Source organism: Semicossyphus pulcher, unplaced genomic scaffold, assembly GCF_022749685.1.
Source record: "Semicossyphus pulcher isolate SPU_LCO1_2020_fin unplaced genomic scaffold, fSemPul1.0.p SCAF_18, whole genome shotgun sequence".
Lineage (NCBI taxonomy): Eukaryota > Metazoa > Chordata > Actinopteri > Labriformes > Labridae > Semicossyphus > Semicossyphus pulcher.
In genome coordinates this window covers 8825872-8897960 of record NW_027211691.1, presented here as the reverse complement: position 1 = coordinate 8897960, position 72089 = coordinate 8825872, and the positions used below count along the sequence as shown (strand labels likewise).

The 72089-nt window shown below is 44.3% G+C and overlaps 1 protein-coding gene across 4 annotated transcripts; it reads left to right on the top strand.

The window, feature by feature from the left end:
- The first annotated feature begins 22488 nt into the window (after window positions 1-22488).
- Window positions 22489-57785, top strand: sulf1 (sulfatase 1). Of its 4 annotated transcripts, XM_069667359.1 has the most exons (21): window positions 22489-22695; window positions 36661-36953; window positions 37292-37531; window positions 38060-38211; window positions 40746-40915; window positions 43276-43426; window positions 43521-43696; window positions 43853-43981; window positions 44539-44595; window positions 46677-46803; window positions 49045-49258; window positions 49614-49860; window positions 49949-50045; window positions 50120-50214; window positions 50339-50407; window positions 51112-51284; window positions 51424-51566; window positions 51724-51847; window positions 53148-53181; window positions 54895-54945; window positions 55655-55782. In XM_069667359.1, exons 2-21 carry the CDS (start codon window positions 36779-36781, stop codon window positions 55686-55688), a joined length of 2658 nt encoding a protein of 885 aa, XP_069523460.1. In that variant the 5' UTR covers window positions 22489-22695; window positions 36661-36778; the 3' UTR covers window positions 55689-55782. The 4 variants fall into 4 exon arrangements, with proteins under 4 accessions (XP_069523460.1, XP_069523461.1, XP_069523457.1 ...); XM_069667360.1 differs by lacking the exon at window positions 54895-54945; XM_069667356.1 differs by lacking the exons at window positions 53148-53181; window positions 54895-54945 and having other exon boundaries at window positions 55655-57785.
- The last annotated feature ends 14304 nt before the right edge of the window (window positions 57786-72089 follow it).

Below are 72089 nucleotides of genomic sequence, written 5' to 3'. Positions count from 1 at the left end.
TTATTGGTGGACTTTGCCAAGTGTTTGCTCTGTTTGTTTGATTTCTGGTTGGCTGCTTTGGCCTCCTTATGGAAAGCCTCAATTGTAAGACAGCAGGTTCTGATAAGCTCCACTTTTGATGGATTACGATCAGTTTCACAGAGGCACCTCTTGTCTGTTTTTTTCAATTGATAAAGAATATGAGTGACTCTATTTGATTTAGTCAAGTGGTTCTCATTTCACCGTGACCTTCTTGGCAGATCGCTCCACAGTGTAAATAATACAGGGATTTCACCAGCAGGGATTGAACCATGTCAATATTGTAACCTCGGTTTAGTACAGCAATTTATTTGCCTACCTCGGGTTTCTCCAAACTTTGTGTTCACACAATGCTGTTTCACATTTCCTTTGTTTACAATGTGTCTATATCAAGTGACCACTACAACTTATCCACTTAAGGCTCTAATGTAGTAAATGAGTCCTGGCAGGCCGCCTGACAGGGAAGAAAAATCTTCCTTTGTACAAAGTTTTGGTGATAACGGCCTGTTCTACACAAAAGCCCTCACCTCCATCCCAAGGCTAAAAGAGCTAACTCCCTGCGTCCTCCACCCTTTACGGACAGGCTGTGTCTGTCAGTATCAAGATGTTTCTGCAGCGCTCATTAAACAGAGAGCATATTGTCATAGACGCAGTAAATTTGAGAGCAGGAAAAGGGGGCAAACGATCTTTTCAGATGGCACAGTGGAGTAGTTTTCGGTTTACACCGCACTTTTCAGAAGCACTCCCATCAAACCACTTTGTTCTTCTGTTGCGGTCTTGTTTCAAACCTGGAATAACAGGTGTTTTTCATTTATGTTGTTCTTAACACAGTCTTTTACTTTACCGCCTGTCTCCTGCCATCCTCCTGCTGGGAATTACAGTGCTGCCTGGGATTTGTTGCTTCCTCATCTCACCTCTTTACACTGAGTGGCTGCTCTCTCCTTTAAGGAAGACCATATACTTCTTTGTCTGTGAAAGTTCTCAGTCATCCAGGTCATGGTAATTTGAAATCCAAAAGGCCAACTGGACTTGATTGAAGTTGTTGAAGATGTTTCACCTCTCATCCGAGAGGCTTCTTCAGTTCTAAACTGACCAATAGCCTCCATAAGCCTATGTAGGTCATTAGTAAGAACTTTTCTTGTGTGCAAAATATGAACAACTTTAATTTTTAACTTTAAATGACCAGCCAACGGAAACACAGCTGTCATTCATCACAGCTGCAGCTTGTAGAGAAGCAACAAGACAAATCCTAACCCCACCCCACCTCACCTCCCTGCACCTTTCAGTGATACATGTGTCCACGCTGTATTTGCACTCCCAGGATCATCGTCAAGGCTGGCTCCCACTTTCAAAGGCTCAGTAGGAGAATCGCAGCAAAAGTGGTGTTTAAAAGTTTGGAAGGCTGCATAAAGACAACAGCATGTTCTCTCTCATAAAGCAGCGTGAAGCAGGACAGCCACAAAAGCCTTCAAGGACATTGCTGCAGTCCCAAAAGTTAACTCAAACTTCCACAGTGAGATCACGCCTAGCTTGCCTGCTCAAATACAAATAAATCAAAATCTTCTGGAACAACAAAAAAGTATGTGTGAGCAAGAGGAAGCTTAAATGTACAGTGTCTTTGCTGTGTCTTCTCCTACACTGAGGAGATCATGTATGCAATCTCTTTTGCAGTTAAGCTGCCATAGCAGGCTTATACAGCAGCCTATGTGTGCGGTTTGAGAACATGCCAGTGGTGGGTCATTGGGTTTATCAAATGTGCACCTCCCACCACAGATGTTTCATTGAATGGCTGCGTCTGGACAATTTATGCGATGACTGGACAACACTTATATTTATCAGTGGAGATGGTTAACATTTTTCACAAATTTCCTGTCACGCACAATCACCGACTAATAACCAGATAGTAATTCCTTCAGACGGAGCATGAGGAAAGTTTGTTTTTCTTCAGGATACTGGCTTTCTTCATTTCCGTCCATCACTCTCAGATAGACACTTCCAAACCAAGGAGATGGTTTTCACATGGGTGGGAAGGAAGTAGAGATTCTGATAAAGCCCCTGAGCTGAGTCCCATAGGCCCTTTCTTCTCAACTGCTGGCAGAACACGTTAGCTACTTGTCCTTGACTTGAAGTCAGACAAGAAACCAGCAACGGCTTTGATAGATATCCAGATTAGACGTGTCCAGGGTAAACAAGCATTTGCAGGTCACTTGCCCATAATAACCCACCTGAAAAGTTACTTAGGAAATGCAGCAGTATTTGTAACTGAATTCAGTTTGAGACCTACTGTAGTGTAGTTGCTGGGTGGTCATGCACCATTTGGTATAAATGACATGTTCAAAGAAGCAGATGGACGCCAAGTTTGTTGTTGATTCATTGCTTTTGACAATCGGCGGTTTTCTGTGAGGAAAAATATGTCCCGTATTTCCTATATTTTGGTTTTGTATGTGCTGGTGGCCCATATCTAACCCCCCAAGCTACAACCAAGCTTCTCCTTTAATTAAAATAATATGAGAGAACTTTTCTTAAAAGATAATCTTGAGGGCATATGATGAAATGTCCCAATCCATACACAAGATTTCGTTTACAGACCGTCATAGATTTCACAAAGGAATATTTTAATACCTGAAGCTCAAAATTTCTTGTTGCATAAAACATTTTCTTCTCAACTAAACTTTGGAGGTCTGAGGTTTATGGTGGTTTTCTGGGGTGGCACATAATTGATGCAGCAGTGACAGGCATTGCTTGGGGTCGTAGTATGTCATGGCGATGTTAAGATGCTTCATTTGGTACCAACCACATCATTTCCAGCGGGTTCAACCAAACCCCAAATAGGAGGGGTATTTACATTTTAGGGGGATTTGACATTTTTCGTGGTTTGTTGCAAATAAAGGATGTCATCTTTGAACTCCTCGCTCGCGTTGCGCAGATAAAATCATCTTCATCGTCTTTTCTCAACAGTCAACTTTGGACAAGTTTTCACTGCCCTGCCTGATGTTTACACATATTCATAGGCACTTGAATCCACAAGTGAAATGACTATAAATATGTCATCACTTTTAAAGCCTTACTCTATATGATTTATGCATTCATTGATGGTAACCTCAAATACTTCTCCCCGCATCAGACACGTTCAACTTCAACTGCTTTTACACAATGATGTCATACATAAAACAAATGCTCTCCTAATGATGTGGTGGGAACGATAACTTCTACAGCATTAACACAGCGATAGGGAGTTTGATTAATGGTTTGGAGGAGACACAACTAGCAGATGGTATGCTGATCTCATGTTTTTGGTGAGCGTGTTTGAGCGCAGCAGCTGTGAGGCCGGTGCTTACAGCAACGTGTGGAGCACGGGCTGTCATTAGATCAAGCACTTTATCGGAGTGGAGTTCAATCAGTTCTGGCTGTCTGGAGACAAGTCCACGGCTATTGGTGGGCCTTAAGTGGGTAGGTGCTTGAGTGACAGCAGTGACATAAAGGGAAAGTATGATGGTGATTTAAGAGGAACTTTTTTAATGCTTTCAATGTGGTTATGACCCACTGTGTCTATTCTGCTTCACATCGGAGGTATTCCCCATTATGCAGGGGTATTTTCTGTAAATGATCTTTAAACAAGGAGCTATTGGCTTTGACATATTCTTTATAGGGGGCTTTTAATGGACACATGAAAGCCCTGTTTGAAAATGAGTGTCATTTCTAAGAATTGATCTAGTAGTGTGTGTTGTCTGTCAGGACAGGGCTCCTGATGATGGCATTACGAGCCATTTTTGTTTTCTCTGATGGAGACCAGGCCTTACTCTTGCCCTCTGGTTGCCTGCTGTGTGCAACATAATGATCCGAACTGCCACCACAGGGACCTAAAGGAGCGTTTTAGGAATCAAACCTTAAGATGGGAGCTGCTTCGGCGGAAGTGGACCGCGGGACCTCTGAGGAATATCAGAGAGGCGAAGTAAAACTGAGATTGGGCAATGGCTGTCAAATCGAAGGCGGAAGAACTGCAGCCAGTGGATGACGTTGTTCATTAAAGATGAATCAGCCCCAGCTTCGATCTTGTACATTACATGAATACATTTAGACAATGTTTGGTTCTCATTCCCTGTTCCTGCTAGGGGGAATTATCTTGGCGAAATGTCCAGCAGATGCACTCCACTTTTATGGATCAAAGGGCCAGAAAACAAGCAAAGCAACCTCATGCCTACTGTACACACATCTGGCCCTGGGGATGTCAGTCATGTGTAGCCACTTGTCATAATTTGGGCCTTCAGTTGCCATAGGACGGACACTACTGAGGGTTGCAGTTAATGTGATTAAAGGCAGATTATTTTTCATGAACTGGGATTGTTTTCCAAATGTACGGATTTTTGTCCTGCACTCATGCTGACATCTGAATTGTAACATGGATGGATGACGGACTGTATTCATTGTGCTGTAGGGAAAACGCAATCGTTGGAGTGTTTCGGAGAAAAATCTACAGTGGTGTAGGTCAGCTTCCTTTTGGCATGATGTATGGATTGGGCCTCTACAAATAGGAAATAAATTAGTGAGAGCAAAATCTTCTTCCGGACTTAATCCTCCTACCATTGTTGTTTGAGTGAAACTTTTTTTTCTTCATCAGCTAGTTTCCACGCAAGAGTCGAATGTCTCTGGCCCAAGATAGCTAGTTTCGTTCGTACCAAGTCAGGCAGTCTTTCAGCCTTTGTCTTTGCCACTGGAGATGGGCACGATGATGAAATTTGGAGAGTCGCAGTCCTTTTAATATCTGGTATTTACAGATGCAGAGTTTGAGTTTCAGATCATCCCCAATATGGATTCATAGGATCAACTTGCAACATCCCTAACGACATTACAGACATAGAGTTGGGGTTTTGTAGTTGAGTGGTTTTGTGCCAAAGATATGTCAGATAGTGATTTTCAATCGCATCCAGCTTCCCCCCCCCCCACCTTTTAAAGGCAGTGTAAGGTAAGTACTTCTGAACAACAGTTAATGCCCATGTGTATATGTCTGTGCGTATATCATTGTAAATAAGTAAAAGTTGTCTCCTGGCCAGGCCCCACTTCTCCTCCTCTCCTGAGCTCAGGTTGCAGCTCCCAGATTGTTCCTTAATCTGTAGGTCCCGCTCAGGTCACTTCCAGCAGAGCCAGGTAACACGAGCCAAACTCATAACCCCTCCATCCTCCAAAACGCATCCACGGAGACCCTGACAGATGACTTTAATGTCCTTACCTCTGAGCCACGTGGAGCTCAGTGAGCTATGATGGAGGGGTAGCCTAACTGAAACCTATTATCTACAAGACCTGCTGCTGGGAGCCTAAATCCCTCTCACTGTTTGCTTTTGATGACGAAGCATCCAGCCTGGACCTCGTGGAAAAGAGCTTAAAAATTATAGTGGTCAAATTACCTAAGACGTCACCTCATGTGGTGTTAAGACACCTCATCATTTCACTCCCACCTACCTTCAGAGCCCTGTCCTGTGTAAGGCATTTCACATAGCACAGGAGTTGAACCACTTGCAAGACCAAACTTTGCTGCTTGTCAAAGCCGAGGTTAGAAATTACTGCACACTTTTGAGGGTTTGATCCTTATAGCCAGATAAAGAACTGCATGAGCATGAGATTGGGTTGCCCGCCCTTTAGGGTTGAAAGAGATCAACCACAGCAGGACCTGAGCCTCGACTGTGATAAAATGCCTCCCTGTTGGAATTCTCCCATCTCCTACTTATGTGTAATGTATAATAATTTCCATGCTCTGATATCAGCTGACAGGATTTGGGTGTGTTATTGCAGCAACATTACAGCTGGAAAGCTTTTCCATGCTGACCTGCAGGGTGTGAATGAGCAGCTGACCCATAAGTTCACATTCCAGATTTAACTGTTTGGAAATTAACCCCTGAAATTAAAGGCTTTTGAATCTCTATGTGCTCCTTTGACATCTTCAGTCCAATTTTTAAATGTTGAACATTGCTCTCCTTTTATGTCTGACTAATGCTTTGTTACAATTAAACTTTTTTTGTATCAGTTTGACCTGTGTTGGGTTAGGTAGCAAGTAATCTCTATTTACAGATCCTACATAGAAATGTAGAATCTGTTGGCAGGTGCGTTGACTTCCACAAGTGTTCTGTTTTCCATTTGGAGTACACTGGTAGTCCAAGTAATATTGACCAATCACGTATCAGCAGGCTGTGGCATATGCAGGAAAAACAGTTTGTGTGGAGCGCATAGTCAGGCGGAACATAATGCGCCGTAATGACAGTTTCGCTTCTTATTAATCTCTTTAAACAGACGTCTGAATGCTAACAGCTAACAGTCCGTTATAGATCTAAAATTCTACTAAAGATAAATTCCCTGACATAGTGTCACGAAAGCCATTCAGCGTTCAGATTTCCCGACTTCCTCGAATGCATCAAAAATGATCGACCCCACTTTCGCTCAACAAACCAGCATTTTAAAAGTAGTTTTCTTCTCCTCTCGAGGACAGACCTGACAAAGCTTTTACTTTTTACAAGTCTAGATCATGTTGTTGAAATTTCGACAAAGGTAAGACCCCTTAATTACAAGTAAAACACAAAAAAAGCTGTTTCTTTTTCTGTAAACGGTGCAACATGCCTAAAAGAAAGTTTATCGCTAACCGCTGGCTACATGCCCCGGCATGTTCACCGTTGTCCCCAGAGGCTATATCGTCTTCAGACTATAGCCAATGAGATTGTAGAATACCTTACTGCAGTGCATGCACCTTCACATTAGGCAAAATAAATGGATCCTTTTCTGCTCAGACTCCCTCTTGACGCTATAAAACACCCCTTAAGATAAAATTTAGCTTCATAAGGTTTGCTTTCACCAGCACAGAAGCCACAGATGTGGGCACTACAACAAGGTCTTGTTGTTCAGAAAGCTACATCAGCACCTCAACGTTTTGTACAGTTTCTGTTTCAGTGCAAACGTACTTTCCTTTGTGTGCTGTCTCACTAAACAGGAAAAAAATCCTGTCATGAATGCATTGTGAAAAGCATTGAGGCTGATGTATATAAGAAGGTGCAGACGTTTGTGCTTGTCAACATGTGTTTTCTTTTTTCCCCGCTGACTCTCAAAGGATTCCAGTGATCTTAATGAAACCAATTTTCATATAAAGACGCCTTTTAGCTCTGGCTTCTTGCACGAAGGAGGTAGCAGTTTGGACTCGGCCGCTGCAAGGAGACCTGGCCTTTGATGTAGCCTCTGGTTATTTTTCTGCTTGACAGATCAGAGCAACTGTGCAGAAATCAAAAGGGAAGTGCCCTGCCGCCCCAGGTAAATGGTTACTCAGGATTGAGCTGGGACGTTTTGAAAGCTAATATGGCTACTGCTGAGTTAGGGCCATCTGGACAATTTGCCCCCTCCATCCAAATTCTTGAAAACGTGATGCTTAATAGAGAGAGATTGTGTGCTGCACTTTTGAGCCGACTCGTGCCAGGGGTGTATCGTATGACTCATCAGAAAATACTGCTGCACACCTCAGAGGGTGTGAAAGAGACACATGAGTAGAGTATGAGACTTGTTGCTAGTGAGGTGTTGACCAAGGCTATCCAGGCATATCTGTCCAGTCTCCACTCCTAAAGAAGGAATGCAGGGTGTGGAAAAAAAGTTCACAAAATTCTTGAGACCCTAAAGATCCTACATAGCACCTGGCGGACTTCATTTCCCCCATGAGAACAGTAGGTATTGAGAGATGAGACACGGCCAATTTAGCTAAGTGAGTTGTGCTTCTCCACCATGGAATATCCCCCTTTCTCCCAGTGCGATTGTTAACCAGGCCAATGAGGGGGAGGAGGACAGGGTTTCCATGCACAGCGCTTGCATTTCATTTTCCAATGCCCCTTGGAGGGTTTCAAAATAACCTCAGGGGGTTAAGAGCAAAATCACTAAAAGCCGTTACACCACAGCTGATGCCTCGTCAGGTCTGCTTCTCGTTGGAAGGGATCTTTGGTGAGGGAGAGGGCTCACTAGCAAGGCTCAAAGTTGCAAACAATCATTGCCACATTGGCGCTCCACCCCACGAGGATTATAGATGCACATAAACTAAACAAGGTGGCGAATTAAAACTTTAAGTAAAATGTTACATTGTCTTTTGCAACCGTAGAAAACAACTATTAATGATCCAGATCGTTTATGTGTTGGGTAATCTGCCCCCTTGTGTGGCCCACATGTGGTTACTTTTTCTGGAGGTTCTTGTAACATGTTGACCGCAAACTGCATTATCTTGTAATTTATTTCAGAAGTTGGGACTGCAACAGCTTTCACATGCAACCTTAGATCAAGAAAACATATTTGCTTAAATTCATACAAAATAAAATGAAGAAATGAAGAAAAATGAAAAGAAATAATTTACAGTGGTCTGCAGAACATCTTTAAGTATGCTACATGAATGACATAATGTGTTAGTCTTGTGTAAGGTTGTTTGTGTAGACCAGCGGTGGGCGTGATTTAGTGTTGTTTTGATACAGCTGCTTGTGTCCCTGCTGGGCCCAGGGAAACTGGGAGGTCTTGGAGGAAAGGAAAGGCGTTAAAGAGGATATGGGTAGAGGCTGATTTATCTGCAATCTGAGCTTAACCTGAGCTTCCCTTTAACTCCAGACCTCAACTCTCAAGGATGCAGGAACACAACACACCAGCTAGCCAAGGAGATTAATGTGGGAATGCTACTTTGGAGAGTCAGTCTGTCATTAGCTGTTTATATCTTAAATCTCAAACTCTTAAAAGTGCTTTCTTTGAATGGTTTCTTTCCGTTTTGGCACTATCCAAATTTTACTTAATTATAACACAATGTGTTAACAACAGTTTGTTTCCCCCTGCTGTCAAAATGACAACACTAGAATTGGATCCTTTAACTTTATTATAACACGTGTCTTTACTGTTACAATGGAAGCTATTGGTCTTTCAGCAAACAGTCCTATCCCAGCTCTGTGCACAGATCTATGATATGCAATAGATAAGTCTACAGCGAGACCTTTATTTTTTTTAAGAGAGAGACTGCCTTAGGCTCTGGTTCACACAGCACTGAGGGCTGATATCTGATAACCTTCTCTCTTCTATCCAATAGATGGCCAGAACAAACTTGCCAATAATGATTGGTATGTGTTTAAGACTGAGCCCAGAGCTGATTCTGATGTCGTACCAAAAACAAAACACTTCACAAAGTCTCTGCAGCACACTTAGAGAAAGATCAAGCTAGAACTCTCTCATAGCGTCCCCTTATTAAAAAGAAATTGCCTGATCTTTTTTCCATTGATGAGGCCTACTTTGGAGCGGATTAGGGGAACATTGTGAGGATTGCTGCTGTGTTGTTCTGTTGCTAACATTAGGAGGATGTGGGGCTTTAATACTTCAATATGTTGCGCATTAAGTCTGAGCATGTTTGCCTCCCTCGGGGAGTTAGACATTTTAGCAGATAACAAATTTTCCTCCAAGCTCAATTTTTTGCGTATCTGTTTGGCTTTATTGTGTTCGGAGGAGGGAAACAAATCTACTCGGGGTGATGCTCTGTTTTTATTGAGCAATCTAATAAAATCAGCTCATACAGCATTTTAATGCCAGGTAGTGTCTGAATCAAGATGTAAAATGAGAGTTGATTTTCCATCGTAGATTTGTTTCATTCCCTGATTATATTTAATGGCTATTTTTACTCCCATGTGTAGTATTTTGTCTCAAAAACACTGCCAGCAATGATATTTAGTTGCCCAACTAATAGACAATAGCAGAGGCAGACTCACACAGTGTGTGTGCATGCATGTGCACACGTATGCGTCCTATGTTTTGTATTGTGGTCCAGGCAAACCCAACTTGTCTGTGTTTAAATGAGGCGGGATTAAGGCTCGTACATTTTAGTATATTGCCCCCATGTCAGAAGAAGGAGCAAACACAATGCCAGTGTGCTATGCATTTGTGAATTGGGCTAAATGCGGGAGACGGTAAGGTTGAGCATGCAGCCCCTACTTCCTGACAGAGCAAATAGACATCTGAAGAGATGAAGAGGATTTGTTCTGAGTGTCACTGTGCTTATCGGTTATTGGTAGATGATTAAAACCACCTAAATGTAAGACTTAAATCCTGTAGCCAGATTAAGAGAAACATTTTAAACATGACCTGTTTAATATTTTCTTCAACAGATGTGGCGTACCTGACTGCAGCATTTCCTCCACTCCATTTGCACTGAAGAGGACTCTTTAAGACGAGGGGGATTTAGTGAGAGTCCATGACTAAAGTGTTATACCCTACTAATCCCAGACCTCTCTGACTCCTCCAACCCAGGTCAAAGGTCATGTTCCTTCTCCACAGCTCTGACTGCATTATAATGTGTTCAGGGTCAGTTCTATCTGAGAGGAACAACGTTGATCAGGATGCTTCATCTAAGTCTTGTTGTGGAATATTAAGTAATGCAGCAAAGCCGCTGCATTGTTAAGGGATTATCACCCTGATTGCGGGTTTTATTTGTTCTATTTATAGCTGTGAATAGTTATGTTTCTGCTGCTTTCTAAATGGCTTTCATAGCCAAGACTTGTACGCCCTTGACAAATGACTCCAAAGGTTTGGCTTGAGTACAGCACACTGGCACCACACACACATCTTTGTCTGCCTGCTCTGTGCCTGTGAGTAATTTAGAGCGTAGTGGCCTTGTCAGTCAACTGCAGAGCAGCAGAGCTCCCTTTAAAGTGTTTTATATTCTGGGATATATTTGTGAATTCTTAATTGTGGTAGTAAAGACATTGAAGTGAAAGCCCTTTGACTTCCTGCTGATCCAGATTTTTACAGTTGTGTTGCCAGCAGCCTCGTTTTCTTTGACTCGCATATAAAGCTTGAGGTTGGGATTTCTATTTGGCTGCTGATGCGAGAGGAACCAAGTTGCTGTTTGACATGGAACACCATTGTGTAACGTCATTAAAGAAGACGCCAAGAGCAAGGGGTTCATATGGCAAAGTTGATGTGATGTGGAAAGTGCTCAGAGCACATTTTATAGGCAGTTTCTGTCAAACGTTTTGACTCGACATATTTGCAGCTGAGCTGAGTTACAGTGTCTCAAAACTGGGAATCGGACAGTTTTGCAAAACTGAATGGTGCATCAATACGTTTGCAGCATGTTGCTGCTTGCAAAAGCTTAAACAACACTGATATCTTTGGCAGTCCATGATCCCACTTTACCTGTAGGTAATCAACTCTGCTGCTTAAAGCTGTTGTCTCCATAATCCATACTTTCCAATTATTCCCATGGAATCAAAATAAGTAATCTTGATAGTCCTAATGCTATCTGTCTCAGGGTTTCTATTCAGCAGAACATCTGGGGGAAAAGAAAGCAAGAAAACCATAACATGACTTTACATAGTATAGATTACGTATCTAGAACTATAAACATACATAGGTTCCTTCAAGGTTTAGGCCTATCTCTCACTTTATATTTCCATTCTCTTAATATACCTGTGTGGGATCAGACAAGTGCAGAAAAACTCTTCCACAGCTGTGATGTGTTTCATTACCAAAGTATGTTTATGTAAGCTAAAGGCTGTAATATTTATGACTGTTTTTAATTCAGTCAGCGTAAAGTTTTGATTTCACCATCAGCTCTGGTGGTGTACAGTAAGTTTCAAGGGGTCAATAAAACCTTCAAGTCAGGGATAATGTATAGTGAGCGGGTTGTTTTAGCAGAATGGAACCCATTAACCCATTATCCAGCTTATTACACAGCTTTTTATGTAACAAAGCAATACTTTGACACAAAATATTGATGTTTAAATTATTTTATTAATTTAAAAATGATTATATTTATTTAGTGTGTTACTCTTGGTTTATTGGAGCTGCATTAATTGCAATGGTCAACTCTGTAGCCTTCTTAAAATAAGCTTACCTTACCGTTATCACTCACATTCTTTTCCATTTACCATCTTTAAACTCCCTATATCCCACACTGTGTTCTGTTTAATGTTCACTTCATGTGCCAGTTTTGTAGATCCAACGTCAAATTTATCAGACTTCTTTCTCCGGATTGATATGGATTGTTATTAGAGCCGCATCCCTGGCAACGGTCTGCTCTTCATGGCAACGGTCTGCATAGCAGACCCCAGAATGCTGTAATTAACCAATCAGAATAAAGGATTTAACACAGCCATGTAATAAAGTGCTTTATCTCTTTCAGTCTCTCTCTCAGTTTTTTAAACAATTCAAATTGAACTGCTCAGTAGAGTTCAGCTGCGGGATTGTCAAGTTTATTAGCTGGAAGGGCGGTCTAATACAAGTCAGTTGGTAAGTATGCTAGTGATTCTTCTAATATAAGAAATCCTGTTTGTTTCTTTTCAACTTGCAAAAATACAGTTGATTTCCGTGTAAAGGGAACTTTAAATGTTCGGTTATGTGGATGCAGACAGGAGCAGGAAATGAAGAATGAGGAATTAAGAGGGGTTCTTTTTAGGATATGAAAGCTTGAGAAGAGTAGAGCTGAGCAACCCTTTTCACAGTGTAAGCCTGGCCTACACAAGTTGGGGCACCTCCTTTCCTTTTTTCCTTGCTACTTTCCTTCCCTCCTTCCTGCCTTATTCCTTGGGCCTGCCTTTATCCTCAGGATGTCTTTCATTCTAGTAAAACTTAAATTCAAATATTTACTCCCATTTGAGTTTAAATACTGTTTGTTAATGCTGTAATAATTATTTCTGTATTGATTTTGACCATTCAGCCTTTTCTGCTTTATTCTTTTGCAATTTCTTCCTCAACTTCCTAGCTTATATTTTTTCCCTCTTGTTACTTTGTACCTCAGTTTTATCATTAATCTGCCCCTGTCGCCTTGATTTGTGCCAATTTTGCTCCATAATTCAGTGAGCACAAAGCAGTGTTATCAGATGGTCTCAGTAAATTCCAGGAGATCAACAGGCGCCAACAAAGGAGGGATTTGAAGGGGCAGGGAGAATGAAAAACACAGGTTTGGCTTTATAAGCCTAGTTTCTAACATTCTCATTCTAAGTGTTGCCAAGTTTTTTTTGGAAACTTCTGTGCATCTCCAAAATGACACTTGATCGGATGAGGTAAGGAAGTTCAGTCTGTCGGGAGAAAGTATCATTGAAAATGGGCTACTACCTCTGTAAATGTATTTAAAAGTAAGGTAGCTCATTCTGTCAAGAAGGGTTGGTCAATCTGTCAGGTAGAAAATATGAATGAAAATTAACCACTACCTCTATCAGTGTAGTCAAAAATAAGGTTGCTCATTCTGACAGGGTAGCTCGTCGGAATGAGCTTCCATTCATTCAGGTAAGGTAGCTCAATTGGGCAGGTAGGGTAGCGCATTCGGGCAGGTAGGTTTAGCTTATTCTGACAGGTAGGGTTGCTCATGCAGACAGGTAGGGTAGCTTGTTCTGACAGGTAGAGTAGCTCATTCCGACAGTTAGGGTAGCTCATTCCAACAGGTAGGGTTAGCTTATTCTGACAGGTAGGGTAGCTCATACGGGCAGGTGGGGGTAGCTCATTCGGGTAGGTAGGGTAGCTTGTTCTTGCTAGCCTGTTCTGACAGTTAGAGTAGCTCACTCTGACAGGTAGGGTAGCCTATTCTTAAAGGTAGGGTAGTTTATTCTGACAGGTAGGGTAGCCCATTCTTAAAGGTAGGGTAGGTCATTTTGACAGTTCGGACAGGTTAGGTAGCTCATACTGTCAGATGGGGTTGCTCTTTCTGACAGGTAGGGTAGCTCAATCAGGCAGGTAGGGTAGCTCATACTGTCAGGTGGGGTAGCTCAATCAGGCAGGTAGGGTAGCCCATTCTGACAAGTAGGGTAGCTCAATCAGACTGGTAAAGTAGATCATTCTTACAGGTAGGGTAGCCCATTTTGTCAGGTAGAAAATATCAATGAAAACTGACTTCTACCTCTAGAGTGAAAGTGGTCATAGAGATGACCCCTGAGCTACTACATTTAAAAGCACAACAAACACAGGATTGCATTTTTTTGTGACTGAGATATTCACATGGTAATTCCCGTTTTCTAATTCCTGGCCCCATCATGTTGGCTTAGATTCAATGCTCCAAGAAGATAAGCGCTTTAGAGGAGGATATTCGGAATTCCTTTACTGTTTTCCTGCCCTCTAATGTCCCTCTCTTTGCAGGAGTGTATTTGCTGAAACAACTTCATGTACGTGTCAGCTCAGAGGGAAGGAAATTTGCTTAGACAGAGGTTAATTATGGGCTCAGGTTGGAGCTATGATAGGTCATATTATGCATGTTGCAAACCTACATGTAACATATTTTACTGTCACATAATGTAACGTATGTAACCCCACATCCATATTTCCCCTCTCCTTTCTTTGTCTTTTCGTGAATATGGGGCCATTTTGTTGAACAGCACACAGAAGAGTAGAGGAGCCCCGTCGCTCCTCATGAATATTCAAGCACGTGTGTAAGCACACCCACACTCGCACACTGTGAAAGACAGCTTGGCTCTTGGATAAGGCATCTCTGCTAAAGGCTGGTCCTGGACGAGAGAGCTGATCGCCAGCCAAGCAGGACAGTTACAAAGTGGAGCACGGGAGGCCCCACCATGTTTACAGAGATCTAAAGCCTCTTTTATAAAGCTTTGTGTGCATTTTGTTCGCTGCAGAAGCTGAACAGTACACAGAAAAGCCTTTTCTTATCTTTTCTCTCTCCACTTTTTTTTTTTTTTAGCTTTTCACTGTTTTTTGACTTGGCTGCTTTCTGACAGTCGATTCAGATCCTGTGTACTAAAGGAAATTATGTGCTTAATTGGATTATTGGGAGTTTTCTTCAAATGAGTGCTCACCCACCCACATGGCCCCTGACTCTGAATCCTTCTCTGGGATGGGCTGTCTTGTACATGTTTCCAGACTCCACAGTGTGCAGGATGAGCGTGAAATGGAAACCTGGGAGCAGGTTACCATACCATAGCATCAAGGCAACTATCCCATTGAAGTATTCAGATTAATACAATCTTTTTTTTTTTCACTTTTTGTCTTTCTCTGATGTCTCTTAATTTGATGTATATAAATTCTTATATACGGCATGAAAGCGGGTCTAGCTGTCAGACATCTCTGCTGGCCATCACCTTGGCCCAGGTTTATAGAAACACAGTAATGTCCAAACTCCCGCAGGCATCACTGGAATTTGCACCTGTTGGAGACCTGGACTTGTGCTCCTCTCCTGAAAGCTGTCCTTATTGTGTCTCTCTGGGAAGTGAGCATTCTTTAATTACCTAGAGACATGACAAGAGACCTGAGACTGATGGTGTGGAATTGGTGAAATATATATTATAAGAAGAAAAGTAGGCAGAGAGAGTTTGAGTGTGTAGAAAAGTCTATTCTCATACACATTATCTATTGCACTGTGTGGCCCTTCAGAGGATCATAAACTTCCCAGTGGTTGTGCAGTAGTGAGCCCTTCGTGTAACTGATTTCCTCTTTCAGAGAGGAAGCAACATCCAGGGCGCAGATTAAAAGGACTCTCTTCCCACCCGCGTGCGAATCACAAATCACATAGAGCCACAGAGCTTCCTGTCTCGCAGGAACTCAACAAACACCCTGTTAAAACCGCGGCCACATCCCTGTGTTTTCATCTCACTAGGCACTGAAAACATAGTTTGTGCTTTCATTAAAGTGGTGTGTGTACCAAGTTTTCCATGTGGACACCAGTGCTGCGGCGGATGTCTATTAGCTTGCCAGTTTAGTTCTCGTGCCTCATTATTGGGTACTTTGCTTGCTGATTGCATTTGTTTTGGGTGGTGGCTGTTAAGAGAAGACCTAATCATTCATTGGAGCTGTTATATAGTGATGTATCACTAATATCAACACGTATGCTCTCACTTTATCTCCCTTGGTATTGCCACATTCTGCTGACAAGTGAAAATTCAGTCCTTATCGTGGCCCAGGGCCAGTTATGGCCTCTGAGGGGATAATTGAACGGCCTATCTGCTCTACGCAAATCCTAATTCTCCCTCTCAATGGGCCACTGGCGGCATGCTTTATGGGATTATTTTCAACGAGGCATTTTGAATGTTGTAGCGCACATAGGCCTTCCTTCCCGAGTACAACCCCCCCTTCTCCATGTCCCTGCCTTTCACCTTCTCGCCTGAGAGGATTAGTCAGGCTTCCGGAAATGGAGCACCACTCAGTGAGAAAGAGACTTCCCAAAGCTCCTTCGAGACAGGAAGGAGCTGGACACTGGCTTTATGACAACAATAACTGCCTTCTCTCGATGTCTTTTGGGGGCCTTTTTTTGGAAGTTAACAAAGAGTTGGCCTGTTTTTGCACAAAATATCAGTGTAAACAAACACTTTTTGAGCAGATTTTTTTTCTACCCAAGAGACTGAGTGGAGTCTGCGGAGTCAGAGGGTATGAAAGGAAATTATTATTTGCTGAATGCATTATTGTTTGGTGGTGTGGAGTCTGTTGATTTGCAGCTACAGAGGCACTCTGCTCACAGGGTCAGTGATATGCTTTACCAATGCCTTTTTTTCTTTATCTCTAATAAAACCTTTTGGAGGCAAAAACACATTCTTTGTTGGGATTATAATATATCTTTGGTTTTGTTGACAGCTCCAGCCAAAGGGCTCATATTCAGGTGGAGCTGGTAACATTGAGAGTATACTGAACACTGTGACAGCTTTAAGCTTCAAAAAGTCGTAGGTTGTTATGTTATGTTCTCAATAGCACTTGGGACAACAGATGCTACAATTATAAAGTGAAAGTGTCTACTCTGTACAGTAGCAGCAGAGTAGCAGTCAGACTTCCCAGAGCCATATAAACTGAGTTTTGGCCGACAAGACAATAGCAGGGGATCTGGCGTTGAAGTTCACTGTATTCATATGGATTCAGGCAGACAGAAAATGCCCTCTGGGCTGCTATCAAAAGATCAAACAAACAAAAAGCCCAATGGAAAGCAGGACGACAAAATTGCTAGCTTGTAATTGTCTAAATGCCCTGTGTGTCTCCTTGTGTGTGGGTGCTACGCACCAGATAGTCCATTTTGATGTGGAGAAAGTCAAAAAGTTAACTTTGGATGGCAATACCATCTATCATTACAGTATTCTCTGCTGGTTTCATTTAATGTTCTTCCATTGTCAGTGAAAATAATATTTAGTTAGCTGTCTACTAACAGCCTGCATCCACGTGAATGCAGCAGCCTTTGCAGACATTGAGCATCATGGACAACCATTGGAAAGGCATAAAGTGTTGTCAGAGGTTTATTATAGATTATTCCCCAATGGGGAAAATGTACACATAATCCCTAAATATAGCATTAAGATCCAGTTCTGTCAGAAGATCAAACCTGGAAGAAGGGTCCTTGGAAGTTTCTAACTCCAACTGTGAACCAAATGACCACATCTGTTCTACAAGAAGAAACAACAGTAGGGTTAAAGTGGAAGAACAGCTGTGTCTGTTTTTAATCTGTCTATTTCAGTGCTTTGCCTCAAGATGTCTTTATGCTTGCAAGAACCAGATTTTTGTTCCACTTCTGCTGTTCCAGTATGAGAGGTGTTAAGGGTACTATCCACAGGAGAGTCCCAATTTTACAAAGCATGATAAATCACAAGTGAGAGTTTAGTGATATTGTTCCACATTGTTCTTCCTTATCTTTCGACCGCTTTAGCACTCTAATGTGCTTATTTGTCGTACAAGTCAGACGAAAGGCAACAACATATTTTGTTAATTCAAAACTGCGAGTGGAATTCAGTTATATTGCTCTCTTCAAGGTCCCCAGGGCTTTTCTTGTGGAACCTGGTCACTACATGACCGCCATTGTCTGAGCTGACAGAATGTCTTTCATCTTCTTCCTTGGACCCAGGGAGAGTGATCAGTATCTCCCCCGCTGTATCTATCTCATGGCTTACAGAACTGGTTCCCAGCCATTTACTGAACCTTAAGGCTATCCCAAATCATTTCCGTCATCCTGTGATTCACCAGATCAGGGGAATGATAGGATTGGTTTCTCTCGCTATCTTTTCCCAACTGTTGTGGCAGTTCTCGCAAGGTCCTAATCCTGCTTTGAGAGGGCTCCCTGGGTGGTCTATCAGATTTGTTCTTTGTACTATCATTGGATTTTATCATTACTCTGAATTTAAAACATACTGTAATTTTGGGAAAGCAAATGAACAAGAGGCCTGTTACTGTTTTCAGGCTTACACGGGATTGAAATGTTTTTAAGATTGTAGATTTGATCAATCTGTCCGATATTTGCCGCACAATGTTTAAGGCTTGATCACGGAGAGTCTCTGTGTGATCTTAAGTCAGAACCAAGGAATCACAGCCTGTGCTGACAGTTGTTGTTATTTGGAAATCTGGATGCACTTACCTTTTTTTTCATGCCAAGAATTATCCAACATGGGCCGCATTCTTGTTGAACTAGATATCTGGAAGTTGGTAAGTGTTTGCACCTGTTTATTATTACCAATGGGACAACCTGTTGTTTGATATGATTCTCTTTAGATCTAAAATGATCAGCAGAAGGATTAAGTCAACTGTAGTTTAGGGAAGAGGGAAACAAATGCTTTCAATGAGGTATATTGGGGGGGGGGAATAATACGCTAACTACTCTGAACTAATGAATTTGGGGTACTATGCAACTTTTTGCCTTGCTTTTAGACTCTGTTGATAGTTGGTGGCCATGGTTACCCATCATGTAAACATCTGCCACAGAGGTGATACCACATCTGGCATACAACCAAAGCCTGTTGGTGGACGTCATTATTAACAGGCCTCTAAATCCTATCATCATCACCCAATGCTTAATCTCAGGTTACTGTTAATGACTTTATGTGTTAGTGTATTCCCTTTTGTCTGCAGCACTACCTGTGAGCTGCTTGACAGAGGTTGTTTAGGAGTAGGTTTCAGCCTTGATGTTAATTGAAGCAATGATTGGCAACCTTCTAAGTGAAAATGGCTTTTGATATAGTGTGTTAGTCAGTGTTTTGGTGTATTACTTGTGAATTGAATGCTCTCCACATACAAAGCATTTTTACACCCACAAAATAACTTTCACTGTGAATACAAAGATAAGGGAAATGGCTAATTTAAGCTGTTTAAAGAAGCAACCAAACTTTTGTAAAGTAACCCTAACATGCTTTTGAAAGTTGACCCACCAAAAAAACTTGCTTAATCAAGTGAATCCAATCCACAACTTGACAAACATAATTTTAAATCTCTTCACTGACTACATTTTTACGTGACTCTGAATGAATTTGTTACATTTCTGTACATATATAGGATATTGTGCACAATACATTCCTGCGCAGCAGTGTGGTTTTCATGCGTGCTAAATCACATACGTGCACTACAAGGGCACAAGCATAACACAGCAGGAGGGTGGCGTGAGGAGAGCTCCCTCCACATGCGTGTGCTGCGTGTTCAGCTGTCACCGAACCACAGAAGTGCCCCCCCCCCCCACCCTCCTCCTCCATTCTCCACTTTCTTTCTATTTTCCCCTCACCCTTGCTGCCCCCCCCTGTCCCTACTGTATCCCCGCTGTCTCCCCTCTTGTCCTCCCTTCTCCTGCCTTTCATTTCTCCTCCTCGCTCTGCACATTCATGACCAACTGTGCGTGTCTTCTCCTGCTTTCCTGCTGTATCCCAGCATCCCCAACTCTTAGCTGTGCCTCTCTGGCATCAACTTAAGATGACACTGATTCGACCCCCTGAAGAGTAAGAGGTCCTGAGAAGCAGCAGGACAGAAGCAAATGTAGCACCGAGGAGCAACAACACCGTGGAGCGCTTTGCTTTGCAAACTCCTTCGGTTTGCTGCAGAAAACAGATTTGTCCTCTTCAGTGTGGCCATGCGCTCTGCTCCTTAACAGTTTATTAGTTGGTGTGATGTATATGTAGGTCTTCTCCAGTGTCTAACATCTCGACTCAAAGCTGACACATTCAATACTTATACAGCACTGCATCACACAGCGAGGACAGCATGGCAGTACTTATGTGCTTGGCATATAAAGACCCTATGCAACTCAAGCCAATGTCACCCCTAGGCTTCCCTTCCGCCACATCATGGCAGTTTCCCCCAGCTCTCGCACTCTGTACTGGCACAGAGGGTGGATCACAGCTATGACACCCCGATGTATCTCATTCAGCCAGAGTGAATGGGGCTAGTGAACCGAGTAGCCCCCCGACACTGGCCTCTGCCTGCACCTGCAGGCCCAACTGATGGTTAGAAAGCTGGACTGAAAAGGGGGGAAGTTAGTTTGTGATGTAAGGATCCACTTTAAATAATAGAATTGGAGAAGAGGCACGAGTGCGACATGGTGGACCCAAGTGGAGAGGTCTAAAATATGAAAACTGGTCACCTTAATGTGAATGTATGTCACATATTGACCATGTTGGACTTCTTTGTCAAGTGAAGATGGGGAGAAGGAGAGTGAATGGAGGTTAGAGGACTGCTGGCCCCCCTGCAGGTCATTCAGTCATTCATAAGATGAGGCCGTTTCATAGACCTCCCTCCAGCCTTGCTGTTTTGTTGCTGTTGTGTCCATCAGTGAAAGTGAAACGGGAAAGCGCAGAGTAAGAGTGGTCATGCGAGATTGGAAAAGTTTGTCTTCCAGGTGGGCCCTTGCTGGTCCATGTTTAGCTCCAGGAAACTCTGATAACCTTCCCTGTCTGGATGGATTTATGATGTTTACAGATGTGCTCAGCTTATGGAAAAACAGCCCGTCTCCCCAAAGTGCGGCAGCCATCTTTAATCCAGTAAAGAGCGCAGGGATTTGGTCGCCCCTGGCCTGCCTGAAGGCCCTTTGGAAACCTCTCGGCCGTGAGAATGGGGGGCTGGGGTTGGAGGTGTGGGTTGGGGTGTGTGTAGCCATGCAGGAGGGGCTGGGGACAGTCTTTGTGAATTTAGTTAATCTAATTTGAGCTCTTTCCCCCTAAGGCCCTTTTTTTCCCTCTCACCGCTGCCCCTGTTTCAAACATCAGTCCAAGCTGGGGAAAGTTTCACGTGTCCCTGGTGAAAATAGGCTTTGTTTAGTTTAATCCAATATCCGCATATGTAAACCTATGAAGGGGGGGATTGGCAGTATCTTTCTGCTGTTTGTGGTGCAATGTAATTGAAATGGAAAGCTGATACACATGAGAGATCTGAACATGCATGAAACTTTATGCTATGATTTAAGAGCGCAGCAAATATTGTATCGTATTTATCTGCTTTTAAAATGGGATCCATTACTAACATCCTCCATTGATGAAGAGTCATTGGAAAGGGACAATCATTGTCTTCATTAAAACCTGTTTGATCTTAACAGTATTTGTAAGACTTGAAACAGAGGCCGGGGTGTTGATGCTGCTTACTGAATGTAAATGACCCACTTAGAAGGCTTCCTCTGGCGTTTCACACCTCTGATTAACTCATTGTGATGCTGTCGGATATCAAACGGGCATTAACTCATTAGGCAGACCTTTTGAAGTGGCTCCTGAATATCATCGGGGTCTTGTAATCCTTTTTTAACGGATCAGTGAGTAGGACAGTGGTTCAACAAAATGATTAATGTGGCGGCTTTTCTCACCTTGTGTTTTGCATGAATGGGTTGATTCATTTAGGAAATTGCAACAGTTTGTTTTATCAGTCTGCGCCCATCTCGCCATAAACCCCTTCCTTATCTTTTTCCCTTTTCGTTCCCTTTCCGTCTCGCTCTTTCCTGAGCTTTGTAATTTTAGTGTCTTTTCCCTCTGCCCTCCTTTTTTAACTTAAGGCAATAGGTGGTGAAGGGCAGGAATGCAGCCGAGGGACTGTAAGGATTTATCGCACTAAGGTGTGAGGGCTGCTGCCTTGGCTTCTGTGCCTGGAGAGGTAACAGTTTAGTGCCAACAGCATTCCCACCATGGAGCCAATACAGAATTGTATTGCTTTTTTTTTTTGTATTCTTGCGACCACATACTCTGCAGCTGCAGGGAATGGGAGGAATGGGAGCAGAGGGGTCAGGGACAGAGGGGGAACTAGTTTGTGTGTGTGTTTATGGATGTCAGTCTAAGATATGTGTGAGAATTGTTATGCAACATTACCACAAGATAAAGCATAAAAGTTCATCTCCATCTTATTTTGATCGATCTCTTCTTTTCCACACAAACATGCTCCCTCTCTCTCTCTCTCTCTTTCTGCTCGTGCTCTCTCTCTCTCACCCTCTCTCCCCTCCCATTCCTTCTCTTTCCACTCCTCTCACTCTCCCTGTCCCTTCCTCCTACTCTGCCTCTCAGGTTACGATGACTGGGGGTTTTCTTGCTTCCATCTCGTAGAGTGTCTGTGTGTGTGTGTGTGTGTGTGTGTGTGTGTGTGTGTGTGTGTGTGTGTGTGTGTGTGTGTGTGTGTGTGTATGTGTGTGTGTGTGTCTCCCTCAGCTCTGAGCTGTGTCCTTGTCCCTGCCTCCTGGCAGCAAGGAGCCACCCAGCAGCCGGTCTGTGATTGGACAAGGGGAGTGGGGTTCTTGACACAGCGCGGTGCTGACTGCTCCGGGACGTGTTTCAACAGATGGTCGAGGTTAGAGAGTGTCATCACATCGGAGAGAGGATTAGAGGAGAGAGGTTGTCTTCCAGGAGCTGTGTGGTCCCCCCTTCTCTTCAACCCAAAATCCCAGCACCAAGACACAAACCCCTCTATGAGCGGAGGGAGAGTGGGTCAAGAAACGTGAGAAGGAAACACAGAGAGGAATCCTCACTCACTCGGCCGGCACTCTGCTCTCCTGCCTTTCAGGTACTTAATTTTCTCACTGTCTTTTATTTTTGCTGCTGTTTTCCAACAATTTGCCTGTAAGTTTGTTCAGTTTGCAGTTAATTTCTGCTGCAGCAGGCAGTCAGGAGTGGGACTCTACCAGTGCAGTAAATCTCTGGTGCCTGTACAGCAGCTCTGTGTGTGCTGGACTTCATAGTTTTCCCCCTGAATGACAGGAATTCCCTCCGTCGCAAATTCCTCAGTCTCAGGGGATTAGAAGGCAGCACATTCCATTAATGTCATTTTTTCCTCGATCCATAAGCAGCCATCTGTTAATTTCTCGTTCTCTGAATGGAGGATGTTGTAGCTTGCTGTCACCTAAAAAAACATGCTGCATTAACTGTGTCAGTGGGGGCATCATGTGAGTTATACAATCAACATGGGTGACAAATATTAACTTTGTATCTGACTCTGTTTTTCTAGTGAAGATTTCCTTATTTACTCTGTCAGCTGTTATAGCTACATGCCCCAAACTCAGCGTGGCATTTAACATTCCCTCACTTCAGCCCGGATAAGTTTTTTCATAAATCTTATTCCGAGTGCACTCCTGGCAGCATGTGTCACTTTACGCTAAATGGATGAGCTGCTGAAGAGCGGACAAACTGTCAGAGCTCAGCAGAGACTCCGATTGTACACCTCACTTCAGCCATTTAACTCCAGTCAACGGAGAAGGGAAGCTTGCCCGTGGAGTGGGAATATGATGCATAGTATTTATACCGAGCTCAAGGCGCCGTGCATTTGTGTGTCTTTGTGTGTGTGTGTGAGGTGTTTTGTGAAGGAGATTGTGCAGCATGGACAGCAGCCGGCCTGAGAGCAGAGGAGAGGAGGTTGTATGGGTGAAAGCTGCTGTTGTGTGGATTTGTGTTTACCTTGGTAAACCAGCCGTAGCTACACTTCCTGCCTGTTACTTGAAGTATTTAACACAACCACCAGTGCGTTGTGATGACTGTTGCTTTAAGGCCAGTGGAGATTTTGGGTCCAGAATTTGGCTGTTTGAGGAGATCAATGAGGGAAACAGCTGAAAGAGATGCAAGGGAGAGCTGAAGTTTCTGCTTTTTCTAAATGGCACTGTTAAGCTTTGGTTCCCTTCAAAGCCGCTTGTTTATACCAGGCACAAATAGCAAGACAGCCTGGCTCACATTTCAATACATTGGCACCGTCATACCCGACTTCAAACGTTAACTATTGACGAGACTGATCCATAAATCTTCCCTTTGCTTCAGTTTCACCCGGCAGATTCAATTTGTGATTACCTCACCCCGAGCATAAGCAAAGCAGCTTTGGGGCGTTTTTCAGAATGCGGCGCTGACTGCCAGCTCCGAGGAGAAGGGAGATCCTTTAAACAGTTTAGCTTCGCTGTGTTACAAACAAGAGCAGCAGCTGCTGCAAATAATTAGGTTCTGGGGGGCAGACGCTTGCCAAGACAAACGTTGTTCCAGTAGCAGCTCTGCCATCACTAGAATCTACTGTTGTGTGTGCGTGGGTGTGTGAAAGCAATAAGTGAAGTGCTTTTGATGATGAATGGCTGAGTGTAAAGGAAGAGGAAGTAGTGTGTGTGTTTATATGTGTACTTTAGAAATGCCCGGCACAGTGAATCAGAGGTTTCCCAGACATGCCAACTGCTAAACACGGCTAAAGGCATTCATGGCACGCTTCTATTATAAGTAATGTAAGCACTGCCGATGTGCTGTCTCTTTCAGGAGCACTGCATTTCATTAAGAGGTGTGAGCAGTGAAGGTATCGTAAGTGTCACACCTTTTCCATTCTTTCTGTTTCCGAAACTACAAATTAAACCTGCCCTCGCTTTCTCTCTCCAAATCAACACCCAGCTGAGTCAGACTGTTGTGACGCTCCTCTTAACTTCCTGAGCTGTGCCCTAAAAATTAGACAAGTCGCATTTAAGAATCTCTTAAAAGTTCTCAGAAAATCTGCTAACACCCGTTACACTAGTAGGAATCGGCATTCAAACCCGGGCTCTGCAGTAGACCCGGGTAATTATCGCCTCGGCCCCAATCGGCAATAAAGGGAAAACAAAACCCGGGTCGACACGCTAATCTCCGCCCCCTTTCTGGCGCGATGCTCGCATTGAAGTTCCGGCTGCTGTCGCGTAAATACAGAAGAGCAACCTACAACTGCAAATTTGTTTTTCCCACTGGTCAAAAAACCTGCTAACACCCGGCTTTTTTGCTTAGTGGGAAAGGCTACTTTGGGCATTTAGACCCGGGTCAGATGACTCACCTTGGCTCCGATCGGCAATGATGGGAAAACAAAACCCGGGCCGACACGCTAATGCTCTTGCATAAAAACAGAACAACATACAATGGCGAATTTGTTTCGTGCAAGATGCAGCAACGCTGGCAAGACAGCGAGGTGAGAGAGCTTCTTCTGAGCCGAGGGGAAGTTTGTTGTTCGCCCTGTTTCTGGCCCATCAGACGGTGACGCAGCTGAAAAGAGACCGAAAGGAGGATACTCCACTGGCAGTGGGAAAAGAAACGATCTGTATTTATTAGCGGGTCTTCCCGGGGCTGAAAAACCTGCGTCAATACGCAAATTTTGGTTGGAAAGGGCTCATATGGCTCACATCCAGTAAAAAGGTTTCTCCAGCTTTGCTGTTTAAGACTAGAAGAGTGTCGGCTCCTTTCATCATCTCTGTGTGTAGTTTCCATAGTTTGTGTGTTCTCTCCATAAGAAAAGCTTTCCTAAACCACCCTCTCCTCCAGCACTTGTTTATCTCTCCCACTTAATCATAGTGTTCCTCACACTCGCCTGATTGCACAGCAGCGCCGGAGCTGATTGCACAGACCTATCACTGCAAATGACCAGTATTTGAACAGCGAGCGTTTGGCATGCTTTTATTTGCGTGGGATCTGGAAAGGCTATCTTTAGATGAGTCAGCCACTTTCTCGGGTCCTTTGTTGTCCTCGCCGATCAAACGTGGAGTTTTCGGCGCGCTCGCATGCAGCCTTTAAACGTGTCCTTGACTTTTGAGGACATATCTCCAGGGAAATATGCCGTGCATATCTGGATGCACACCGGCACACTGCATAAGTCTATTTTGGGGAGTTGGGTGGCTCACAATAGCACCCCCATGTGTTTGTTCAGCCCCTCATTTGAGCGGTAAGGTCAGGGCATGCAAACATCACATTGGGAGGAATGCCTCATCCCTCAGCCTTAGATCTAGAGCTTGCACACATTATATATATTGCTTTTTCCCTGCATTGCATCTCTTTCCTTTGTCTCGAGTCTCTGGCTTTACGACTAGTTGGAAAGATAAGATGTGTTTTGAGAAGAAAAGGTTTTGCAAAGCCAGGAATGACCTCTGACCAGGGTGTTGTAATTTTCTCCTGAGAATGAATAGAGCGAGAGGAGACGTGGAGCTGCTGTTGGGCTTCATTTGATAATGCGCACTTTTAGCCGCAAAGTGAGAGAAAGAGGATTTGAATGCTTTTTTTTCTGTGATGTCCAGAGCAGCTTTTGTTCAAATGTCACTGCATGTAGATGCCGCACAGGCTTAAGAGGCAGAAAGTGAAAGCTGGGTCAAGAGAGACGCAGAGGGATAAAGTAGAAGAGGCCGAGATAAGAGAGAGGGAGGTGTGAACATGTGATAAAGAAGTGGTCTGAAGTGGACAGAAAGATCCACGCCGTGATCCGAACGCACACGTTCTTGCTTGTCACTCACACGTGCTCGCATTCGCAACACATGGACACAAACATAATCTTCTTGTGACACAGGCATGTACAAAAGAGAAACATAGAAAAACGTGTACACACACACACACACACACCATCCACAAGCTTACCCCCCTCCGTCCTCCACCCCCCAGAGGGCTGCACTGTCCCTGCTTTGTCATCTCTCTTGTCCAATAATCCCCTCCCCAGGGAGAAGCAATCTGTTTTAGATTTGAAAGAGAAAGGGCCCTGCCTGTATCACGTACAATTAAGCAGCCGTCAGAATGCGTCGGCGTAAGTTTGGAGGGAGAAGTGCTGCCACTGGGGGGTTGTCCCTTTCATCCGCCGCCTTTCCAGAATGGAGATAATGGGGTGGGAGGGTTGGAGGGACAGGAATGGAGGGAGGGCAGAGAGAATGAATACATTTCCTCACCCCTCCATCCCGCTCCACAGCTCGACTAATAGAAGCCAGCATGCGTTTGTTTCAGCTCTTCTGCTCCCTTTCTTCCTTTCTCCCCCAGAGCGGGCAAACACATTCAGCCTCTGCCAGTGCTCCCCTCCTCTGCCCGTGTGTGTGCTTGCACAAACACTTATATGTGTGGACTTGGCCATGTGCTACTGGTAGCCTCTGGTCCTGTTTGCCCTTACTTGAACACTTTGTGACTTTGCAATGTGGACGCTGAAAGGCTGGATACTTAGGAAGACGTATTGAAGGTTGAGCAACTTTGTTTAAACTGACAAGGTCCAGCTTTGCATGACAGCATTATCTTCGCTTTGCTTTTCCTGAAGCGCCCGCGGCAAGTTCAGCCGAGTTTGGCTGCTGTCTCTTGAACATGCTGGGATGATGTGTCGACTGCATTCCTTCAACTTTGGCTCAAATGCAAAGGCATGGAGGGATTTGGAGCGGTAAGCTTCCTGTTATATGCTTTGTAAGCTAATTATACCTTCAGTTGATTTCCTAATTTAGATATTATACAATGCAGGAAGATGTGGATTTTTTTTTTTTGCCAGGCAGGATAAAGTTAATTAAATTACACATTACTGCATGCTTTGGAAAGCCACACTGAGCCAGAGGCGATGGAAAGGAGAGCTCCCCTGTGTACAAATTACAGGTTACGTGTCTGTCTGCGTTTAAGTCTGACTGATTCCTACTCTGTGAATGACTTGCGCACTTACACAGACTATATGATATCCACATGCAGTCATGCCCGCAGGCATCGGGCAGAGAGGAGTGCTGAACAGGCACAGGTGCAATCGGACAAATGCGCTTTTATGAGTGGTATCATGTTGGTGCGTCACAGCCACAGAGAAGTTTGTTTATGGCGTCCAGGGTCACGCAGGCTGGTTCTCATGGTCTATGTTTGTCTACAGTTCCCAGAGAATATGCCTACACATGTTCCACATTTTAGGGGTGTTTGGTTTCATGCGGCAGCAGCAGCACTACACTGCTGAGTGAGCTTCTCCCACGACAGCCTGAGGAGGAGGAATCTGCCTTTTTGTATTGATTGCCTCTCACAAGTGATTTTGGTTTGTTCTCTGATAATTTAGAGGATTTAATCCGATTAAGTGTTAAATCCTTTTTCACTTTTTATTCACTTAGATTAGCGATTTCTGGAGCTATAGGCCAGTAGATAAAACTTTTTATGTCATATTTAGTTCATTTCTGCTCATTTGGCTGGAGCCCAATGACTAAATCATTGGCGATAGAATCCCAGAAAGCATCCTCTGATAAGGAGTAGCTTTAGTAGCTCATTTAGCTTAATACACAGTGATCATCTTCACTGACAAAACAGCTGTTTTTCTTCTTAAATTTATATGTAATTCAGATGCATACAGTCATCTCTTTGTCTGTCTGTTTGGAATTAAGTTATAAATGTAATGTTTCAAGTCTTAATTTTTCCCAGAAGCACACTGCTTGTTGAGTTTGAAAGCAGGATTTTCTGTTTACTTTCCTTTTTTCTCTTTTTTTTCCACTAAACACAACACTGTCTGTATTGACTTAAACAAAATTATCTTCAGTCAGTTTAGTAAGTAAGGAGGGAACTATTTTTATTCTAAGCACAGAAAAACAAGAACAAAGAGATTTGAAAATATGAAGCTAAATTTGTGATGGGTTTTAGCTTAATCTAGCTTTCCTAAGTAAATCAAGTCAATCATTATCTAAGAGATGGGTGCATGTGTCAATCTACATTGAACATGAACACATTTGAACTACTGCCAAGCTTTAAAGCGGGGGTATTATGCTAATTCCAAGCTTGATATTTCACTCCATGATACCTGTGGTGTAGCTTAGCATTATTTACAGTTTAAAAAACTCCTCATTTTTCTCACCCTGGTGCTCTGTGCAGGCCCTCATACAGCCTCTGCCTGAAATGAGAAACCCCGCCCCTACAAGCCTGCTTTCTTTTGATTGGCCAGCTCTCAGAATGTCACAAAGTGCAGCGTGTAGAAAAAACTGTGTGAAACCTGGCGTTCACAGCAGCCTGCAGACTGAGCTGAGAAGCCTTGTGATTACTCCAACATACTTTTACCTACAGATTTGAATCTTCACCCACATTTAGTCTGGACATCCAACATTATATATGTCATAAAATGTGAAACAGCACATCTTTAATAGAAACTAGAACTAGAACTTCTCTAATCGCTTACTTTCTGTTTCTGTCTCTGTACCTCGCTCCTGTGCCACCATGCTGCTAATTTCATGGAAAAGAAATCAATCTTTCTATTCTCGACAATTACCTCAGTGGAAAGCCATTGAAGCAATTTGCCATAGCTCTCTTTTGTGGTAATAGGAATAATTTATCTGGGGTATATTTGACGCGTCAAAGAGACCAGAAAACCACCCGTGAGCGAGCAATATGTTCTCCTGCCGCTCACTTCCACTTTTCTGGATCTCTCGCAGCCTGATAGCGTGTTTCTGACGGGAGCGTGGGCTTTGACAAGAGAGTGGGCTGGAGGAATATAAATGAATTTTATTCATCTGAGATCGTCTATCGCAAATTGTTTCCATTCATGGCTTCGAAAAGATTTAACAAGAAAGCGCTCACTTTAGGGCCGTATTGTATAACTGTGGCTGCTGATCCTCTAATTGTGATTCCATGTTTTGATATCACACTATAAATCAGATAAGTGGTTCTGCTTTCATTCACTTTTTCCCCCTTCCTCCTGCCGCTTTTCTCCCTCTCTCCTGCTCTTTATCTCGCCCTTTTCCTCACCCTGTTCATTGGTAAATTTGCTTTTCCACTCGTAAAATTGGACCTCAGTTAAAAAGCAAACCTAAAGGAAGAACTCCACAAAGGAAGCACGTCTTCAAAAAAGTACAGAAAAACACTTTGGATCATGTATTCCTCTGTGGATTCTTTTTGTATTGATGTCACAAATATATAATCTAAGAAAGCAAAACAAATGCTTCTCAGAATGTCCAAAATTTCCATCACGGTTCCAAACAAAATGTAATGATTCCACCAGTCAACATTTTGTGCCCTCTTTGTGTGTGCTGCCAACGTAAGACCCCGTATACCCCATTCCCACCAAAATGAGCGCTTTGACGCTCGTTTTTCAGACCCAGGAAGACCCGCTAATAAATGCCGGTTGTCTCTTTTCCCATTGCCAGAGGAGAATTCTCCTTTCGGTCTCTTTTCTGCTGCATCAACGTCTGACGTCACAAACATGCCGCAGTGTATATCGCAGTGTCTCGAACTGTGCCAGAAACCTGTCGCCTTATTTCTTCTTCCACTCGGATCAGAAGAAGCTCTCTCGCCTCGTTGTCTTGCCAGCGTTGCTGCATCTTGCTCGAAACAAATTCGCCATTGTATGTTGTTCTGTTTTTATGCAAGAGCATTAGCGTGTCGGCCCGGGTTTTATTTTCCCATCATTGCCGATCGGAGCCGAGGTGAGTCATCTGACCCGGGTCTAAATGCCCAAAGTAGCCTTTCCCACTAAGCAAAAAAGCCGGGTGTTAGCAGGTTTTTTGACCAGTGGGAAAGGGGCTTTAGATATACGGACCTTAACATATAGTGTCCTTAGTTAACGGTCCAAACACTTAGTATACACACCACCTTTAGGAAAGGAGCACACATACACACACACATACACAAATAAATACACTCAGCTTTTTTCATTTCTGAAATGACCTTGTGTGTTTTTTAATCATTTCCCTCTTAGGCTTCTCAAAACCCCCTCATGGTTTCCAACAGACCACCCTGTGGCCCGCGAGCCATTCCCACTTTGAAGTCTTTTGGCCAGGATTCATTTAATTATACATTAAGATGCATCCATAATATTGATGGGGTGGCCTGGCAGCCTTGGCACTACAAAGGGTCTCTTACCAGGTCCGAGAGAAACATGAGGGGTTCCACTAATAGCCGTGAATGCGCTCGCTCCAGGTTCACATTTCACTGAATCGAGGCCATTCTTCTTCATTAAAGTGGCCTGCATTGTACCCCGAACGCACCGCATACCAGTGGATGGGAATCATTCCTAGCTGTAACATCTGAACTTTTATAGTTGTAACATGGACTGAATAAAGATTCTGGATGTGCCTGTCGAGGTGAAGAGTTGTGTAGCAATAAACATGTCGGAACAAAGAGGCAGTGATCGCTCCTTGTGCCTTGCACTTCTCACTGGAATTTCTTCATAGATCCGACACCAATTTGGGCATTTTGGTCAAACAAATCAGTGGAGTTAAGAGCCTTAAAACACCGAGGTCTGGGCATTTTCCGAGCGCATACCCACAGCCAAGTTGGTGCAGTGGGACAGAGCTCTCCTTCAGTGTGCTCAGACCGGCTGACGGGCAGGTCTTGGTGGGTACAATGTGCAGCGCTTGGCCTGGTGGGCACAGCGGTCCCTGACACAGGCCCTCTTCAGTGTAAAAGGCCCTCGTCAGAGCTCATGGCAGCACACCAGCCGAATTCCCTTGGATTACAGAAATATTTGGACAAACCCTAATCTAAGCTCCCTGCAATAATCATTTTCCCCTCTGAAATGGAATCAGTGGAGCTCCTGCACAAAATGTTGACTCTTTGTGGAAAGGCCTTTGCCATCATTTCTAACCATTGAGCCTATTCTTTCGACAGAATTCAAACTATGCCGTCACTTTAATTCCCCTTTCTTTGCCTTTGTTCGTCTGTGCCTTCGAGATAGACTGGGCAAATAGAGGGGGAGCGAGAGAGAATGGAGAGGAATAAGAGGGATTTGAGGTGCTTTGAAATGTCCATTGTCCTTAAAAGTCAGGCCTTTTATGAGTGACTGATTTACTGTAGAGGGGCTGGCATCTGTTTTGGGTTTGACTTGCATCTCGTTGCTGGAAGGTAAACCCTTTCACCTCCAAACCATCCGTGTTAACATGAACTAAGTGCGTGGGCAGACATGCATTAAAGGACAGCTCACTGCTTTAAGGGAAACAAGGATTCATGGTTGTCCGTCAGTGTGTTTGCTACAGAAGAATTCCCTCATGTGCGTCTGCTGTTTTTCAATGACAGCTGATAAATGCATCGACCGCCTTTGCTGACTGAACAGAACCTCAGCCAGATGCAGCCTGTTTGCCATCGCTGAAATGAATCCGCCGGCCAATCACAAGCAGACTTTTACGAGAGTTTCGTTACTTTCATACCTCTGCCCTGAACCCCCTCCAATCAATTTTTTTCTCTCTCCTCAGAGTTTCCCCTCTTAACCCCTGTGTGTGGGTAGCCTCACGTTGCTGAGGTTAGGTTAAACAAGCCACCATCAAAGCCACATTACCACTCAGGTCAGAGGAGGGTCAGGGTGCAGCGGGGTGTGTGGTTTGAGGCCCTAACTGGAGGGCACAACTGCCAACCAGCCAAATAGTACTGCCCTGGATGGTTACACAAGCAGCAACTCTATTATGTTCAGCTTTACTCGGCGCACAAAGCACAGCTGTCTGTGCAGCCATACCAAATCACTGAGCAATGCTGCGTGTGCCAAAGGAGAGCAAGTGAAAGAGCTGTTTTCTGCAAGTAAAAAAAAGAGTTACTATCATGAAAGTAAAGATTAGCCGGGTGTTGAGGTGTGCTAAACATCCCCAGTGTTGATGGCCATTAATCTGAAAATTACACATCTTTTATGTATCAGGCAGCTGCGTGTCTGAAACTCCATAGTGGCCTTTTTGTTCCAGTCCTTTGAACCCCTGGCCATTTAACGTTCCTCCCATCTCTCTCCAATATTCCTCCTCCAGATGAACCACGATGAGTACAGTAAAGGCTCATTTAAAGGGTCATTAGTGCTAATCCTCCACAACAATGAGGAAGGAGAAACAATGTGCTTCCTAGTCCTCCGAGTCTGCCCAGTAATAAAGACCTCTTGTCTGCTCCACAGATGTACAGAGGAAACCTGCTGTACTTATATCACGCTACATGACATAAATAAATGACTCATTCACAATGAGAGGGTTTATAAAACATTTTTCTCAGTGGGGACTTTCAGGGGGTCCCTTAAACAGGCAACATGTTTTTTAACTCAAATTTAAAGGCGTGTAATAAGCTGTTGCAATAACAGAGAAACTGATTTGAAGCCAGCTATATAATATCTTTCAGATGCATATTTGCCTGAATTGTTCTTGTATTTACACTTTCTAAGCTACCTCTTTAGTTTGAATGTAGTGTTCAGAGCTGGGTTTCCCTGCTGCCTTTTCTCCACAAGTGTGCCCGAACTAAAACTCTGGATAAGTAAGGGATAATGTATAGAACCCCTTCAGGGTGACAAAAGACCCTGGTGACCCAAAGTGAGTCCTGCTCAGTCCTGCTTCATTCTGCGATAACAAGCTGCTCACTATACATTATCCCGCTTATTACATGGCTTCTTACTTATGAAATCAATTTGACACAAAATATTGTTTTGAAAATTATTTTATTAATTTAAAAATGATTATATTTCTGTTTAAAAATAGTCTGTTACACTCACAGTCAAGGCTGCGTACATAGCAACGGTTAACTCTGTATCGTTCTAAAAATGAGCTAACCAAGCTAATATTAAAATGGGCAAATCTAGCTGTTTTTACTCACATTAAATGGAAACATTTAACCGTCAGTCCTCCGGATTGTGTAATTAGAGCTGCATTCCTAGCAACGGTCTGTTCTTCATAGCAACAGTCTATTATCGAGAAATAACAGACCTCGGAATGCTGCAATTAACCAATCAGAATCATGTATTTAATCAGCCATGTAATAATTATTTTTAAAGCTAATATTTAAAGCAAAACAATCATAGGTGACTGTTTGAACACACTGATCTAATTCAGTTCATCTTAAACAGTTAATCCTGATAACAGCAACGATTAAAGCCGTATTTAAACTGTTCGATCTGGATGATTAAAGTACTCTCCAACTTTCAAATGTTGATTTGATGTAATACTATGACAGCATATTTAATATGTGCTTTATGCTGCTGATTTATATCCATTTACAAGTCAAACTCAGTGCATATTTACTATGTGTTGCGCTCATTTTTATATCTTAGAACAGTTACAATATAACTTCTGAGCGGCTATATTATACTTGTATTAGCATTTGCATACAGCAGCAGCAAACAGCAGCTGCTCATATATGCACAATGCTCTTGTCACTTAGCAGTCCATTTCCTCTCGCAGCTTAAAGCTACATATGTCAGATTAACAAGAAAGGTTACTAAGGATGCTACACAAATATAATAACTCTGGCGTTCCCTTTAATGAGGGGTGACCTTGACATGGACAGCTGTCAAATGATCTTAGGGTTCGTTTGGCAGACGCAGAGGTGCTAGGAATCCTTACGGTCGTGGGTGAACTTACGATGACCCAGTGAGGAAAGTGGATCAGGTGAAATTAAGTTAGGATGAGAGGTGACCTAAAGGACAAGGGGAGGTCTGCTCTAGTTTGTGAAAGCAGCAGTGTCATTTAGCATGTGTAGCGTGTGCCTGCATCCCATTGGTTGTCGTGCGTGGCACTTTCCTGCCATCTCAGTTGTTTCACACAGTGTCGCAATTGATACCACCATAACTAACAACATCAGCACCACAAGGTTTGTATCAGATTCCACAATGAACCTTCTTGTGCGTTTTCTCACTTCTCTCAGCCGCACGAAGAGGCTATTGCTGGGAAGCATTGGCATGTAAAATTGAATTTGCGCTGGGTGCTAACATTACACTAGTTGGCTTCCTCAGCTTTACAGAAATAGAGACTTGTCTAGTTTTGTCTGCGTCTATTGTTTCTGGGAAGCTTTTCCATTTCTGTAGGAGGACTTGGACCGACACGGCAGGAGAATGTGTTTGTTTTTTTTGCGGGAGAGAACCTTTGTGTGAGTGTCTTATGAGTTTCTGTGTGTCACCATATGTTTGTACTGTAGTTTGCGTTGTGTCTGTGATTCACAGCGAGGTTCTGTGCACTCTGCCACCCTGCGCTGGAGGGGTGTTTGTCCAAACGGCGCCAATGTTTGCACAGGGCTGTTACTATGACTGGGTTGGCTGGCCCCGGACGCTGCTCATCTGAAACGCAGGGACGACCAAAGTGCTCTTAAATCTCTGCCTGAAGCTCCAATCGGAGGCAGCATCTCACTAGAGGAAAAACAGATCAACATTTCAGCGCAAGGAAAAGAACAACACTCACCTTTTTAACCATTTCATGTGCAGATAAGGAGAGGTTGTAGTGCTATCTTCTGCTGGGCCATTTGTTTAGCAAATTATTGGGCCGATATTATTGGTCTGTAACAGAGCATCAGAGATGAGCAGGCAGTGGTCTGCAATAGAATTGGTTCGCCACTTGAAAAAGCCACCGTCAGTCAAAGCTGGTGTTCTCTGTAATCGATAGAAGCAATGATATTTGAAATTGGCGAAAGTTGTACAAACAGCTCGTGGTTTCGCCCATTCGCCCAACACCCAGCGTGCATTGCGCCCCTCCCTCTGAAAGGACCGGCCAAGCGAGAGACGCTGTTTTGCCGCAGCTCAATTATTGACTGTATTAGCTGTCTTATCTACCTAAGACACAATAAATTAAGACCTCTTCTAGTTTCTACTCTATGCTTCTGGCTCTTTGTGGAGATGAAGTTAAAGGCGGAGCCACACAGTAGGGTTTGTCAGGCTCAGGTGTCACAGACCTGCCATTTGTTTTCAGGCCATTAACTCAGAATAGCGAGCAGTATGGTGCCACTCGGCAGGATGATTGCCGTTCCTAAGGCCCCTTTTTATAGGCGATGATGGAGTACTCATTGTTACAGCTTCATCTAACAGCCACACAGCTCATCTTTTAATGGTCAACTTTTGGAATTTATTTAAACAAGTGTGATCTCTGTTTTGCATATTAATTGACATAATATTGCTCATTTACTGTCGAAGCTCAGGCTTAAGGTGAGTATGCATTTCATACTTTTTCCTGGCGTTGAGGAAAAAGGATTTGCAGCCTTCTTTTGGTCAACCATGACATTGTAAGTGAGCAAGAGGCTGCAAAGTGCCATGATGACTCAGTGGTAATCTGTGATTGGCGACAGTGGCACTGGGGTTAATGTAGCGGAACCCTCTCTCCGCCTCCCGTGCCCCCTAACCCCCTCCCCCCCTAGTGTGGTCCCATCCTCCCCACCGGCCCTCTGTCACGCTTGACTCAACAGGGGGTGACTTTTGAGTGACAGGTGGAAGGTGGACTGCGATTGGCCGGCACAGGAGAGCAGGCCGTGGGTGTTTGAGCGCAGACAGCCAATGGTTGCAGTCTTGGCACAGTTAGCTGAACAACAGCTCTCCAGTAGTGATAGAGAGTTTCCGAGTGTGACTGTGTGTGTTATCTGATACAGAGGGACAGAGTGAAAAACACAGCGCTGGGATACTATGAGAAAAGAGCAGACAGAAAGAGACCTATGGGATTCTCTGAGGTGAGATCAGTATTTCTACATCTTTGCTGTACTTTTGTTGTTTTAAGTGTTTTTACGGGCTGCTGTGATCTTTTTCAGTTTAGGTCAGGAGAGTTGATGTTGAGGGATTTTGTTTTCAAGGGGGAGTATTTATGGGGTTTCAGTCAGGATGCAACATATGTTTGAACTGTTGGGTAAGTTTTCCTTGGTGGACCATCAAGGGCTGAAGTGCGGAAGAATCTTTTTTGGCTTTTCTGTTTATGGATAAACTTTTGTGTGATTTGTGACCGGGCACACACTATGTTTCTGAACTAAATAGCCTTAAATGTTCCAAGAGGGAATCTAGGATTTCATTGACTGCATTTTAAAGAATTATCCTCTTTTCTACCATTTCAAAACAGCCCAATTTATTTATGTTTTGTCTCCGTGTGTTTTCTCTGTCTCTTCACAGCTGACCACAGCTGCGAGAGCTGCACGGGTGTGAGTGAGTGGCTGGACCTCTTCTCCCTGCCTTCCCTAATCCTCCTCCTCCACCTACCCCGTCCCCGTCTCCTGTCCTCTCCGGCACCATGCTGGTGCAGTGGCTGGCCTGCGTGGCCCTGCTGTCTCTGGACTGGGCTCCGGGCAGCTGGGCCTTCATCACCACCCGGGCTCAAGGGCTGAGGGGTCGCATCCAGAGAGACCGCAGAAACATCCGGCCCAACATTATCCTCATCATGACCGACGACCAGGATGTGGAGTTGGGTAAGGCTGGCACACATCCTGGTCCACCCAGGAGTTCTAACCACCTTTCTAACTTTTTTTCTTAGTCGATTTAAAAAAATCAATGTTTATTAAATTGTTTCTTTCTATTTTGTTTTACTTAATTGCTTAGATGTGGGTATTTGATTGAGGATTTATGTGGTCTTTCTCCCCACATGAAATATTAAACAGCGGCCATAAGCCAGAGCCGGATGGCCATCTGGCATATTAGCTGCTGAATTCTAATTAATTGCCACTTAGACAATTCTCTCAGCAAAGGTCAAGTTACATAAAAAAAACTGAAAATCAATGTTAATTTTCTTTGTTTACCTTTTCTCCAGGTTCATTACAGGTCATGAATAAAACCCGCAAAATCATGGAAGATGGAGGCACAACTTTCACCAACGCCTTCGTCACCACACCCATGTGCTGCCCGTCACGCTCCTCCATGCTGACGGGAAAGTACGTCCACAACCACAACACCTACACCAACAACGAGAACTGCTCCTCCCCTTCCTGGCAAGCTCAGCACGAGCCTCGCTCATTCGCCGTCTATCTCAACAACACCGGCTACAGGACAGGTTAGTGAGCAGACATGCACTCACTGCATAAAGGGCCACATCTGGTCTTGTTTTCACTTTATTTAATAAGGAAAACAGGCATTTTTTAAGCTATCATTGGGCACCATGTAACTTTTTTTCCAAGATACTGTCAATCACCACCAGCTCAAATGTCCTCCTGGCCTCTCCACGTTACCTCAATGCAAATTTCTACAGTAAGCTAGACTCCACACCGCCCTGCCTGGCTGTCTGCTGTGAGAAATGCAAACACGGTGAGCGTGCCAGGTCGCTGTCACGTCCCCTCAGACAGTGTCTGTGTGAGTGATGGGCAGGCGTTGGACTGGGCAGCTCAGCGGGGTCCTGTGGGCTGCAGCGTGGCCTGCGGTTTTCGAGCTGATGCGTTAGTCTGCAATTAGCCTTCTCTGGGACGGACTGGCTCCCTGCCCAGCCTATCCCAGAATGCTGTGCAGGGAAGCCAAGGGAAAAGAAGCTACAGAGATAAAGTCACAAATCCACAGGTTAAGACTCTCCTTTCTTTCTCTTCCGCAGGCTTCTTCGGCAAGTACCTCAACGAGTACAATGGCAGCTACATCCCACCTGGGTGGCGCGAATGGCTTGGATTGATAAAAAATTCCCGCTTCTATAATTACACCGTCTGTCGGAATGGTTACAAGGAGAAACACGGTGCCGATTATGCCAAGGTATGTTTCCATCACATCTAAAGAGGGAGCATTAACTCAATCACTCATTTGTTTTCCCTTTATGACCTGATATAAAGACTTCGCCTGACAAATTGTAGGTTCAATTTCGCTTCTAACTACAGACAGTGACGCTCTTCACTTATCACAGCGTTGTGATCCAGGCTGACAGGAATTTTCATTCGAATTAAAGGGAACTGAGTGACTCTAGGTGGCGTCTCCCCTCTCTCTGCTGCATCCCTTTATTATGACCTTACCTCAACATTTAGATGCTGTAAAGTTGAAGCTTATTTATGAGTCTGTGATAAATAACACCCTTCACTTGTTTTTGTCTGTCTGTCTCCCTCTCCTTTCACTGTGAAGTTTTGCAGAATGTTTTTGCGCTAAAATACCACAATAAAAACGGAGGGGAAATTTCACTGCACCACAGTCAGACTCTGGAGATGAACACTGGGGTTACACTGTCTTTCTGCGGCTCTGGATGGCACGGGTGATCAATCTTCCCCAAATGTTTTCGCAAGAGCTGTCAGTTTGTTTTCGCAGCTCTATGCCAATATCTTCCCAGGTAGCGTTTCCCTGGGCACACGAGGAATCCGTGAGGGTTTTATAGTTTGGATACGTGTCAAGTTTCAAGATGGGCTGCCCAAAAGATGGGCAAACAAATGTTTGGACTGCTGCTCCTCTGCCAACTTGGACTGAGGTGTAAAGTTACCCACAAGCTGAGGCCCAGGTGTTTACATGACATGAGCTTGGTCAGCAGATTGTGGTTTCAAACCAAATGGACGCACTATTTGCTATTTACTGCCAAAAACCATGAACCTGCCAGCACGAGGACAAACACAACTCCTCTTTTTAGATTCACACAGGGCGAGAAGTTTATGGTTATCCACATGCAGTGCCTCTGGCACACTGAGACATTGTGATTAGATGAGGCACTCACCCAGTGATTTCATTCAATTAAGCCCCATCTGATTTTCCGTTTGTGGGAGGATGAGTTCATTGAGGTTAAAGCTTTGGTCAAAGACTTTTTTTGTGTGTCAGTTTTAGTGTAAGAATACGATCCATCTCTGACCACAACAACGCTCATGAAGACACAAAGCAGCCTGATTAGCCAATGAAAGGAGACGCTTAGGAGTCCTCAACGCTCACCACATCCCCCTGCTGCTTTGACAGTCCAACCATGTAAGCTGGTATTAAAGTTAAAGTGCCTGAATGTCAATGGGAAATCAAACCATGTGTGAACGAGTTTGTATTACGTGACTGCCACTTGGTATTCATCCTCTCCAGAGGGTCCTGGGAAAAGCGATACTCCTCACCTCCCTGACCATTTCATAGCCGCTGGCCAGGCATTCCCCATGACACTGTCACTTCCTCCCGACCTGCCAGAGCCCTAAGCAGCACTGGCTCCGTTTTCAGAGAGCTGGTTAACACGGAGAAAACAAGTATGGCAGCGCTTGGCTTTGCCATGTGCACGCAATCACCAGCACTCCATTGGCATGTGCGGACGGCAGGCCGTTAAAAGCTATAAAAGCGTAATAATAGAGACAGGATGAATCAGCCAGACTCACTTCAGGGAAATCACCCTTTACCCTTTCATTCTGAGCCTGGCACTCCCTTCCGGATGTTGTGTGCCAGACAGCGATGCCAAAAGTGCAGGTAGAAAGGTTCGTCTGCTGTTGGAAAGTTGGCAAAGCTTTTGTGATTTCAGGTCAGGGTGTGACCTACTGTATATTTAAAGAAAGAGAGAATCCGCCTGGAATAAAGGTTGTGATAAAATGTAAGCGCCTGCAGACTGTTTGATGTGACAATTCCCCACTTCCTGAGTCTAAGCTCTTTAAAGTACCAACTCTTTTTGCCACTTACAACTTACTCAGGCTCTTGGTGACCTTTCTCCATCTCCTGTATACAAATCACCACTCATTCTCACAGTAACGCCTCAGGCTTTTATCTGTTGAGGTTTTTAAGTATGATTTGTGTTTTCAATAATCTCCCCGGGTGAATCATCGAGAAGAAAAGAAAACACATGTTAAGAGAGAAGGGACAAATCAAGTAAAGCAGGAGAAAGAGAACGGAAAGCCCGGGGTAGGTAGAGACGCTGGGAACTGTCATAACAACATACCATTTGAGAGCGCCAGGCTCCTCTCACCATCAAGTGGTGTCACATTCAATACTGGACAGATTCACTGATGAGGCAACGGCCCATATACTGTATACACATACACACAGAGACTCACGCACACACTCGCACACTCAGGCAAGCTGCCAGCTGTTGACTCGACAGATTGGTAATGTAGTGTACTCAATGGCCCCGGTTCATATCCCCGCAGGCCCCTCTCCATGTATTTGAAAATGAATGCATGAGGGAGAGCAACATGTCACGGTGATTGGACTGCAAACGAGTTTTTATCAAAGCTGGTGCTGTTGAGCGTGTTTACCCAACTCCGCCTTCCCTTTTAGCCGTCTGTAGCTGGGGTTTCTAACCCCGCAGCACCTAATAAATCCCATTTATTCACAGTGTTTTTCGCTCTCTTTTCCAGGACTATTTCACAGATCTGATCACCAACGACAGCATCAACTTCTTCCGCATGTCCAAGCGCGTGTACCCTCACCGTCCAGTGATGATGGTCATCAGTCACGCTGCTCCTCACGGCCCCGAGGACTCGGCTCCGCAGTACGCCGAGCACTTCCCCAATGCTTCGCAGCACATGTAAGTTATCACACATGCTCGAACACATACATTCATCAGGGTTTCCTACATTGGAATTTTAGACGCTCTGAGATGAAGAATTAAGGTCTAAGGCCTGTATTTAGAAATGATACACACAGACGTTCCTGCCGCTTTTATCTGCCGCTGTGTGGAAACTTTCTTGTTAACATCCAATTTATGATTTGGTCTACCTGACATTATTACAGTGCTCACACCCCTCAATCCCCAGTGATGACAGGGCTGCGAGGGTCGCAGACTCGGCAAGCGTGAAATCAAAATGATTTATCATCCAAGAATAGCTGGGGCGCATACCATTAAGAAGTTCAGCCCTGCTCTTATGCCAAGCTAACGTTGGCCTCCCTCAACTCTCATCACTGAGTAGAGGCAGCGCTCCAATACTCGAGGTCGTTCCATGGCAACATGCCCTGCCATCTCTTGGTGGGCCAGGCTCCCAGGATGCACTACTACACTGGGTGGGGGGAGGGGTGGGTGTTGTAGAAGTAGAAGTAGGGTTCATAGGCTGCTGATACTGCTCAATATTCCTCTCTGTTTCTGTCTCCCCTCCCCTCAGTCAGTTTGCTCTATCTCTGTATCTCCTCCTGTGTCTCCCAGTGAATGCATTGTGCGCCTCGGAACACCCTTTGTGACATTATTAATTTATTTTCAGCTCGAGCCTCAGGGTGGAGCTGGGGCCCGTGGGTGAATGAAGGGGTTGCCCCAGTGATTGTGTGTAGGTGCAGAGTGTGTGGAATATGTGGCGTGGTTACTGTGGAGGCACAGGTGGCTATTATTGATGTTGGAAGTCTTTTTTTTATTGGGTGATTTAATGTAGCTTGTTCCTTTTATGGATATGAATTTGGCACAGTTCCATTTCTAGTAATGGTAATTCTCTTCAAAAGCCAGTAAGCTTCTGATAAGGTCATCTGCTGATGCAGAAAAATGATGGAAAATGTGTCTGGTCTGCCGCTTTCTGTCATCGCAGCAGATGCACTACACCTCTTATTCATGATGCACAGAGTCGGGAAGCAGCTGCGCCGCAGTGAAGGAGGAACCGCCTCATAAATCAAATGAGCGTCTGTACTTCTGACAGCAACAATAGCAGGGGAGGGTTTGATGTTAATGTCATTAACATTCCTCTCTGAAGGTGTCTCTTGGATCCGAGCAGAGCTCCTGACTTATTTTTAAACACTGTAGATGTGCTGCGGTTTCACAACCGGGAATGAGTGAAAGTTATTCTGGTCGTAGTTGCTTTAGGGAATGTCGCTAATCCTCATGTGGGATGTGTCTACAGTAAGTTTTGTAAGGTCAGGACAGGAGACATTCTGGGCCCTGTAATCCACGGCTAATACCGCAAAACAGGACCTATATGCGACAGGTAGCAGGTGCGACCTCTCCTATGGACCGGCTTCATTCCACTGACCCCTGCATTCCTGGTTCCCTGGTGCCCAGGGCCCCATATCTTGGTGGCCCATTGCCCAGAGACTGGTCCCTTTGTGGGGCTTATTAGACCGCCTGGCTAAGTGGGTGAAGAGTTCACCCTCCTCACAAAGCGGGCCTGAGGAGACGAGGGCAGAAGGCAGCTCACTCAATCAGAGCATAGCAGGTCTTTATTAAGTATCTAAGTCTTGATACCTTGTCCCGTGGCTGCTTATTACAACCTGATAATGGGGCTAAATATCAGTATTTCTTTCTGTAACATTATTTCACTTTAAAATGCAGACAAAGCTTCATACATACACGTACATCTACTGAACATCTCCGTCCTTTACATCACAGCGATCGGGTGAAAAGCTTCTCTCTCCTATAACTCCACAAACACGACTGCCTCTCGCTCCTCATCCCTTCTCGTTATTCCCCCTTTTCAAATCGCCATGACATATCGAGTTTTTGGTCCAAAACTTGTTGCTAACTTGACTTTGGGGCCTATTATTTTCTTAAGCATGTGCCAACCCTCAACTGACTCGCCTGTGCCAAGAGCGCAGCGGAGCACGGAGACTCTCGTCTCTGTGTGAGGGGAGAGATGGCCGGAGAGAGGTGTGGAAAAACAGCGACGGTGCCGGCCGCTGGGTATTCGGACATTTCCCTTCGACAAACAGAGAAGCTATTGACACGTTTCGAACGCAGAGGACGACTGTGGCACCTGTTGCTGAGCAGGAGTTTGTGAGAAGTAGCAGACAGGTGTTTTTTGGCATTGCGAACGGGGTCTTACGTGCTCTGATAAGTGACATTTTAACGGACGTCCATAAAGATCTTCTTGGTTCTATGTTACCTCAGCAGGCGCACAGTAAACACATATGTCCTATAAATCCTACATGCAGCCAGTTTTTTCTCATCCCTCTCCCTCCTTTGTGCCCTCCTAGCACGCCAAGCTACAACTACGCCCCAAATATGGACAAACACTGGATCATGCAGTACACTGGCCCCATGAGACCCATCCACATGGAGTTCACTAACTTCCTCCATCGGAAGAGGCTGCAAACACTCATGTCCGTGGATGACTCAGTGCAGAAGGTCAGTGTAATTATTAAGGGACTTTGAATGGTTCCTTTGAGGCATGTCATTACTGTAAACATCTTCTCATCATGTCGCTCATTTTACTCCCCAGGTTTATGAGATGCTGGAGGAAACAGGAGAGCTGGACAACACTTACATCATCTACACAGCCGACCATGGCTACCACATCGGTCAGTTCGGATTGGTCAAGGGCAAGTCGATGCCGTATGACTTTGACATCCGTGTGCCGTTCTTCCTGAGAGGACCAAATGTAGAGCCAGGGGCAGTGTAAGTCCCAACACTTTATTTGCTTACTAATTACATTCTGTACTTTGTCATGTATCAAATTTACTGTAAAGTTTTATCTTCATTTGACCAGATTGTTTTGTTTTCTTATATAATATGTGTTTCAAAACTAAGCCATATGCGCCTGTTTGTCTTCAGAAACCCTCATCTGGTGCTGAACATCGACCTAGCTCCCACGATCCTCCACATCGCTGGGCTGGACACGCCTCCAGACATGGATGGAAAGTCCATCCTGAAGCTGCTGGAACAGGACAGGACTGGCAACAGGTCCGTGTTGGTCCATCATGCCATGCTGTCATGGATATTATGTACAGTAATTGCACAGTGTGCATGATATGTGCAGCAGCACTTTTCATTTACCATTATTGAGCAAATGCAAATTTCCAGAGCCAAAATAAGTGCTTTTGCTCCAGCTGAGCACAGAGTGGGTTCAGGGCAATTTGGTGGATTTTCCTTGGCTGTGGGACTCTGGCTGAGGTTCTTCTAATAAAGTTTCCTGTAGAATTTGTTTGCAAATTGAATCATTTGTTTCCCCAGTGTACACACAACGTCTTATATGAATGCAAAATCATTGTCCATTATTAAGCTTTTAAAAGCACAAACAGCTGTTGTTGATGTGTCTGACTATTAAAGGAAAAACCTTCACATTGGAAAGATGTACCAAGAAACAGAGTGGTGGGATAATCTGTTTAATGCTCACAAAGCTTTTACACCATTTCCTTGAAACCACAAGGTTTTGAGATGCATGTCCGACATTCTGAAGCCGTCGGAGAGCGTATGGGTCTTATAATTATTATAAACTTTGTGCGTTTTTGTTTTCCCAGATTCAAACCCAACCGGAAACCCAAAGTCTGGAGGGACACATTCCTGGTGGAGCGAGGGTAAACTAGACTTCTTTATTTCCTCTCCACACCACAGGCACATCCACGTCCGTGTGGAGCATTGAATGTCACACGAACCTGACGAAATATTTCGGTGAACCCGAAATGTGCGAGGGTCCAGAAAACGCAGCTGCTTTTCCGAGACATTTGTTATCTGACAGACATTTCCTGACCACAGTCGGCTTTGGATGGAAGTTGCGGGGGAAGAGACTGTAAGCGTCTGGCAAATTATGACAGTTCACGCGAGAGGCGCTGACACGTCTAGCCATGTTGTTTGATCATTTACAAGGAAAACAACAGCCTTTGTCCTCACGTTGAGCACATGATCGGGGCTCTAAACCTGACTTAGCCTGCTTTTCTTGAGACACACAGAAGATAAATTTCAGTAACACGGAAGAGCTAGACGCACACAAAATAAACAAAGCCTAGTCAGGCTCTGGATGATGTTACTCGAGGAATAACGTGTCACCAGCTCCCACAGTGAGGAATGCAGCAGCCCGGTATAGCCACTAGCACGGTATAGGTCTTGGAAGACTGTTTTGGTTGTCATGCATGCGATCGCATTCTATACATGCTCTCTGACAAACCCTGACAGTTCTTTATTTAACCTCTCCTCGGCTGCAAGATATATGTTGCAGAAAATAATACCTCCAGTCTGACAGGAGGCTTTTGTTCAATTAACGTGTTAAGCTTTGGTAATGCCAGATGTACACTGACAGAAACCTGACAGCTTGGGAAGAAATAATCCCATCAAACTTGTCATAGTGAAAAACAATGTTATAATAATAAAGGAAAGGGTGGGGAATCAGTGGAAGAAGGAGGTAGAGCAGTAACACTGGTTGGGGCCAGATTGTGCTGGCAGCATGTGTAATGATACTGTATATTACAGTATGTCATGTTCTCCCGCACAGCTGCTGTTTTCCCCAGCTATCATCTCCTCACGATCCAGATTTCTTTCTTGGCCCTCCCGTCTCCTTTCCACTAATTTGCTCGTTTGCCAGCGGCTGCGTCAAACATCTGCAGACACGAGAGTATAAAACGACCCCACGCCTCTGTCGCCGCCCATGCAGATTGCTCTCCTGCTGGCTTATGTTTGCGAAACTGAAGAGCTGCGCACCGCTGTGTATGAAATGAAAAGAGTGTGACCTTTGACCCGTAGGGGCTTTAGCTCTTTTAATCCATTCCTCGATTAATCCACACTGTTTATGAAGGCTGTCTGCTTGTGCGCTCTTCTCTAAATGCGGAGATTAGCCTCTGCAGACCTTTTACGCTGTTGCTCAGACACACACACAAACAGTAGCTAATGTTTTTGTGCAGTTTTCTCACGGGTTATTTGATATGCCCGATGATTTAATGTTGGTATCCTCACACAACCTCACAGCACTGTTCTCGGAGGCTGTGAAATGCTGACTGACAGCTGGGGCCGACTGTGTTTGCGAATCGAATCATCTACGTCACGCAGACGTCAGGCAGTGACATCGACAACAACTGTTAGCTCTTTAATCACCGTTGGCTAAATGCTGAACACTACAGCCAAGCCACTGTTTGAATATTGGCTGTTTCCCCTCTAACAGAGTGCTAGACAGGACCGGACAAGACAACAGACTACTCTTGAAGAGGACAGGTTGTTCTTTGCTTCACCGTCGCCATCGTTCTGTCTGTGCGTTGTAAGCAGCCAGGCCATGTTGGCAGAGAGTGAGGGATAGATTTGGGGACAAGCGGGGGGGCTGGCATGGCCTTAGCAGGGACTCAGCCAGGCCTTGTGGTGGTAGCAGAGAAGAAGGGGGCAGGGAAGTTGAATAAGACGCCAAGCCAAGGTCAAATGGCTTGGCCTGGAGCTGAGCACTGGTGTGACGCAGAGCTGAGCTCCGTGCCCAGAGCCTCCGGCACACCACAGATGCTACATAACTTATCCATTCACTGGCCATGACCATGAGAAGCACACAGGAGGGGCCGTGTCAGACAGTAGAAAACAGGAAACAATTAAAGTGTATAAAACTTTATTTGCTCAGTTATACTTTGTTTACTGACTCTCTGAATTCTCTCATTTCCTCTTATTTGTGTTTCCTTCTGTCTTGCAGAAAGATCCTGAGAAAGAAGGATGACTCAGTGAGCACTCAGCACACCAACAGCCTTCCCAAGTACAAGAAGGTCAGAGAGACTTGCCAGCAGGCCGAGTTCCAGACACCCTGCGAACAGCCAGGACAGGTGAGACACACCCATGTGCTCATTCCTGTGAACACAAATGAGTTCCCACTGAGGAACGTTTCTTCAGTTCTTTTCAAACAGTAATGAGCACCACTCTTAAAGTGATCTCCATGCTGCCTCAGAGCCACATGAGAAAAAGCCATTTACAGAACATCATCTCGGTTCTTAATGGGACCCTTTTGCACCGTTTTGCGGTGCATTCATTTCTTGGTACTCCACTTTCATCTGTGCCCATTAATTTTCTGGCAAAGCAGCAGCTGAGTGGTACAGTATGTGGCCTTGGAGCACGCAGACCAGAACAGTACAAATTGCTACAAGTTTCAGGTAGCGTTAAATGACAGACGGAGTTTCTGAGGGGCCGACTAATACGAGCCAGATCTAATTTACGTTCACATAAATGTAACAATCAGTTATTAAAGACAGCAATGGTGCCTTTTTTAGTACTATATGTATGCACACCTGAAATAGGGCACTAAAGATGTGTTTAAATGTAATAATTCACATCAGGATTTTGTTGCATAGCACGAAGGATAAGACTTGGTCATAGGTGACCTGTCTGGCATGATTTAATATGGCCTCTAAGTGAGCAGCCTGAAAGCAGGAGTAATGCATTCTTATACCCCTTTCCCACCAAAATTAGCGCGTTGACGCAGGTTTTTCAGACCCGGGAAGACCCGCTTATAAATGCCGGTTGTGTCTTTTCCCATTGCCAGTGGAGTATACTCCTTTTCTGCTGCGTCAGCAACTGGAAACAGGGCTAGAAAATAGTAAACACAAAGAACTTGTATAAGCGGCATGGAGGCCAGTGAAGATGTTACGGTGGTTAGCTCTTTATTGTATCTATTACTCATTCAGTCTAAGTATCAAACTCAGCGCCCACAAATTTGGAACAATGTTCGAGCACTGGAGACAGGCGTCATCGCATCGCGCCAGAAAGGGGGCGGAGATTAGCTTGTAACCTTTCCCACTGAGCAAACAAGCCGGGTGTTAGCGGGGTTTTTGACCAGCACAGAATTACTGGGGAAACTGGTACTTGAAGACACCAGGCTTTATCTTTCTTTTTTATTTAGTTCTTTATTTCAGTTCCTCTTCCAGTGGTATTTACATGTACATAACAGGATATTTTAAAGTCTTTAAAGGCGAACTCACCTCCCGGTCGCGGCTCAAACTGAGGCATTGTACTCTCATAGTTAAAAGGATCTTCAACAAGGATATTCATTTTCAGTCTTGAACCTTTTTAAAAGTTTGAATGAGAGGAGTTTTTAAAAGCCTTAAAGGCTTCAATATGACCACATGGTCTTCTTTGAACCCAACCTCCGCTGTGTTTTAGTCACAAAGCTGCTGCGGTCCTTTTGGAAATCGATGGTGTGATAAGGGTTCAGACATTGTTGTGGGTTCACTTGATTTTCTCACCCGATGTTACTGTATGTTTCAGGGGGGAATAAGAGAGTGTGAGTGACTTGCGGTATTTTGTCTCTTCCACTTCCCACTCATGTTTCAGCTTGCATGGTCATCCACGTCTGCTCCGAACTAACCACCCACTCCTCCACAGTCTCTCATCCATCACTGCCGTCCTGCTGCTGCTGCAGCAGGACCGTTGTGCTTTGAAAGCACTCACAGGAGGGAGGGCGAGGGAGAAGGATAAAGAAAGACGGAGATTGTTTTCTTCCCTGAGTCACAATACATCCCTCTCTCGCTCCCTCCCTCGCGTCCTGTCTAATGCCGCTATAGCGGCTCTGTTGGGCCTGTAAGCTCTTCGTCACTTTATGAGCCTCCCAAAAAAAAACGATCTGCCTTATGGCGTGGATGTGTGTTTATTCCACTGGTGACGCACTTGGCACAGACATAACCCAGTGTGAGAGTGATAGGGGTTTCCTCTTTATTTTCTAGACACCAGACAGGCCGTGTTCATCTCATGTGGTCGCTTTGGTTTATCTATCCTGCTGCTTTTGGATGCCAGTCTCTCCCGCAGCCTAAGATCTGCCTGATATATCTGTCAGAAGCTTTTGTTTTTAAAAGGAGCTTCTAAAGTCGCAACTAAACAGAGGCTTTGTTTTAGATTCAGTTACTCTGTTGAAATCTTTAACACTTGACAGCTTAACCAGAAATCTGTGCATTGTTGAAGAAACGTGGGAATCAAGGACACTGTGGTTTGTTCTCATTTGTAGAAATCTGCAGTTTTAAATCAAGTTAGGAGAGACAAAACAAGGGAATATAACTCATCTCTGCTTTGCTTGACAGAAATGGCACTGTGTGGAGGAGATCACAGGGAAGTGGAGGATCCAGAAGTGTAAAGGTGGCTCAAAAGAAGGCTCCAGGAAGAGGGCCCGCAGCCTGAAGCCCCGCAGCAGTTATGACACCAGAGAGAGGGGCTGCGACTGCAGCGACGCCGCCTTCAAACCCACCAGATCAGACCGCCGCTCCCACCGACAGTTCTCCTCCTCATCTGGCCAGCGTGAGTACACGTATTGCTTCATGTAATAATGTATAAGAGCTTAAAGTCATGTGAAGTGACGGAGGATTTGATGTACATGTGTGTAGGATTATTGAGCTGCATTGACGTCTGTCTCTCAGTAGAGAAAAGGACGTCTGCAAAGGCTAAGGGCTTGATTTCCTGTAATGGATTATTTATGCTCTAAAAGGAGACAGATGCACTGAAAAAGCAAACATCCTGCAACAAGTCCTGCAATTTGTTCTGTGGAAGTTGCCTTGTGTGTGTGCGCTGTTCTGATTTGAGTGGTTTGCCGCCCTCTAGTGTTCGTGCACGGAAAAGGTGCATCAAATTATAACACTTAAACTTTTCTGCACAGGTTTCCGTCCACGTTTCGTCCACACGAGGCAAGCCAGGTCTCTGGCGGTGGAGTTTGAAGGTCAGATCTATGATGTTGACCTTCAAGCGGACGATCAGTCAGCTGTCCGTCGCCGTGTCATCTCAAAGCGTCACTACAACCCCGAGGACCCACAGTTCGATTTGGGGACTGATGACGCTTCAGAGGAAATGCTGGCTGATGACACGAACGCTGTGGGATACCCAAACTCTGTGAAAGTCACACACAAGTAAGAAGAAGCACCTCAGTAATGCCGACATGTGTCCTTAATGTGTGTAAAAAGAGCAGAGTGTGACCTGCTTCTGCTTCTGTTTCAGGTGTTTTATTTTGATGAACGACAGCGTGCACTGTGAAAGAGAGATCTACCAGTCGTCCAGAGCCTGGAAGGACCACAAGAGCTTCGTGGACCAGGAGGTGAGTGAACAACACACCTCCTCTTCTTCTGTCATTGGTCAAAGATTTGTTTTAATATTATTTTTTTCATCTAGATTGAAGCCCTTCAAGACAAAATCAAAAACCTCCGGGAGGTAAGAGGCCATCTGAAGAGGATACGACCGGACGAGTGTGACTGTGGGAAGAAGAGGTTCGTCTTTAAATATCACCTCAGAAATACTCTTGTTGTAGGTCTGATGCAAAACTTACTGGAGTCCATTCCTGCAAAAGTGTTCTGTCTGGTCCTTAGTCTCTTTCTCTGTTTATAAAACCAGCTATTTTAGCAAAGGGGAGAGAAAAGCAGAGAGGGTGAAGAACAGGAATGATCAACTCCATCCATTTAAGTGAGTGTCTCTTTCCCTTTAAATATGGGTTTCCCCTTTAAGTGTCATCCCTTACTTCATTCATTAATACTGACCATGATATGCACCTGATCGTACTTTATCTTAAGGTGCTGTTTGACTGTACATTGCTGAGCATTTGCATGGTCACTGCATGTCAGGCTTACACATATAGCTCACCTCCCTGTAGATGACTTTGTCCCCAGATGACCAGCATGAGTGTGTGTGTTAACAGTGTTTGTGGCAAATGAAACGGCATGTTATCTGCACATTTTCATTCACGTTTTGGTCCTAGAATGGACTTTAAATGACAAAGCAGACGTGTGGCAGGGACCCATCTTATGACTCAACAGAGGGGAAATTAGTCAATCCCTCAAACACAGCGATCAACTTGCACCAGGAAACATTGGGAACACATTATGCCAATACGAAGCAGCTGTTTTTATCGTAGCGCCTGTTCTGTGTTCAGGCAGGGAGGAAGAGGGGACAGTGGCTAGAATGTCATCCCAGAGAAAATTGGACAAAGTAAGAGCTTAAACATGAAAGTAAACAGACTGTCACATCCTGGCATCAGAGATGCCTTCTGGAAGTCCCCCTCCAGATCCACCACCGCTGCGGTAGCTGGCATTAGAGCGTGGAGAGGAGCTGATGTCATCTATTGCGTCGGGCTGCTTTTGTTATAATCCTCCCTTGTTTCTGTCCGACAGGGAGGCCGCGCAGGAAGTCGACGGGAGGGTTCAGTTGTACAACGAGATCCGGAGGAGGAAGAAGGAAAGGAAGGAGAAGAAGCGGCAGAGGAAGGGAGACGACTGCAGCCTGCCTGGACTCACCTGTTTCACACATAACAACGACCACTGGCAGACTGCTCCTCTCTGGTCATGTATGTATACTGTCATGTATCTCATCCCAAAGTCCTCATGCTTGTTAAGACAGAAAAAAAACTCATCAGGTTGCATTTTTAATTCACAAAATTAGCCTGCTTGTATAATTGACTGCTGTGAATCTTCAATACTGTGTAGTGGGGGGATTCTGCGCATGCACCAGCTCCAACAACAACACCTACTGGTGCCTGAGAACCATCAACGAGACCCACAACACGCTGTTCTGCGAGTTCTCCACCGGCTTCCTGGAGTACTTTGACCTCAACAGTGACCCCTACCAGGTGTGTGAACATCTGTCTGCAGCCACTCAGCTGTGCTTCCTGTGTCTCTGTGTTTTTCCTTCGTCCCTTCAGAATAAAATCTTTTTTAAAGGAACAGAGACGTGAAATTAAATCCTGCCCTTTCCTAAGCATCTGTGGTTTGTTTTTACCTTTGCAGCTGACCAACGCAGTGTACGCAGTGGATCGGGAGGTTCTGAACTCTCTCCACGCCCAGCTTATGGAGATGAGGAGTTGTCAAGGTTATAAGCAGTGTAACCCTCGCCCGAAAGGATTGGAAACAGGTAACATTTACTTCTTCATTCACCTGTCTTTAAAAGGTCGGACATGTGGACTGTTACTCTGGGTTTAGCGGTAGTTGTTATGCCAACAAAGACTGAAGCAGATTTGACACACAGAAGGATTAGAGTGAAAAGATTATTAGATGTTTGGAATGGTGACACTTCATATATTTCAGTCTACTCTTCTGCTGTGTTTGAGTCTGTTTCAGTCTCAGTGGTGTGTGTGTTTGCACATATCTGCATGCTGCATGTGTTTGGGTACGATCCACTCGACGTGACGTTTGCTGAAATTTCAGGTGGAGGTCAAGGAGTCATCACTGTGTTTTAATGTTTTCTTCACATACTCTGACCTTTCCTTCCCAGCCCAGGACTTCCTCTCAGCTGGAATATTTCCCTCCTGAGCTTTTTAAATTATATTATTTTACAATAAAAATAACGGTTTGTTATGGTGGTACGTCCTGGCCTTCATCCCCTCTGTGACTCATCAAGTGTTACAGATATTATTTGAGGGATTCTGTCATCAAGGCAATTGAGGCTGTCATTTTATTTGAGCTTGTCATGCCTCACTGCTTTAATCAGGTGTGGTGTAATTTATAATACCACCACATGGTCCAAGCAGGATGGAGAGGGTTAAAAAATGATTCCGCCTGTAACGCCGAGTCGTAGCTTTCGTGTGTGGCGTGAACCAGCTGCGTTGTTTATGTCCTGAGGGTAAAAAAAAAGTTAATGTCTGTAATTACCAGCTGGAGAGTGCAGCGCTGGAGAGGCCAAACTGCTCTGAGAAAACTGATTGTGTTTCAGCGCTCACACTCTGGACTTGTCAAAACGGGGCCAACACACGTCATGTAGCAGCCGAAAATCTCTTACTTGCACTGGCTGCCCTCGCTCACGCATGATGCCAGCTCCCTGAACCGATGAAATTGGTGTTGTGGTTACATCAAGTGATGTTTTTGTTGGAAGAATAGGTTATTAAAATTTAACTGGCCTGATGAAATGGATCCAGCAGATTCTATTTACGGCATGTGACTCAACCGTTATTATCACCTGACTGGGTATCGTTGTGTGTTTTTCTTTGAAAATGAACTCTACACATCATAAGCCACCTAATTCAGATCATCCTTTGAGACTTTCCCTCATACGTATCTCTTTTCTCCTCATTCTGATCATCCAGTAATTGCATTTCTCCATAGGGAGTAGCAGCTGTGCATGAAGAAATCTTCAGTGTGAATGATCTCTATATTCCCTCTAGTATCTCCTTGAATCAAAGCATTAACAATCGATTGCCTTTTATTTTTCCGATCAGGAGGTAAAGATGGAGGAAGCTATGAGCCACACAGGTATCCACCAATTTTTGTTTCTCTTCAGTGGCTTTTTCTTTAACACCTGCATGGGCCAAATTCGCCTCATTCCCACTAATCCATCCATACATGGAGTGCTGGCGCTTGATCTGTGGCTGCATGCTGGGGACACGCTAACATATCATAACATGATTTTTTTCTCATTAAAGCAGCTTCATTTGTTGTCAACTCTGTGCACACCATCTTCACTTTAAACTGCTGTGTAAAGTCAGTCTGCAGCTATTTCAACATATAATCCGCAGCTCAGATTGTCACACCTTTGCTACATCAGTCATCAGTCTTACGGTTGATCCTTTTAGCTATTCTTACAATAGCATGGCTAAATACAAATGAAGAAGTCATGTAGGGAGGTGCTGAAGATGTGCTTCTACCAAGCATCAAGTGCACGTGAATGACAATGCATGATACTGTATCATCCCCCTCTCATGCATTATTTTACACATGAAAGCTTAAAGGAGTAGTTTGACATTTTGGGAAATAATCTTATTTGCTTTGTTGCTGAGAGTCAGATGAGAAGATTGATACCTTACTCATGTATGTTGCTAAATATGAAGCTTAAGTTAACAGCTGGTTAGCTTAGCTTAGCTGTGTAGAAAAAGCAAATTTACGTTATACTGTAGTTAAAAATGTTAAAATTTGTTAATACCTGGGCTAGTTGTTTCCCCTGCTATTATCTGTCTGTTAACTAAATGCAAAGAGCTACAACCCAGGGAACAGTTAGCTTAGTTTAGCATAATGATTGGACACAGTGGCTAAGAATTGGCCAGATTCCCCTGTAAAAGCTGTTACATAAAGATGTATGTTTTACCAATGAGTCTGGCTGGTTGTTTCCCCATGCTATTATTGGCCAGTTAAGTACATGCGTTGAGCTACAGCCAGGGGAAAGTTAGCTTAGCTTAGCTTAGCATAATTATCGGAAGCAGTGGCAAACAACCTGATTCCCCTGTTAAAACTGTCACGTAAACATGAAGAAGATTTGTGTGTTTACCAAGGAGTCTGGCTGGTTGTTTCACCCTGCTATTATCAGCCAGTTAAGTTCATGCATGGAGCTACAGCCAGGACAAAGTTAGCTTAGCTTAGAATAATGATTTGAAGCAGTGGCTAAGAGTTAGCCTGGTTCCCCTGTAAAAACTGTCATATAAACATGACGATTTGTGTGTTTACCAAGGAGTGTGGCTGGTTGTTTTCCCCTGCTATTATGAGCCTGTTAAGTATATGCATTGAGTTACAGCCAGGGGAAAGTTAGCTTAGCTTAGCACAAAGACTGGAAGCATGGAGAAATAGCTAGCCTGACTCCCCTGTAAAAACAGTAACAAAATTGTGTTTTGTTTTGAATTGTTTTGACAGACGAGTGAGGCTAGCTGTTACCCACTGCTTCCTGTCTTTAAGCTAAGCTAAGCTAACTGGTTTTATACATGTACTTACCTGACAGATATAACAGTCTTCACACTCTTGAAAAGAAAACAAACATGCAAATTCCCAAAATATCAGAACTGTTCCTTCATTGTCACCCTCCATGCCATGTCAGCCATTTCCACAATCAGTGACCATCACATTAGTTTCACAGTGCATCACGACATTCTCATGGACATTAGCTTGTGGTAGATTGGACACTGGAGTTGCTATGACCTCTCTGTCCTCCCACTCACCTCTGCCCCCTTTTGACCTCTGTTTCTGGCACCTGCTTACCAGGCAGCAGCAGCACCGAAAGTGGTCAAAGAGGAGACCAAGCCTCTCCTTCCTGTGAGTCTCTCAGCCTACGTCCAAACATCTCCGTTCTCTAGCTGCAGTAGAAACACGAACACTGATCTCAGAACTGAACCTGAACTGACACTGATGCTTATTTTTCTCAGTTTTTACTTGCAGACATCAAACTGAACTCTTAAGTCTTTTGCTGCGATTTTCTTTCATTTGCCTCTGTTTCTTAAAGCGTTTTGTTTTGTATTCTGATGATACACGTTCAGCAACGAGCTCATTTTCTACACTTGTTTTGTTGTTTTCTTTTCTTTTCTCTTCTTCTGCTGTTTAGTTCTTTTTTTCCAGGTTGCCTGACTTTGCATTTCAATCCAGTCCAGGCCTTTCATTAACTATGCCATCATATTTTTCTTGTGCAGCTCAGTGTGTTAGTCTTTTATGATGGATCATTAAATATTTTTTCATTTCAGTCTTTCTCATGTGAATTTCTAAGGCGGCATGTGTTTGCACTACTCATGGCTTGAGCTTAGTGTGGGTGCTGTGTGTACTTAGTTTATCTCATGCAGCTTTGAAGTGTGTACATGAAGTTTTCTGTGTGCGTGTGTGTTGTTTGGGGCTTCAAACCCCACGGAGCTGGCTGCTGTAGTGAGGGCCGGAGGCTGGGCATGATTGCATGGTGTCTGAGTAAACTTGAAAAGAGCTCCCTGTTCTTTTTGTCCACATCCTCACAGTCTCCTGTTTTCTTTCTCTCTGGCAGCACACAGCCCGCATGGGACGGACGACAAGGTTAAGCTGCCCAATTTGACGGACGAGGAGGTGAACTGGCAGGGACTGGAGGATCTGTATAGCATAAACGAAAGCCTTTATGAATGTAGGCCTGACTACAACCCCAGCCCAGACAACTGGGCCAACTTCCAGAAGGATGTAGATAATATGTTTGCACTGCGACACATTTTAAACAAATTCAACCGAACCCACGAGCCCGACGACTCCACCCTGCCAGAGCTGGGCTCCGGGGCCGGGGGTGGAGGCCTCGAAGAGGGCAGTGGAGAAGAGTTGGCCTCAGCCAGCAACGTCTGGCCTGGCCTGGAAACAGAGGCTCGCCCCACCACCCCCGCCCCCAGCCAAACGCCACCAGCACCACCCACACCCAGGTCCACACTGGAATGGAAACTGGAATCTGTTGTCAACGACCTTCCTGAGAGACTAGAGGACAGACCTGGGGGGTCTGTCATGTCAGCGTCACTGGCGACAGCATCATCACCGGGTCCAAGGAGAGACGGGCTGTTCCAAAGCGACATGTGGGCGCAACAGCTGGAGGTGATAGAGGGAGACATGTTCAGTGGGAACGGACTGACGGAGCTGGAGACGCGACACGACAGACTGCTGCGCACTCACAACAGCCTGCAGGGCCCCGCACAGGACACCGGCCCTCAGGGTCTCGGTCTGGGCCTGGACCTTGAAGAAGAGGAGGACATTTTCAAGGACCAAGGCTACCTCCCTTTCTCCCCGCAGACTCTGAGACCCAAGGTGCAGAGCAGCACCCCCGGGAGCCCCCCCACCACACAGAGCAGCCCCCCTCAGAGTGTCGGGCTCGTACTGCAGGTGCTGCCTCAGACTGCGCTGCCCCTCACCTTGGACTACGAGGGCAGCGGGTCTCTGCCTCCATCCTCCAATCAGACCCTCTGAGGCAGACGCAGGTGCCGGCCAGCCAGCCAATGAGCTGCTGGTCGCCATAGAGACACAGAGACACAGTGATTGGGAGATGAGCTTGCCGAGAGCAGAGGCGAGTGATGCCACCTCAGTCAGAGTTGTATAATGAGTATTAAAGTAATTGTTTATTTTTTTACAGGTGCCTACATTTATTAGTAAACAGTGTTATGTTTTTTTTAAATATATATTTAGAAAAGAAAAAGCCTTAATGCAGCTAAACTTGAGCGTTGGGATTAAAAAGATTAATCCCACATGATAACACCAATGATGTTTTTAATATATGTTTTTATGAAAACAAGTGTGAGTGGTGAAACCAGTTCATCTGAATGAGTGGTTAGCATTAGCTTTAGGTACGCTACAGAATCCATTAATCAGAAATCTGCCCGGCAACAGGACCCAACAGAACACTGCTCGATCACTTATATTGACAAAGGCAACATTTGTCCCCAAATGCACTTTTACTTTCAGCCTCCACTGAGTGTGGAGATGAAATTTGTGTCCAATGTTACATCATATTTTATAAACTGATTATTTCTACCGACGCCTTTTTAAACTGAGACAAGAACTGGGCTGTCACTTCTGGAAAAAGTTACAGAATCAACATCAATAAGTGCAAAATATAACTGTTATTTATTAGAAATGATTTTAAAATCAACACAAGGGAATTTTTCTTATCATTTTTTAAATCATATACGATACGACAATCATGTGACAGTTTAACAAGAATCATCTGAGTTTATCGACAGCAGCAGTAACTTTTTCTTCACAGGGCACTATCTACTGAGTCGCACATTTGTCACTACATGCAGTGTTTTATTTTTAAAGTACAGGAAATTATCTCACAATCACCATGGTGAAAATGTTCATTGTGTAACTTTTTTTTGGGAGATGTCACCAGGTAATCATGTGGTGTATGATGTAGTGCTTTGATAATCCACAGTATAGTGTTGCACACGCTCGGATCACTTCAAATGTAACTGTTCAGTCCCTTCAAACTGGTTATACTGTACGACAGCACACTCTGTTACAGCTTTGTGTATCACCTCTGCTGATGGATGAAACTGGTTGTTTAAAGACCTGATGTGTGTGTGTGTGTGTGTGTGTGTGTGTGTAGAAGTGTTAGAGCAATGTGTGGTTTCAGGAAAGCCATGAAGCTGTTCAGAAATAAACCCTTTCAACCTTCTGTGTGTTGTTTCTGCCTTAAGTGTTGTTTCTGCAAGAAAAATGCAAAAAACAAAGTTGATTTTTAAAAATTTTTTAATTACAAATATCAAGTATTCAAGGCATTTGTAAACCTAGTGTTCACAAACATCAATTGGACTTCTGCTCCTGAGGAACAAAAGCAAATAAGAGCTTGACTTTCAGAACGCAGCTTGTGTTCTGTTCCAGGAAATTCACTTTCAGTTCAAACACTGATGAAAAGAAAGAGTTAAAGCAAGAAGGTACAGTCAACCTGAAGTCGTCTGTGTCAGCAGTAGTCCTGACATTTGAGCAGCAGGACACTGAGCTCAAAGTAGCAGGTGTTACAGTACGGTAAAGGCAGACAGCCCTGCGTCTACTGTGTCTAATGATATGTGTGGAAGTGCTGGATGATTCTCTACCTTTATAGTGGAGCGGCTAAGAGCTGATTATAGGCAGAATCGTGCATTTGGTGATACAAGCATGAAAATTGGCATGAGCAGTCTCTATGGGTCACTTGACAAGAAAATTGTCCCAGCCACTTGAAATTTCAAGTTAGCGGCCATTTTCAAGATGGCTGCCACCTTTAGTAGAGCAGTTAAATGATGTAATCATTCAGTTGGTGATACACACATGAAAATTGAAACATGAAAAACATCTGTCCCAGTTGGTTTTCTGAACTGTTATGATAACCTCTGCCATGTCTGCAGCAAATGTATAGGCAAAGGCCGAGGGTTCATCCTTTTACCACCTTTTACCAAGCACATTCTTGTATGGGATACAACTAGGTTCATGCTTTCACCCTACACCTAGTCCGATCGCTCATCCAATGCCATTTAAATCCTGTGCGATCTGTACACCATCTGGTTAACTAAAACCCCGTTAACCTTGGCTCGGCTCTGCCGTGCTGGCACAACCTGTCAATTCAGGTGCGGCTATCTAACTGATTTGGGGTAAATTAGATAAGATTTGGGATACCAACTTCCAATTAGCTGACATTGAACCCCACTCTGAGTTTAACAGCAGTGATATATCACCAGTGTGCCCTGGAAGTGCAGATATTCACTCTAGTCTAAATTACCTGTAATCACCAAATCAACACAAGTGTATTTTTATGCATAAGTGTTTGAGGTCATAAAATGACTCTAAATCCTCTTTTCTGAAAAAAACAATATTTATATGAGAAAATTGACCTTTTGAAGATCCATTAGGCGGCTCACGCCAGTTTCCATGCTTGTATTAGCCTAAATGCTCCAATAAGGTGGGAGCCATCTTGAAAAATGGCCACCAACTTGAAAATTTCAAGTGGCTGGGACAATTTTCTTGTCAAGTGACTCATGGAGACTGCCCATGCCAATGTTCATGCCTATATCACCAACCAAACAATAACACTTAATTGTTCGACCAAGGTGGCGGCCATCTTGAAAAATGGCCGCCAACTTGAAATTCCAAGTGGCTGGGACAATTTTCTTGTCAAGTGACCCATGGAGACTGCTCATGCCAATTTTCATGCTTGTATCACCAAATGCACGATTATGTGACTTATCTGCTCCACTATTACCTGCATGCAGCGCACTGTAACCTCTGTGACAGCTTTTGACCTGTAACTACATCTTAATGTTTAATTGATATTTTTAGAGCAGAATTTAATCAGCAGCTATAACCTTTAATAACTTGAATAGATAATTCCTGTACATCCTGTCAGGAGGCTGTGATGAACTACAAGAGGACAGGCAGAGAATCATCACAGGCGAAAGAAATAGGGCATTCTGGGTAGAAAAACTTGTCAATCCTCCTGATAGAAATAAAAAATAACTGTGCATTGTAATGACCCAACTCCCTCCCCCACATGACGTAACTCAACCCTTCCCATGTGAGTAATACTGTTCAGACACCACGACACTAAATGCACCGCTCTCTTATTTTTTTAAGTCTTATTTTGAAATATTTTGCCCTACAATGGCATGGGGGTTAGTTCATAAATATGCTCCCAACTATGTGTGAGCTCTATAATACGCTTCATTTGCTTTGTCAGTATTTACACAATGATCACTTAATGAATATGCCATTTGAGGTACTAAGTCACAATGGCCCTCATTTATCAAACGAACGTACGCCAGAAAACCGTGCGTACGACCATTTCCACGCAAGCTTCGGCATTTATCAATTTGGACATGAGCTGAAGCTACGATCAGATCTCACGTCAGGTCTGAGCTCGTGTACGCAAATCTGAGTCTGTGGATTTGCGGTGCAATCTGAGTCTGAAAGTAATTATTAAACAAACCTCAGCTGTCATCTAAGCATAAGCAGCCACATATTCAGAACAGATCAAAACGGATTCTTAAAACGAATAAAACAAAATGATTTTTTTTAAAAGCCCACGTTTTTACTGATACCACTTTTTTTGTAAAATAAAAAAATATATAGAAATAATAATAAATACAAGCAGAAATCTGTGTTTGCAAATGAACTCAAAATAGCCTATGGTAAAATTGTGCAATTGTTTTTGAGTTGAGGTTCAACAGTGAGCCCACACGCACACGGGTCACAGTGGAGCGCTGCTTCGGGTTGCTCAAGGGCAGGTGGCTCTGATTGGACCAGCGGGGGGAACGCTGCTGTATACCCCAGAGAAAGTGTGCGACATTATTTTGGCCTGTTCTGTTTTGCATTAGTAAATGGAGTGCCTTTACATGTGCCGGCGCAGCCAGAGGAGCCAATGCCCAGGGAACCGTGGCAGCACAGCCTCCACTGGGGGCTATACGGAAGAGACAGGACCTCATCAATCGCTTTTAAAATGTAAAGTATACCTTAAACTTTTGCAACCGCGCTGCAGTATTTAATTAGTAATGTGATGAAGTATGCTAGGTGAAATTGGCTAAAGGCATACTAAACACAGACAATGGACAACATTTAGTCATTTAAACATTTTATTAAGGCTTTTTTAGGGTTTCGTTAATTTCTTTTAATGTGTTATTTATTGCCTCAAGTGTGCCGACAACTGAGGCAGCGCAGCACGGGGGACGGAGGGCACGCGCTCGCTCTCGGCAGCCTGACTCGGTGGGTCTGGCTCAGTGGGACCGCTCTGGGGAGGAGACCTGGCCGACATACTGCTGGTGCCTGGCTCTGAAACATTTAAACATACAATAAAAATGTATACCCATGTAACATGTGTAAGCCTAATTATTTGTAAGAAATTTGTAAGTTATTGAGAATTTTAATCAAACCTCAGCCGGAGTCCTTTCCTGTGCGGCAACGCTGCTGACTGCCTCCGTTATCCTCTTCCACACAGCGTTTTATGAGCTCCTTTAATTCCAGTTTTCAGACTGCCAAAAAGCACATCTTTGTTTTGCTCCACCTCAGATGTGAGGTTATCGATTTCCATCTCGGAAAAGTTTATTTTCTTGCCAGTGTTTCTTCTCTCTATGTTTGACCTCAGTGGGCGAGGCCTCCGAACCAGGAATATTTAAGGGCGTAACATGTTAATGACGATCGAATTCAGCCGCCGCATTTATCAAGACCGGATCAATCGTACGCTGGGATTGGTCAGATACGAACGTTTCATAAATCACACGTGTGTCCTGTCGTAAGACCAAATCTGCGTTCAGATCTGCACCCGTTTTCACGCAAGATTGATAAATGAGGGCCAATAATACTAAAGTTAGTCACTGCTGTAACTGCTGGATAATCTTAACACAGGTAGAACACCATGGAAACATTAACGTTTAAAAGATTTTCACTGCATCAGATTCAGATTGTTTCTTTTATTAAATAACTAAAAGCCAAAAATAACTAATTTTAAAAGGTATAATAAGAAGGATTTTCCTAGAAAAATAAAATATAGACTTTTACAAATATAATATAAATCATCATTTATGTGTGTCTGTATCTGTGTGTGTGTTGGTGAGTGTGTGCAGACCCTTGATTTGTCATCTTACTGCATCATTATACCTTTTGTCCTGATGTGTCATCCGACTGCGTCATTATACCTGTTGTCCTTATGTGTCATCCTACTGCGTCATTATACCTGTCATCTTGGCTGTCATCTTACTGCGTCATTATACCTGTTGTCCTGATGTGTCATCCTACTGCGTCATTATACCTGTCGTCCTGGCTGTCATCTTACTGCGTCATTATACCGGTTGTCCTGATGTTTCATCCTACTGCGTCATTATATCTGTCGTCCTGGCTGTCATCTTACTGCGTCATTATACCTGTTGTCCTGATGTGTCATCTTACTGCGTCATTATACCTGTTGTCCTGATGTGTTGTCTTACTGCGTCATTATATCTGTTGTCCCGATTTGTCATCTGATTGCGTCATTATACCTGTTGTCCTGATGTGTCATCTGAGTGCGTCATTATACGTGTTGTCCTGATGTGTCATTCTACTGCGTCATTATACCCGTTGTCCTGAGCCATCCACCTGTTTGAGGAATATACACGCCTCAACCAAATAACCTTCTACAGAAGCCTCACACCAGTCAAAAGGATTGGAGGACCCTGGGGAATAACCTTCTCAGATGGAAGTGACCAGAGCTATGGAGCTGTTGCATACTTCAGATGGGAAACTGAACAAGGCATCCTGGTCCGGCTTGTCGAGTCCAAAGCAAAGCTCACCCCACTTGACCAAAAGGGAGAAGCAGTGAAGGCTGAGGTCTGTGGTGCTGTCTTTGCTGCAAGACTCAGAAGATACATCAAAAAGCACAGTCGAATGCAAGTTGAACGTTGGCTCCATCTGCTGGACAGTCAAACCGTGCTGAGAGCAATCCAAAGAGAAAGCTATGGGTACCAGACCTTTTTCGCAAACAGAGTTGGAGAGATCCAAAAGTCCACATCTGTTGAAGACTGGAGATGGATTCCAGGTGGGCAGAACATTGCTGACCTCATAACAAGAGGAGAAACCCTAGAAGACCTCAAAGAGGACTCTTTGTGGCAAAATGGACCAGAGTTTCTGAAACGACCTGTGGAAGAGTGACCCACAAAATCAGCCAAAGACGTTGCTGCATATGCTAAAGAAGGTATAAACAAGCTCCAAAGGAAATGTTTCACAGCAGCACTGACCCGAGCACAGGTGAAAATGTTTCCAACCTCTGCTCCAGCCAAGACTGACCAAAGCCAGGACCTGCAAAGCAGCCCTAGTGGAGAAGAACACAAAATCCAAGTCCGGAGACCACCTGCTGGTTCTGCAGTAAGGAAAATCCTTGACATCAGCAAGTTCAGCAGTTTAACCAAGCTGACCAGAGTCATTGCCTGGGTGTGGAGAGCTGCCACAAAGTGGAGAAACATGCTGGCCAGAACCTCAGCCACAAGTAAGCCAAAGGGGGAAGGAATTCCTTCAGCCCAAAAGATCAGGTCCAGAGCCAAAGAAGCTGCACTTTCCGTCAGGGAGTGTGAAGATGCGCTCAGGGATCTCTTCCTTGCGGCTCAAGAGGAGATAACCTTTCCAAACCCTACACTCAACAGACTTGCTGTGGTCAGAGATGAAAACACCGGACACCTTCCATCTGAGCGAATAACACCAGCCAATCCATTCGAGTACACAACAGTGGACTTATTTGGACCTTACGAAGTGAAGGATGAGGTGAGAAAGAAGGTGAAGCTAAAAGTGTGGGGAATTGTCTTCTGCTGCATGGCATCCAGAGTTATGCACACAGACCTTGTCAGTGACCAGTCAGCTGAAGGCTTCCTGTTGGCCTACCAACGATTCACAGCACTGAGAGGGCATCCAAAGAAACTGTGGTCGGATCCTGGAAAGAACTTTGTTGGAGCCAGACCAGCCCTCAAAGAGCTCTACATGTTTCTGGACCAATTGGAAAAGTCAAAGCTTGAAAATGAAGCCTCCAAACACGGCACAGAATGGAGCTGGAAAATCCATCCAGCAGACTCGCCTCACAGGAACGGAGCTGCTGAAGCTGCTGTCCGCACTGTGAAGAGGGCTTTGCACAATCTGGGAGGTAATGGAGTCTTCACATGGGGTGAGTTTCAAACCTTCCTTTATATGGCTTCCAACCTCGCCAATGAAAGACCTATTGATGCCAGGACTCAGAGCCGGGAGGACTGTGTAGAATACATCAGCCCAAATTCACTTCTGCTTGGAAGGACTGGACCCAGCGGAGATCCAGGGACCTTTGACTTTGAAGGCCACTCTTACAAGAGATTAAGAGCAATCCAAACAGAAGTTGACCGGTTTTGGAGGAAATGGAGCCAGTTAGCAGGACCAAACCTGAAGAGCAGCAACAAAATTGAAAATGGAAAAACTGAATACAGTACATTAAGCGAACTGGTGTGACCTCCTTGGGTTGGACAACCAGGAGGTCAAGTGGGAGGTGTTGTGTCAGATCCCAATTTATTCACAAGAGCACATTCACAAGACACTCTGATGCACTCCAAACCTGCAGAGGGCGACCACGCACACAAAAGAGGTTGGTGGAACCAAAACTCTCTGCAAGTGCTCAGAGGGACCATATTCACCTGCGCACTCACTGGAAAGGCATGGCATAAAATGTTTGGATGTAGCTCAGTTAGCCCTTTCACCTGCTCCTGAAAACAAGGCAGGACCACTGTTCCTGATCAATCAGAAGACGCAACTGGTAGGAAAGAACAACTTTGAATGTGGATGATGTGTTGAGTTTGTGCTCCTCCATGACTGTTTGGTTGTATTAGTGCATTAGAAAAATGCAGTTTAAGTTGGATCATTTTGGTTATGTCCTCTCGTGTCAACTGACTGGGTCGTTATACCTGTCGTCTTGATGTGTCGACTGACAGCGTCATTATACCTGTCGTCCTGATGTGTCAACTTACTGCGTCATTATACCTGTTGTCCTGATGTGTCGACTGACTGCGTCGTTATACATGTCGTCCTAATGTGTCGACTGACGGCGTCGTTATACCTGTTGTCCTGCTGTGTCGACTGACTGCGTCATTATACCTGTTGTCTTGATGTGTCGACTGACGGCGTCATTATACCTGTTGTCCTGCTGTGTTGACTGACTGTGTCGTTATACATGTCATCCTAATGTGTCGACTGACGGCGTCGTTATATCTGTTGTCCTGCTGTGTCGACTGACTGCGTCATTATACCTATCGTCCTGTTGTGTCGACTGACTGCGTCGTTATATCTGTTGTCCTGCTGTGTCGACTGACTGCGTCGTTATACCTGTCATCCTGTTGTGTCGACTGACTGTCGTTATACCTGTTGTCCTGCTGTGTCGACTGACTGCGTCATTATACCTGTTGTCTTGATGTGTCGACTGACGGCGTCATTATACCTGTTGTCCTGCTGTGTTGACTGACTGTGTCGTTATACATGTCATCCTAATGTGTCGACTGACGGCGTCGTTATATCTGTTGTCCTGCTGTGTCGACTGACTGCGTCATTATACCTGTCGTCCTGTTGTGTCGACTGACTGTGTCGTTATATCTGTTGTCCTGCTGTGTCGACTGACGGCGTAATTATACCTGATGTCCTATCGTGTCAACTGACTGCGTCATTATACCTGTCGTCCTGTTGTGTCGACTGACTGCGTCATTATACCTATCGTCCTGTTGTGTCGACTGACTGCGTCGTTATATCTGTTGTCCTGCTGTGTCGACTGACTGTCGTTATATCCGTTGTCCTGCTGTGTCGACTGACGGCGTCATTATACCTGTCGTCCTGTTGTGTCGACTGACTGTGTCGTTATATCTGCTGTCCTGCTGTGTCAACTGACTGTATCATTATACATGTCGTCCTGTTGTGTCGACTGACTGTGTCGTTATATCTGTTGTCTTGTTGTGTCTACAGATGGCGTCGTTATACATTTCGCCCTGTTGTGTCGACTGACTGTGTCGTTATATCTGTTGTCCTGCTGTGTCGATTGACTGTGTCGTTATATCTGTTGTCTTGATGTGTCGACTGACAGCGTCATTATACCTGTCGTCTTGTTGTGTCGACTGACAGCGTCATTATACCTGTCGTCCTGTTGTGTCGACTGACTGTCGTTATATCTGTTGTCCTGCTGTGTCGACTGACTGCGTCATTATACCTGTCGTCCTGTTGTGTCGACTGAGTGTGTAGTTATATCTGTTGTCCTGCTGTGTTGACTGACGGCGTCATTATACCTGATGTCCTCTCCTGTCAACTGACTGGGTCGTTATACCTGTCGTCTTGATGTGTCGACTGACGGCGTCATTATACCTGTCGTCTTGTTGTGTCGACTGACAGCGTTATTATACCTGTCGTCCTGTTGTGTCGACTGACTGCGTCTTATATCTGTCGTCCTGTTGTGTCCACTGACTGCATCATTATACCTGTCGTCCTGTTGTGTCGATTGACTATCATTATACCTGTTGTCCTGTTGTGTCGACTGACTGTCGTTATATCTGTTGTCCTGCTGTGTCGACTGACGGCGTCATTATACCTGTCGTCCTGTTGTGTCGACTGACGGCGTCGTTATGCATGTCGTCCTGTTGTGTTGACTGACTGTGTCATATATCTGTTGTCATGCTGTGTTGACTGACTGCGTCATTATACCTGTCTTCCTGTTGTGTCGACTGACGGCGTCATTATACCTCTCATCCTGTTGTGTCGACTGACAGCGTCATTATACCTGCCGTCCTGCTGTGTCGACTGACTGTGTCATTGTATCCGTTGTCCTGCTGTGTCGACTGACTGCGTCATTATACCTTTTCGTCCTGCTGTGTCGACTGACTGCGTCATTATACCTGTCGTCCTGTTGTGTCGACAGACGGCGTGGTTATACATGTCGTCCTGTTGTGTTGACTGACTGTGTCGTTATATCTGTTGTCATGCTGTGTTGACTGACTGCGTCATTATACCTGTCATCTTAATGTGTCGACTGACGGCGTCATACCTGTCATCTTCATGTGTTGACTGACGGCGTCATTATACCTGTAGTCCTGTTGTGTCGACTGACGGCGTCATTATACCTATCGTCCTGTTGTGTTGACTGACTGTCGTTATATCTGTTGTCATGCTGTGTTGACTGACTGCGTCATTATACCTGTCGTCCTGTTGTGTCGATTGACTATCATTATACCTGTCGTCCTGTTGTGTCGACTGACTGTCGTTATATCTGTTGTCCTGCTGTGTCGACTGACGGCGTCATTATACCTGTCGTCCTGTTGTGTCGACTGACTGTGTCGTTATATCTGCTGTCCTGCTGTGTCAACTGACTGTATCATTATACATGTCGTCCTGTTGTGTCGACTGACTGTGTCGTTATATCTGTTTTGTTGTGTCTACAGACGGCGTCGTTATACATGTCGTCCTGTTGTGTCGACTGACTGTGTCGTTATATCTGTTGTCCTGCTGTGTCGACTGACTGTGTCGTTATATCTGTTGTCTTGATGTGTCGACTGACGGCGTCATTATACCTGTCGTCTTGTTGTGTCGACTGACAGCGTCATTATACCTGTCGTCCTGTTGTGTCGACTGACTGTCGTTATATCTGTTGTCCTGCTGTGTTGACTGACTGCGTCATTATACCTGTCGTCCTGTTGTGTCGACTGAGTGTGTAGTTATATCTGTTGTCCTGCTGTGTTGACTGACGGCGTCATTATACCTGATGTCCTCTCCTGTCAACTGACTGGGTCGTTATACCTGTCGTCTTGATGTGTCGACTGACGGCGTCATTATACCTGTCGTCTTGTTGTGTCGACTGACAGCGTTATTATACCTGTCGTCCTGTTGTGTCGACTGACTGCGTCTTATATCTGTCGTCCTGTTGTGTCCACTGACTGCGTCATTATACCTGTAATCCTAATGTGTCGACTGACGGCGTCATTATACCTGATGTCCTCTCGTGTCAACTGACTGGGTCGTTATACCTGTCGTCTTGATGTGTCGACTGACAGCGTCATTATACCTGTCGTCTTGTTGTGTCGACTGACAGCGTTATTATACCTGTCGTCCTGTTGTTTCGACTGACTGTGTCGTTATACATGTCATCCTAATGTGTCGACTGACGGCGTCGTTATATCTGTTGTCCTGCTGTGTCGACTGACTGCGTCATTATACCTGTCGTCCTGCTGTGTCGACTGACTGCGTCATTATACCTGTCATCCTGTTGTGTCGACTGACTGTGTCGTTATATCTGTTGTCCTGCTGTGTCGACTGACTGCGTCGTTATACCTGTTGTCCTGCTGTGTCGACTGACTGCATCATTATACCTGTTGTCTTGATGTGTCGACTGATGGCGTCATTATACCTGTCATCCTGTTGTGTCGACTGACTGTGTCGTTATTTCAATCAGGAGAGACTTAATACGTTTGAACAAATATTTATTTACAAGTTGAAATGAAATGTGCAAAGTCTTTGGCAATTAGACTCCATCGTGATGTCATCGTGTGCTGGAGGGGTGTAGAGGCCGAGAGCAGGATAGGATACCCCCCCGATGGAGTCTAGACACTGGTGGTGATGATGGTGAAGAGAGGCTGCAGGATGAGCTGAGCTGAGTGGACACTGATGAAAAGGATGGAGGTGACTGGGGTGGAGGAGGGTCGCAATAATCGTCTGAAACGATGAGCAGACTGCGGAAGAGAGAGGAGCAGATTTAAAGTTTGACAGCAGTAAGATGATTGGTTCACAGACGTCGTGTCTAACTCTGGTTGGTTAATGCTTAAATGGAAACGCCCATAATCAGCTGATCGCGAAACAGGAACAGAGGGGGGAAAGAGAGAGTGTAGCATGAATGAAGTTAATGATGAATGAATGAATGACAACAGTCTTCCTGCTTGAACTTTCGCTAAGCTACATATCTGATGTCCTATCGTGTCGATTGACGGCGTCATTATACATGTCGTCCTGTTGTGTCAACTGACTGTATCATTATACATGTCATCCTGTTGTGTCGACTGACTGTGTCGTTATATCTGTTCTCCTGCTGTGTCGACTGACTACGTCATTATACCTGTTGTCTTCATGTGTCGACTGACAGCGTCATTATACCTGTCGTCCTGTTGTGTCGACTGACTGCGTTGTTATACCTGTCGTCTTGATGGGTCAGGTCGATTTCTGACTGAAGTTTTTGACCCTGATTTTTCACGACAGGGAGGGTGGTTCTCAAATACAGATTTCAGGTCGATTTTTGGTCGATTTCAGACTTCAGTTTTAGACCCCGATTTTTCAACAGTTACTGAAATTCATATTTCAGGTCGATTTTTGGTCGATTTCAGACTTCAGTTTTAGACCCCGATTTTTCAACAGTTACTGAAATTCATATTTCAGGTCGATTTTTGGTGGATTTCAGACTTCAGTTTTTGACCCTGTTTTTTGATGACAGGGGGGGTGGTTACTCAAATACAGATTTCAGGTCGATTTTTGGTCGATTTCAGACTTCAGATTTTGACCCCAATTTTTCAAGACAGGGCGATTTTTGGTCATTTTCTGACTTCAGTTTTTGACCCCGATTTTGCACGACAGGGCCGGGGTGTTTCTCAAATACAGATTTCAGGTGAATTTTTGGTCATTTTCTGACTTCAGTTTTTGTTTCAAATATGTTTATTGGGAAACAAATCACATAACAGAGAAATTAACAGTCGACAGTTATGTTTCCTTTGTTTTTTTACAGAAGGTGAAAAAGTAATCCCTGACAAAAAAGACTAATGACAAAAATGAATATCAAGTAAACAAGCAAAGCCCTGCATCAACAAAACAGATGAAACAAAAAGGACAGGACAAAAAAAAACAGTGCGTACCCAAGATAAAGTAGCTGAGGGAGAAATACATCTAAATAGCATTCACTCTGCCCAGCAGAAAACTGGGGAGTGTTTTCCAAAATTGTATATTGTTTGCTAACTTATTTAACAGGGTGGGGAAATTGGCCTTGTAAAGATCATTATACTTCTTGGTAATTACTATCCCCAAATAAGTTAAGCTGTCTGATGCTATTCTGAGAGGAAACTGTTTGAGCCAATCTTGATCTGTAACTTGTACTGGTAGTAGCTCGCTTTTGCCCCAGTTAATCTTGTACCCCGAGAAACTACCAAACAGTTGAAATGTTTTCAAAATTGAAGGAATTGTAATCCTAGGCTGCATGGCAAATAACAAAATGTCGTCCGCGTACAATGATATTTTATTCTTGGTGTATTCTGTGTTGTAACCATGTATATCTGGATGCGAGCGAATAGTCTCGGCCAGCGGTTCTATGGCTAACACGAACAGTACAGGGCTAAGTGGGCAGCCCTGCCTCGTGCCCCTACCCAGCCGGAAAGGATCAGAAAGAGTTTTATTAGTAAGTATTCTGGCCCGGGGGCTATTGTATAAGAGCTTAGTCCAGGACACAAATTTATCACCACAGTTGAACTTCTGCAAGACCGAGAATAAGTATGCCCATTCGACCCGGTCGAATGCTTTTTCAGCATCTAAACTGAGGATAATAAGGTCCTTTTGGGGAAGTCTGGGAGAGTGCATGATATTTAAAAGACGTCTAAAGTTATGGAAGGAATTTCTTTGTGGGATAAACCCAGTTTGGTCTGTGTGAATCAGCTTGCACATAAATACATTAAGTCTTCTGGCCAATGTCTTGGCTAGAATTTTTTGATCCGAATTTAATAACGAGATTGGCCTGTAAGAACCCACTTCTTCCAAATCTTTCCCTTTTTTGGGAAGGAGGGTAATAGTGGCTTCGGTCAGCGTCTGGGGCAATATACCATCCTCGTACGATTGGATGTACATTTTACGCAGGTAAGGAACCAGCAATCCCCCAAACCTCTTGTAAATCTCATTGCTGAGTCCATCAGGGCCGGGACTTTTACCGTTTTTCATTGAACCAATGGTTGCTAATAGCTCTTTACATGTGATGTCTGCCCCTAAGGTATCGCGGTCCGCTTGACTCAGTGACGGGAGATCACATTTATCTAGAAATGTCTGCATTGTTTCTCCTACAGAATTAACCTCGGAAGTGTATAGTGTTTCATAAAACTGTCTAAATCTGTCATTAATATCCTTGGGAGATGTAAGGACATTTCCTGAACCAGACTTAATTTTGTGGATAGTCCTGTCGTTCTCAAGTTTTCGTAATTGTCTCGCCAGTAATTTGTGTGGCTTATCACCGAATTCAAAATATCGCTGTTTTGGGAAAATAAAGGCTCTGCAAATCCTATCTGATAAAATCTTAAGTTTAAATTTAAGAGTCGATATTTTAGTATGTTTTTCTAATGAGGGTCGCAAAGCGTTCTCCATATCGAGTTGGTGAATTTCCTCTTCAAGTTCAAGTTGTTTTGCCTTGTTACGCTTCTTGAGAGAGGATTGAAAAGAAATAATGTGCCCTCTCAAGTAAGCCTTAAATGTTTCCCATAACAGTGTAGGAGATGTGTTTTCATTGTCGTTAGTTTCAAAAAATAACTTAATGTTTGATTCCAGATATTCACAGAATCTTTTATCTGTGATGAGTTGAGGATTGAATCTCCAATTTCTCTGGGCAGGTGCATTCTCACCAAGCTGTAATGAAAATGATATCGGGCTGTGGTCGGAGATAATAATATTGTGGTATTTTGCATTGTAGGAAAATGGCATTAATTTACCATCAACCAAGAAAAAGTCTATCCTGGTATAGCTATATGTACTTTAGATTGAAAGGAATATTCTTTACCAGTAGCATTAGAAATCCGCCACACATCAAAAACATTCATATTTTCAATATAAGATCTCAGAAGATTAGAGGCCTTGGAAGGTTCCACCCTCTGTGAAGAAGACCTATCCAAATAAGTGTCCAAAACTAGATTAAAATCTCCACCAATTATTAGATTAGTACTGGAGATATCTGGAATCAGATTTAAAACCTTTTTGAAAAATTCTGGATCGTCATTATTTGGTCCATATATATTTAATAATGTTACAGGTGTAGAGTGAAATTCCCCCACAACCATGACACATCTCCCGTCTTTATCTGCTATTGTAGACAGATGTTTAAAGGGAACCCCCTACGGATTAAGATGGCTGTGCCACGAGCCTTAACTGAAAAGTTGGAGTGGTAGATATGTTGTATCCACCTACACCTGAGCCTAGCATGCAAGTCGTTCTTCAGGTGGGTTTCCTGTAAGAAAATGACATCAGCCTGCAAGGATTTGAGGTGAGCGAGCACTTTGCCTCTTTTAACTGGCTCGTTAACACCATTAACATTCCATGAGCAGAATGTTATATCATCCCTCCTGTTATTATTATGCATTATGTAGGGTAGTTGCAGGCATCCATCCTTATACTCTCTCCCCATTCTGCTGAATATGTGTAACTATGAGTTAAATGACACTCCATCCGCCCTCTCACCCATTCCCGCCCCCCTCCCACCCAAGACACAGATA

Coding starts and splice junctions, on each gene's coding strand:
- sulf1 (XM_069667356.1), top strand. CDS start 36,779: ATGCTGGTGCAGTGGCTGGCCTGCGTGGCCCTGCTGTCTCTGGACTGG. Junction 38,212..40,745: donor ACGGTGCCGATTATGCCAAG/GTATGTTTCCAT, acceptor TCTCTTTTCCAG/GACTATTTCACAGATCTGAT. Junction 50,215..50,338: donor TGTGACTGTGGGAAGAAGAG/GTTCGTCTTTAA, acceptor TTATAAAACCAG/CTATTTTAGCAAAGGGGAGA.